Below are 59306 nucleotides of genomic sequence, written 5' to 3' on the forward strand. Positions count from 1 at the left end.
CAAATAAAGATAGAGTTTGAGTAAAAGTATTTCAATGGAAAAAATTCTAAGTAACAAAAAAGTGGAGTAAAAAAGTTACTTGTATATCATTCCACAATATATCTTTAGCATCTTTCAAAGCTTTATCTCTCCAATCATCAATTGCTATTGGGTTATTTTGACTAACAACTGCACCAATATAACTTACCATCATTGAACTGTTGGACTCCATTGGCTGGCCACTTTGATTCCATCCCACTTAATAAACTCATAAAGTAAGTGCATGCTTTCAAAAAAGATAAAAAATAAATTCTAAACAAAGTATAGTATACCTCAAATTTAATTCCATTACTTCTTACTTTGATGACCTTTTGCATAATAGTTGCCCCACATTTAACTTCATTTTCATAAATATTAGTATTGACAACTTCATCATTTTGACGTGATAAATCATTATTAGAATCTATTTATCTACACATTTCACCAATATAGAGAGTAATGGAGAGTAATGAAGAGGTTTCACACTGCCGAGTTCGTAGGGAGAGTACGTAATGAAGAGGAAAATGAAGCGATTTCTTATTATCAGTTTACTTAAAAACCTTTTACACCGCTTGTCCAAAAAGCACTTTACAGACTATATAAAAAACGTCTTATGATCCTTTTACAACGCTTATAGAAATATTGTATAAAAGGTGCTATATGAGCATTTTATAGCGCTTATAGAATAAGCGTTGTAAATGATTTGTAATTTAATTTTTAAAATCATTTTACAGCGGTTGTGGACACAAAACGCTGTAAATAATTTATAATTTAAATATTAAAAGTCTTTTACAGCGCTTATGGGCAAAAGCGTTGTAAATAATTTGTAATTTAGTTTTTAAAGCCTTTTACAGCGCTTATGGATAAAAAGCGTTGTAAATGATTTGTAATTTAGTTTTTAAAAGCCTTTTGCAACACTTATGGACAAAAAGCGCTATAAAATTACAAGTTCAGTTCAAGTTAAATATGTTAAATTACAATTTCAATTCAGTTTCTGTAAAATACCTATATTTGGATTTTTTTTCTTCCAAATAGTTAGTTAAATACCTATATATCAATGTTAAATGCTTAATTACTTTATTAGTTCAGATTGGGATCAGTTCAAGTTTAAGGAAAATGCCAGCCAATTAACACTTTTTCAAGTTCAAGTTCAGTATAAGTATAAGATCGTTATAAGCAGTTCAAGTTTGGCAGAAAATCAGTATAAGCAGTTCAAGTACTAGCAGAAAATCAGTATAATTAAGTAGTTCAAGACTTAGTTCTGACAGAAAATTAATATATGCAGAAAATCATATACAGTTTAAGCTAAATGCTAGTTATGGCAGGTCAAACAGATTGCTAAGTACAAATTACATGAAATTAGTTATGGCAGTTCAAGTTATATGAACTTAGTATAAATTACACGATGAGTTCAGATTACATGGCTTATATAAAACACTTAAACACCTTAAGACACCCTTCTTCTTTTCCTGGTGGAATTGACATTTTTTTGTCCCTTAATGATACGAAACGATGGATTAATCTAAATTCCCTCATCATGATCATCTCTAAGATATAAACCATCGTTAGTTGAATCAATTTCAGGTGGTTGTGATGTCGCAAACAAAAGATCATCACCAACATCTTCATCGTTATTGTTATCATAACTTATTTTATTGGTCGATAGGACAATGAACCATTTATCATCGACATGCTTAGTGACATAAAACACGTGTTGAGCTTGTGACGCTAAAATAAAATGCTCATCTTTGTATCCCGTCCTATTAAAATCGACAAGCAAGAAACCTGACTCATCAATCCAAACACCTTTATTATTACCGACCCAGTTGCAACCAAATATGGGAACATGATACATTGTGTAATCTAACTCCCATATGTGCTCGATAACCCCAAAATATGATAGATTTGCATATATTGGGTTTTTGTGTTTTGCACTTGAGATATGCATCGTTTCAGCTACAAGCGTAACTCCGCTATTTTGCATAGTGGTTTGATCATCTTGTTCTTTGGTATAAAATGTGTAGCCTTTAATTACATAATCGACATAAGAAAAGACATGTAAACTCAGACCATTTGCTAGCCACCTCAATATATGTGAAATTGAACCAAGGTCTATATCAAACTTTGAGTTAATGTGATTTTTTAGCCATGTTAAAAAACTTCGATTGTGCTATCGTGTTATCCAATTTTCATTCATATTTATGTTCAAACTAGATAACTGATCCATGTGTATTGTAACATACGGTTGAACCTCATCATCATTGTGCAGAACATACAATTGTGCCTGCTCTCATTCTATCCTTGATATATTCATTACTCTCTTTTCAATTATCTCTTCTCCTGTTATTCTTTCCGAATGACGAGACATGGGAAGCCATATGGATTCAACAATGGATAGATATTCAATACAAAATTCAGCAGCTTCTTCGACAATGTACCGTTCAACAATACAACCTTCTGGTCGACTTCTACTTTTTACGTACTCTTTTAATATTTTTATATATCGTTCTATTGAATACATCCATCTCATATAAGTTGGCCCACAAAGTTGTGTCTCCTTTACAAGATGAACAATAAGGTGAACCATTATATCAAAAAACGAGGGTGGGAATACATTTCAAGCTCACACAAAGTAACATCAATTTCCCTCTGCAATATCGGTAATTTATAAGGATCGATCACTTTACTACAAATTTCCATGAAGAAGAAACATAATTTAGTTATGACTCGTCGAACTTTTTCAGGTAAGATGGAATATATACCTATTGGTAGCAAATGCTCCATTATAACATGACAATCATGAGTCTTCAAACCTTTTAACTTGAGGTCTTTCATACAAACTAAATTTTTAATGTTTGAAGAGTATTCCTCTGGAACTTTAACTTCGTGTAAAAATTTACATAAAATAATGTTTTCCTTGCTAGATAGAGTATGAGCGGCTGGAGGTAGATATGTGCGATTTCTTTTCTTTACGGGACCCAATTCATTTCTTATTATCATATCGACCAAGTCTAATCTTGCATTGATCTCATCCTTAGAATTTCCTGGAACATTGAGTAACGTACCAATAACACTATCAAATACATTTTTTTTTTAATATGCATCACGTCGAGAAAATGTCTTATATTCAATGACTTCCAATATGGCAATTCAAAGAAAATTGACTTTTTCTTCCCCCAAGTTTTGACAAGCTCTCCCGCAAAAGGTTTGCCAAATTTATTGTTCAAATCTTATATTTTTTCAAGTATTTGATATCCAGTCGGTGCGAAAGGAGTAGTACCTTCCTCTGATTTTCCATTGAATGCATTTCTCCACTCATAATATTGATGACTAAAAGGTAAAGATATATGATTTATAAGATATATGTTCTGCTTACAATGTTTCAATCGCATCCAATTTGTACTCTCTTCACATATAGGACATGCACACTGATCTTTAATGCTATATCCTGATAAATTACCATATGCTAGAAAATCATTAATTGTGCCGAACAACATAGCCCTCAAATTGAAACATTATTTCTTATACCCATCATAAACTTCTACACTTGTCTCCCGCATATTTTTAAATCTTCAATTAAAGGAGTTCAGTATACGTCGATATCATTCTTCCATTGTTTGGGTCCAGAAATTAATAGAGAAAACATCATAAACGTATGTTTCATACATAACCATAGAGGTAGGTTATAAATCAACAAAATTACAGATCACATGTAGTGTAAGATGCTTTGAAGATCATGTGGATCCATTCCATCAATAGAAAGTGCAAGTCATAGATTTCTTGACTCTCTATTCGAAATCAGGATACTTGTGATCAATTTTTGTCCATTTTGGAGAATCTATAGGGTGTCGAAACTTTACATCTCTAATTATTTAATATGCATGCCATATCAAGTGTTTTGAATTTTCTTCACTACGATAAATGCGCCTAAATCTTGGTATTATAAGAAAATACAACACGACTTTTACTGGAATAAATTGTTTCTTCTTATATCAAGAGACATTGTATTTCAGACACACCTTTAGTAATTCATATTCGTTTCAAATAAAATGCAATCGTTATGACATGCATGAATCCTTTCGTAACTTATGCCAATAGAGCACAAAATTCGTTTAGCCTCGTAGGTTCGACTGAGAAGTACATTATCATCTGACATCATATCTTTTAGGAGTGTTAATAATTATGTGAAGCTTTTATCAGACCATCCATTAATCGATTTTAAGTTGTACAACTTTAATATCATCGACACGCTTGTGAATTTAGTACAATCATTATATAATGGTTTCTCTGTATCACTCAACAAACTCTCAAACATTTTAGGACAATACCAAAGATCTTGTTCAACTGCTTTTGCAATCTTCTCAACTCGGTCCCGCTCATATGTATCTGTGTTGAAATCATTTGAAGCATATATAGAACCATTCTCAAAATTAGTGTTCCTTTTTTTTTCTCACCATGTCTTATCCAACATGTATAGCTTTGATCAATTCCATTTCATACTAAATGTCATTCCAATTGATCTGCTCTAACACATTTTCCAATACAACATTTTAAACAAGGACAAATGATTGATTTGGGTCTTTTACATTCTTCACTGCGAACTCAACAAACTCCTTCACTCCATTTTCATACTCTTTTGACAATCGATTGACATACATCCATTTCCAATCCATTTTATATGACCTATATGAATGCAGTGTTACACAAATAATAAGCTACTAATAACAGATTGACATACAAGTATGATTTCAAAACAGAACAGATCGAACATATTTCAAAATAGAACAGATTTTATATGATTTATCACAACAATTTATCTGACTTATCAGGTAACAATTTATCTAACTTATCATGTAACAATTTATCTGACTTATCAGGTAATAATTTAAATGATTTATCAAGGTTATGCCATCTACTATCAGATAATATTTTATATGATTTATTAGGTAACAATTTATCAGTTTTAGTGACAACAACAAATTAATAAATACAGTACCTAAGACAATAATCACTCAGTAGAAATAGGCACACAATAAAGCAAGGTTCAGCGAGAAGAGGGCGCACAGTAGAGGAAGATCCGTACAGTAGATGAGAGAAGGGTTCATAAGATTAGGGAGAGAACGTATTAAATATGTTTTTATTTATTTATCAATAATATATAATAGCTAGAATTTGTGGTATACACATTAAAAATAAAATTATGTGAAAGAGTTATGTACAGTTATATATATACTTAAAAATAAATTTATATATTTAAAGGAAATGATTTTTATCGAATACGCATTATTTTATAGCGCTTATATACAAAGAGCTCTAAAAGACCTTGTAATTATGTGAAAGCGTTATATTTTACAGCGCTCTAAAAGCGTTGTAAACATAATGTGGGAGCACTGTATTTTACAGCGCTTGTATACAAAGCTCCAAAAGCATTGTAAATATTATGTGAAAACGTTATGTAACTCTACAACAATGCTTTCAGCAAAAACGCTGTAAACATTATGACCTTATATGACACTACAACACTTTGTAAAAGTGTTTGTCAGAAAAACAATATTTTATCCTCTATTAGTTTTAAAATATTATACAACAGCGCTTTTAGTTAAAAAGCGATGTAAAATGCGTGTTATAAAATGTTATTTTTGACGTAATAACTTGGTGATGCACGTGAAAATATATATGGAATGTATTACTTGTTTTGCTATTTTAAAAACAATATTAAATTAAAAATTGAGAACTTAACTATATTTATAATTAACCAAAAAAATATTTTATTATCATAATTATTGAAACAAAAAAAAATCAAATTAATCTGATATATATATATATATATATATATATATATATATATATATATATAAGTAGAAGTGTCAAATTAGATTATCTGATTTACATGAAGTTAGTCCATTCGAACAACAAATTTTTTTCGAATAAATCCAAATATAAACTATAAAATTATTGGATGTGTCTGACCTTATACGGGTCACGGACTTTCAACGTATTCTATTTATAATTAAACTTATTTATATAAAAAAATTAAATATAACAAAATAAAATAAAATTAGATGATTTTCCATGGTTTTAATTTTCAATTAACTAAATTTATATAAAAACAAAAATGTATTGAACAAAAATATGTGTTTTAGTTTATAAAGTTAAGTTTCAAATTGTGATACAAATAATTTAGAGTTTACATATAGAAGTGAAAATAAAAATAAGACTAGTAAATAATAAATGATTACTATTCAATTGTTAATATCAAAGATTTAGTTATTTTTCAAAACATATTTAATAAGTGCAAGTATATATAATTAAATAAAATATATAACTCTATAAATATTTAATTGTTAGCAGCAAAATAAATTTTAATAAATAAAATTAATATGTACATGTATATATAATGTTTACTGTAATATTTTTGTTAAATTATTTATTTATATTTTTTCTAATTAGAAAATAACATTTTTGTTAGCTATTTTTGCACTTAATAATTAATAATGTATTTAAATTAAAATAATTATTTTATTAATGTGGGCTACATGGGCTCCATGGAGCCTAGTCAGATTAGCCCATCATAGGGTCGGATTTTTAGGAATCGGACTAAAAAACTTTATTCTAATTTGAAACTTGATCTCTAAATCTTATAATTTTTGGGTTTTTTTAGACCGTTTATTCGAGTCGGTCTAATTTGAGCATTCTATCTAAAACTATAGTCAAATAGTATGAATTATAATGCTAATCAAGTAATAAGAAGGACGTCTTGACTTTGATCTATGCTTTTAGCAACTTTTACTTCTAAAATTTTGTTTAAGAGAATAAATATAAATATTACATAGAAATTGGTTATCCAACTTTTCTGGTACCAACTACGACAAATCAAACTCATTTATCCAAAATTATTATTAAATATATTTACTATTTTCAAGAAGATGAACCAATTCAAAAACTACAACTATTAAATTAATAAATTATATTTTTATAATTTCAAAAATACCTTATTTTCATGAGAGAAATTTTTGCTTCAATGACTTACCAACTTTTATACATATATAAATTATTAATTCCATCTACTATTTTCAAGAAGATGAATCAATGCAAACACAACAACAATTAAATTCATTAAATTAATACATATTTTTATAATTACAAAAACCTTTATTTTAAGAGGGAAATTTGTACTTCAATGACTACCAACTTTTATATATAAAGATATAAATTTTTTTTTTTGAAAAATTAATGTTGTAATTATTCGATAATATTTTTAGCGAACGACTTTACTGAAACATCTTTAGACTATTTTTGTTTTACCATTGTTGATGTGACTACCATTGTTCAAAAGACATAAAATCTATTATTAATTTTAAGAGCGTTAGTGCAGTGTTGTTGGAGCACTTGGTGGATGTCTCATTTTATTTGTATTTGATGTTCGATGAACACTCCATTTAGTGTTTGTTATAAGTTAAGATTAATATTGATGCAACATGTGCAATATAGGGGGTAAGTGGAATATTGGTGTTGTAGCGAGAGATGATGATAGTGTAGTGGTTGTTGTTGGCAAGTTGTTTCATTACTAGTTTCAGAGGTAGTTGAAGCTTTAGCCGTGCAGATAAATGTAGAACTTGCAAAAAGATATGTCTTTCTTAAATCGCAATCAGATGCATCAAATGTAGTTGTGGCGTTGAATTGTCATCTACAATCTCAAACTTATGTTAGTTCTATTATTGAGAATTGTATTTATTTTAATATTTACTTTTATATGTTTTTGTTACATATTAGACGCGATGTCAATTAAACTGTTCATTATTTAGTTAAATATGCTCTTTATAATTTTGTGTATGTGTATTCTCTTTATAATAGTGTAAAATCAATTAATATTTAATAAATTTATTATTTTAGTAAACTCAATATTCTATTTATTTTAATCTGTTCTTATTATATGTGAAAAAAATATTAAATAATATTTATTTTAAGATGGAAAGAGTAAAAAGTAAGAGGCTGATAATACAGGGATTCACGAAGCTTAATAACTTATGAGTTGTTATTCTCTTTCACTATAAAAATAATTATTTATGAATATAATTTTAAAGATAATTATAATAATGAAAAGTCAAATATATTTAATCATTTAATAATTGAAATTTATTAATATATTAATAGTATATATGAATTCAATACATATTAGTTAGAATTCTCTCTATTTTTAAGTTCTCTTAGAGAGGCAAAACAAAAGAGATATTATAGTTTATGGAAAAAATAGTTTTTTTTTAATCTTTCTTTCTTCAAATAGAGTACTCTAGTCCCTAAATAAAAATAGAGTTCTATGTTATATTTAGAAATGTAGAAGATGCCACCCCTTATTTATATATGTCTTTGTTTTGTTTCTGAACATGACAGAAAACTCTATTCACTAATAAAAGCACATCAAAGTGTCTCTTTTATAAATAAATAAATTTGAAAAGAATAGCAAATGTTACGAGGATCCTTCCCCTTATAAGCACCATTTACATAAATATTCTCACATGTATTAATTTTGCAAAATATATTATTTCTTTTTAATTATTAACTTCTTTTAATATTCAAAAAGTTTATTGCTGAAATATAATAATATAGAATTATCCATACATTCAAGATATTAGATACTTATTGTGACATTAAAAAGTTATAAAATGATTTATGCGTATACACAATATCTGTTTAAGGATTCAAATTGGAGAATTTTATTGTAGATGTACTTAGTTGTTAAGTGTTTTTGTCTTACTAATAAGTGTCATTCTTGAGAAATTAAAAAATTTAACATGTGCTCCAAGGATCAGAGTTTGTTTTGAGAATTGTATTTTCAACTCTTTAAAAATTCAAATATTGAGTTTTTTAATAAAAAGTTTTAAGGACATGTGTTGACATGACCTTTTAAAATTGTTCAATTTTCAATACGCATTTATATTAATATTTCTACATTATGATTTTTTTTTTACAAAATCTTTATTACGATTCTTATCAAATGTCCTTAGACTCATTAGCATTTGTTATTATTTTTATGTTAGTGTAGATAGTTGAACTCATGAATTCTATATTAATGTAATTCCTATATAAGTTATTTTTCAATTTATTAGATGTATTTATTGTTATTTTCTCAAAGATTCTTCTTAGAGATAAATTGGATACATTCATATATATTGCAAATATAAAGGACATTTTGTAATATCTTGCACATAAATATTATGTTCACTTTCTACTTTTCTTAATAAGAGTGAAAAGCAATTTAACACTATTGCAAATCCTAAAGTGCAGTTATATAATTAAATAACATTTTATATAAAAATTATTAACAACACAATCTCTAACACACATGCATTTTCTAATACATTCTCTTTTCATTAATTAATATTCATAAATATCTCAACAAATTATATAGATTTTATATGAATTTGACAGAACTAATGAAGATTTTAACTAAAAATTAATTTATAAAAAAATGTGTTAATAAATATGTCACTATTATTATTTTACTTTAGATATAATATAATCACACTATAGGACAAAATTATAGATTGTTTTGAAAATGATACTATATGTTACTATTGCGCCAATCAATACAATGGCGTAGACGTGCGCATCCAATCTAAAGATCCCACTAATATTTGCCTAAGTCATTACTCATTATATTCAATAATGTTGTCTAAGTATACGTTTGGGTAATTATTGACCATAATAATAAACCATTGGTGCACAAACACAAAAAGTTACTCTTCATTGGTTATATATGTATATATTATATTTTATCAAACTTAATATTATGATATATCTGATAATATTTTATTGCAATTCATATTATAGAATTATTGTTGCATTAAAAGTTGTTATCATATAAATATATCGTCTATAAAATTTTGTGTTAAAAATTCAATTATTCAAAATATTATTAACATATTTTAAAATTATTGTCATAGAATTTTTATTAAATGAATTAATGTTGACATATTTTATTTTATATTAAATTAGTTGTGATTAACATAAATTTTGTAAATATATAGTTTATATGGTAGAAATTTCCAATTCGATTAACCACTAATATTTGAATATAATCCCTTCACACACACAAAAAAGATATATATATATATATATATATATATATTGTCTTGTTACTTTTTGGTTATTATTTTCCTTGACAACGAAAAGAAACACGGAATCACTATACAAATCCATGCCTAAATAATGTGTAGAATGAAAAGAAAAAGAAAGGGAAAAGAAAGAAACTCATCATTACAAAGGAAAATTTGATACAAAAGGACAATCTTATTGGGGTCCTTTACCCCACAAACATATACATCACATATAAATAAGAGGCTTTTTGTTTTTGTGAATAAAAAACCATCGAAGAGAATGATAAACTACTTTAAACAAAGCCTCCATATTGGACCCAATATGTTTGTGCAAAATTTCTTTGCCATTTCCCCCTATGATGGGATGCATTATTTTCACACCATTTACTTGATTTTATTTTTGGACAGGAATTTATTTGACAAATATTAAAACCACAATAATTCTTTTTGCGAATCATATGTATCTTAATGTTTTTTCAATGCATGTGTAACATAATAATAGGAAAAATAAACCCTCTTTTCTTGCCGCTAATCACTCCACATCGCATCTATCTAACTCAAATAGCCTCAACAAATTATTTTTATGGTAATTTCTTAGATACCAATAAAAAAAAAGTGGCTAATGGTACTCTTTAAACAAAACTAATTCAAATTTAAATTTAGCTAAAAAATCACCGTGACAATCACTATTTGGATGTTATTTTTTATTTAAATCAAAATAAATGATTCTTAGCATGAGTTATGTCAAGAAAGCAAGTGATACAAATAAAAAGTTTAACAGATTATCTATCTAAACAAAAAAAACCATTAACAGCGCAAAATACACACGCCACCGAAAACAAAACACAACAATTCAAAATAAAAACAAAGACACCTAAGGCAAACAATTAACAAAATGTACTCACCATTAGTTTAGATTATAATAAAAGTATTTAGCACTATGTTTGAAGCATCATCATGACAATAGTTTAATGTTGTCTAAAATCTTATTTAACGTTGAAATCTTGTTTAGTATACGTATGTAGTATTTTTGGATTGAAGTTTTCACCTTAATTCTAATTATTTTCTTCGTAGACATGAAATCTTGTTTTAAGCACTTTGATTAAAGATTAGAGAGTAATTCTAATTAAATTATTTTCTTCGTAAGTATGAATTGGGATTCTATGCAATAAGAAGTTTTTACGTTTATACAGTTAGACACTGACAATCGTTCAATCAAAATTAAAAATTTAAATTTGAGCTTAACATTTTAAATCTTAAAATAAAAATTAAAATATGTATTTTTTAAGACAATCTAAATCTATGTGATTGCGTCGAATCCTTGAGTGTAGAAAATTCAATTTACATTGCATTAGCACCTATATATGGCCTTGTGGAAGTACCTCAAACGGCTATGATTGCGCATTTCTTGGACAAGTAGCTAGGTAGGTTTATTTATTTCTATCATGATTTAAATTAAATTAGTTTTTGAATACTTTACTTTTTTCTCAATAAATTAGTCCTTGAATACTTTAAAATAAATAAATAGCCTTGAAAATTGAGAGATGAAATATATAGTATATATTTGTAGAGTGAAGGAATCCCAATGGAGAATGTAGAGAGTTTGGCATGTTAGTAAAGCAAGACAAAGGGAGGAGTATAGCCTAGAGGAAGATATACCTAGGGATACCCTCCTAGGGATTTAAAAATATGTCAATACTACGATTAGTGTGGCTATTATTTTAGGTCTAAAAGAGCAACATTAACTCACTCCATGTCTTGAAAATGAAAATAAATAAATAAGATAAGATAAACAAATTAGGAGGAAGTGAGATGAGTATATGGTATGTATACTTTTTTATTTATTTAAGGTATAGTATGTATACTTGTGTACTTTAGTTCTGTATTCAAATGGCATGAAAATCATCGTTGAAATTGGTTTTGAAAGTTGAAAGGATCGGAAAAAAAGAAAGAAAATATTATACTGGTATTTGCTTTTGTTACTGCTTCTTTTTCTTTTTAGTGAAAATAAAGTGGAGGATGAAGATGTACTAGAAAAGATTTACAATAAAGTGTTTCCACATGGAAGAATATATAAATAGTACCTAATTAGAGGTGTGCAAAATATATAGTTAGTTTGATTATATTGATTGATTGTACAACATTAAAAAAAAAAATCAAATCAATTAAATGACTAATGCATTTGAATTACATATTAAAACAATCTTGTTAATCAAACTTAATTTAAAATCAATTTAACAATTATAAATTTTTTTAACTTCAATTAAGATTTTTTCTCTTAGAAAATTTTTAAAAATTGTTTTTCTCAAAAAAAAAGTATAGAAAATATCAAAAAATATTTTAAATTATTTTTTCTTCGAAAATTTTTTAGAACAAAATTGAAAACTTTTTTTTCAGAAAATAATTTTGATATTTTTTGAAAAATAATCGAAACTTTTTATCTAGAATTTGTTTTATCAGAAAAAATTTTACATCTATTTTTCTCGAAAAAAATCGATATTTTCTTTTCGCTAGAATTTTAATATTATTTTTCTGAATAACTAGTTGAAATATATTTTAACTAAAAACTTTTTCAAAATATTAAATTCGTTTATATTTATAAACTAGTTCAGAACTGTAATGAATTTGATTTGAATGCGATTTTTAAAAATGGAATCAAACCATTAATATAATCTAATTCGGTTCAATTTTTATACAATGAATACTAATAGTTGTAATATCCTTCAACGGATATTAAACTTGTAATCTTGATATTTGTGAATAATATATATCATTTTACTTTCAATTTAGAGATTGTGAATTATTATTTTGTTTTGACATTAAATAATTTAGTCTTTTAAATTTATAGAAGAACTAATTAGTTCCTTAAATTTAAATTTAAGATATCTATCAAATTTAATTCCTCTATCAATTAATTTAATTAATTTTGATGAATCTAAATCGTAAAATGAAGATCAGTAAATGTTTTAAACAAACTTCTAGAAATATATCTCAACTAAGCATGCCCTAAACATGTGAAGTCAACAATTTTAACACTATTGGATGAATTAAATTTATTGGTAAATTTTTATTTTATAAACTAATATTTTTCACTTTTTAAATTTTCACGTGTTACATTTTGAGAGTTGAATCAACAAACAAATTATTGTCAAATTTGTATGAACTCAACTGATATTTCACAAAGACTATAGTTTAAATTATTTTGTCTATGTAAATATATATATTTAAACACTTGTATTAGCTGAACGTTGAGATTTTATCTTATTCTAATAAACTCTTGAAACCTAATCCACCTAGATATTTTTCCACCAATTTTTTTAAGTACTAAATTGCCTACCCAGTAAATTTTCAAAGGTCAAAATGATGATTCACTTCAGGATACCCTTGTATTACTATTCACAACAATTACTAAAAAGAAAAATTACACGTCTAACAATTGTATGTAAATCTTATCATGATTATTTGAGAGATTTTGTTACAATAAATTATTACAAAAAAAATGCCAAATGAAAAAGTTCGATTGGACTACAAAAATTTGATACCTACATGTACTTTTTGGGCTCTCTTCCTAACCATGATGATAAATCCAATAGAGATGGAAGTTGCTATTTGCATCTCCGTTCCAAAGACAAGTTCTACTGGTCAATCAAAAATAGAATGTGTATTGATATTATTAGTTTTTTTATCAATAAATTTTTTAATTTGTCCACCTATGCATTATTATAGTATCTATTAAAATTGACTAAATTAAGAATTTTTGCACAATGATGATATGTCATTCACCTATTGGTGATTTAATTTTGATAATACAAAACATGTTAATTTTTCAATGTACTATACAAGTTCCTTTTTCTAATTTATCCTTTGCGAAAAAAATCACTTTTTTTTTTTTTTTTCTGTGAAATGTCTTTTTTTTTTCATTGAAAACAATATTCATTCATTTAAATTAATAGAAATTATATTGAGAACAATACAATTTAAAGTCGTTAAAAACAAAATGGAATAAATTTGCAAACAAACTTACCACACTCAAGTTAATAGCATAAAATAGAGTCTATATATATATATATATATTATAAAATTGAAGTGTTAAAAATATTCATGTCTTCAGAGCTATAACGTTGATGACATTAAAATTATTGATTGAATTTGTATTTGATCAAAATTAATTTGTTGACTTGAACCACCAAACAAACACATCAACGAAACGGGAAATTAAAATACCGCACCAAGACGACGAATAAAACGTCACATTAGGACGACAAAATCACAAATAAAATGAGAGAAAAATCTAAATATATGAAACCACTTATTTGAATAAAACTAATTATATGACCTCAAATTACTCTTATATGATAGATGAAGAAAAAAATTTGTTACTGCAGAGACAATAAAATGACATCAATCACATAACCACAATAAAGACAATAAAATAAAATTATATGACATAACACCACCACCATATAGAATCTGACCACATTCAATCTTCAAAGCATGAAGGTGGAGTCAGAATCAATATTGATTTTGATCGACGGATGACAATCACAAATGATGTTGAACCGACAAAGGTGTTGGACTGTTGATTCTAGTCTTAGTTGGTTGCGAAAGCACCACAACAATACTATGTTGTTTTTGGCTTTTAGCTGAATATATTTTCTTTTCTTTCTTAATTATGGTCAACCTATTATTTTTGTTTTTCAAAAATACCAATATTTAAAGTCAATCAAAAAATAGAAAGAAAAAAAAAACTATGGAGTCATCGGAAATCTGGTTATGATGAGTTTTTGACAAAAAAAATTATATTTTTCTAGTTGTAGTGAGCCAGCATGTAGTTTATTGGGCCGACCCATCTCAGTTCTTTTTAGAGTGAACTAAATAGCCTGGGCCGAAAAGACTCATTCATTTCTTAGACTTCCTTTTTAATATAATTTATTTTTTTATTATTGTTATTATTATTATTGTTATTATATAAAAAAATCCGTTGTGTTTTTTCATCACTATTTCAAAATAAAAAAATAAAAAAAATTAAATAAATTACATACTGAATTTTTTATATTACCGGTTAAATAAGTATCGGATATTTCCAAAAATTGAAATTCCAGTAAGATAAATATAACTACCGAATATTTCAAAAATTTGAAATTTCCGGTAAGGGAAATGTAACTACCAGAAATTTCATGGCACAAATTTCCAGTATTATAAATATTTTACGAGAAATTTGTTGGCGAAATTTCCGGTAACATAATTGTACTACCGGAAATATTTGTGTACCGCATTTTAATGGAAAAATTTTAAGTACCGGAAATTTGGTTGAGGGGGTGAAATTTTAAAGTAATTTTTTTTACCATTCAATAAATGAAAATTTTAAGGACAATTTTTGATTTTTAACAATTTGAGGAGTATAAGATTAATTATGGGGTACAAAAGCCAACTTTCTCTATACTAATATGTGCGTTAAATGGCCTATCCCATTTGAATCCAGTCCATTCTGACAACTCTATAATGCATAATTTTTTTTTTCAAAAAAATCAACTTTCTTAGCACATTTATTTGTTTCAAAAGTTATTTTATGGTCTATTTATCCATTCTAAAAAATCTGATTCGAAAGTGAGATTTTTTTAGAAAAATGGTCTATATTCTCATGTGGCCAAGCAGTTTAAAGTTCTAATTTCAATTATTATTCCTTGAATTGTGAGCTCCCATCATGTTTCCCCTCCATGTCAAGCTAAATCTGAATTTGAATCAATTATTGGAGGGGGTGCAAGGGAGGTGGTCACAGCAGTGGGAACAGTATGTTTTGTGGTGTAGTCTTGACTGCATATGATCCAATTTGAAGGGATAGTTAATAGGTTATTAGAGGGGATCTATAAGAAGCTTATTCTGAATTTAAAAACTTAAACTAGTTCTTTATCAACTTGAAATAGTGTCGTCTTGTTAAGCAAAGGATCTTTAATATATTCTGCAGGAGACTAAGAATTATATTCAATGAACGCCTGCACCATCTTTTGGTATTTTCTAAATTTTGTCCTAATAACCTTTGGTAAATCTACCAATTAATTAGTTTAATTCTAGAATGCCTAATCTACTTCCCCACTTACTGTTTGTTCTTCCTACATTGAACCAATCTAGCAACAGTATTTACTTTCTCAACAATTAGTGGAAGTAGTTCAGCAGCAGCATTTATAAATTGAACTCCATCACTTGAAACCTCTTCTCCTAAACCCTTTTCTAATTCTGAAAATAATTGCACAGCACTCTCAGCTGCTGCATCCAAGCTACCAAATGCTTTCTTGCATGCAGCTATGGTTTCTTGCAGTTCACTCCCGTCAAAACCGCCTTCCTTTTGATATCTGCCTTGCCCCGGCTGATTGTCTGTTGAATTTTCTTTGGCAGGGTAGCTGATTAATTCACATGTTGAATCTGCTAAACCTGGTGCTGAATTCTTGAGGTCCTACAATAGACAGTTTGAGAAGCATAGATTGAGTAAAGTGGTTCATGGAGGGCTACTTTTCATAAACTAAAGGCTTTTCAAAAGTTCCATAGTGAAGTATTAAAATGAAAAGGTCCACTTAAAAAGTATTAATGGACTCGTGAAAAGGACTAAATAAACACTGTATTATTATGTGGGCTCATGCTTTGATGAAACATACCCCATAAATCAAAGTTCAAACTATTAATCCTAATATTCTTCAAAGCACTTTGATTGCAAAGGGAAGGACATGGTTTTATAAATCGGTAGATCATACATACTTGTTCACAAGAATTTCTCACTTCTTCGATTTCCATCACCTGCAAGGATCTATTTTCTGTTATAATATGAGTTGCATCTTCTTTGGAGCTCTTGCTATCAGTCATATTCCTGACTGGACTGCTAAATAACTTCTTGCGGTCCCCTGCAAAATCCCATTGCACAGTGTATCTTGCAGATAACTTTCTAACTAATGAATTCCTAGACACCATCTGTACAGATAAAACATCACGTTAAAAAAGAGCATTTATATGCTCAAGAAAACCTTATAAGATATCTTACTCCCTTAAGTAATAAGTATGAAGCAAGTCAGGACAATTCCGTCTAGATACACTTCTTTATCACAAATTTTTGCTACAACAGTTCTCAATGAAGAACACTTAGTTTTTTCAATAAAATTTTTACAGCTTTAATGCTTAACTTTTCTTTCATCCATAATCCAGGAAACCGTGTAGGATACCAATCTTTTTCATTTTCCAAGCTCAGTGTAAACACATTTTTATTTAGAAAAGGGAAAAGCTTGGGTTGCAAAATTTATTGGAAGAAAATCATAACTAATAAATATCATCACCAACAGGTCCTTTTTGGTGACTTTCTCCGTAAGGCAATGTTGTAAAAAATGTATATTTGTAATTATTTATAATAATTCATTATAATTGTATTTGGCTCATTACTCAAACCCGTTTAGAATAGTCTATTTAAAAAAATTAGTGCTTGTATCCTATTTACAGCTTTAAAATATTTCAGAATTATTTTCTATTGGCAATGCATGTCCAAAACTGACAGGTCTTCATCTGATCCACTAGTTGAGAATGCCATTTTTAAAAAAACTGTGGCAGTGGTACATTTTCAAAGCCAAAGATAACTTTTTAATAAAATTAAAATAATAAACCAGTTGTATTACGAAAAGTCCAAAACTATATTCTAAATTTAATAGAACAAACAAAATCAAGAAAACAATGCAATGTTTTAGAAACATGACTCTTCCAAATAATAACCTCAAATTAGAATATTAAATATAGTCATTGCATGCAGCACTAACCTTGTGTGTACTTGATAGGCTGCCAAAATGCCGCTTAAAGATATCACTGTCTTCTTCACAGTGCAGATTGTCCAAGTTATCTTCCAGAGTTGTTTTTGACATGCTTCCAGATTCATCTAAATATAACTGCTCTGCTTTTCTATTGGAAACTTCTATAGTATGCCGAGAAGAATCGCTACTGTTGCAATCAACATGCTGGTCCAAAACGAGATCCATCTTCTCATTAAGGCTACTAAGCTCAAAGGAGATCTGGTCCTCATTGATCAAAACCTTATCATGTCCTGCAATAAGCCATCATTTATAACATTGAAACATATTTTATTTATAAGCTCATCAGGATCACAAGAACCTTGTATCAAAATTGGAACAAACCATCCAAAGAGCCAAAGTCACAAGAGAAAAGATAATGAATTTAATAGACAATGTTTAATGATTCTCCGATCACATGTATCCAATAATACTGAGTGAGATTTGTATCTGCAGCAGCAGGGCTGGACATTAAGGCCATTTCCAGCTATATTAAATGTTTAACCCAGAGTATTAAGTTAAATTAAATGATAATAAATGTTGATTTGCTCATATTGACAATGATGCACATGTCACATTCACACAATATACAATAAGTGGGCAAAAGAACTTATCTTCTGACTTAAGCACTTGTACAAGTATTAAGAAGAGCATATAAAAATGGCTCATGACATAAGCTCCCACTCATAAGGGCTTATTGAAATTTATACCAAAAGCTATTCCAAAAACAATTGTTTACCCATACATCCCCTAAATTAAACATGTCAATTAAAGGTTTGAGGAGAGAAGGCAAATGCAATTTCCAAAAGGTAAACTATTTATGTATTCTGGTCCTCTACTCTTGTAATTTTGTACTTTTGTTTAGTATTTTTTTTTTTTCATTTTAGAAGAAAAAACAGAGTTAATGAGCATTTGCATAAGACACAAATACAATATCAATATATTGTTTGTGTACAAGTGTTTACAAATCAAATCAAATATATAAAATTTGCACACCTAACATTTTAAAAACTGAGCCGGATATCAATTATCAAAGCAATGACACCTCCGAAATATGATTCGATTGGTTCCATCAATTATATTTTGAGGTTTGACAATGATTAAATCAAACTCTAGTTGAACCAGATAATGTTCTAATGGGATATATAACTAGTCCAACACGGTTCTACGGGCAACACAGTTCAGTTTTTAAGACACTATGCCAGCCACTCTGCATGCAATACCAAATACCTATTACCTATAGGTGCACTCAAAACTATACAAATTCAACAGTGTAGCTAGAACATTTTTGTTCATTACAACAGCTTTTGCCATCAAAATCATATTCTTCACATTAAAGCTAAATCGAGCTTTGTTGATATTTTGGTTTCTGTGCTATCATATATAAAACTGTGAGATTGAGAGATATTATGCGAGTAAAAGGGTCCAACTTACTTAAACTCGAGGGAATCTTTGGAAACTTTGTGTCAAGTACATTATGCATCTCCGGGGAGGAAAGTGCATCCATACAAACAGTGTAAACAGAGCGCCAATGGTTGTCCAAAGCAGTGTTGCTGAAATTAGTTGTTTTCGTGAGCAAAGAATTGATATGCCACCGAAAGTTCATGATTTAAGATTGAGACTCAATGCTTACTTGAAAGTACCTCTTGACCGTGAAGAGCATTGAGAGTCCACAGTCTCTGGTGATAATGAAGCATGATCCAATGGTATTCGAACTTCTGGGGATAAAGCAGAATATGCCTGATCATCATCAATGCAAGAGATATAAGAGAGTCAACTTCATACCAAAATCCGAACACCATATGTTGTGATCATGGAGCTAAGAGAGGTTTTTTGTGTATGGAATCTGCATTGTGTGCTTGACACCACTACGATAGATTCCTTATTTTTCAAATCATGACACCCTTACATCAGAAGCTTCAACAAGGGTTTATTAGAATTTTAACTTCTACAAATGAGGTTGAACAAGGTAAACAAGCTTAACCTAATATCATTGAGGGATCAGTGAATTAGAAAGAAATAATTTTCTCTTGTATATTACCAAAATTGAAATTCAATATAAATGCCAGTTTCAAACCATAGATAATTAATTTGTTGTCTTCAATGATGATGATGTTTATGTTCTTCAACATGCTGACCAATACATATATAGCTCTACTCATGTATAGATATCCAGATTCCAAATATGATTTCATAGACATAAAAAAGCTTCTGCATTTTGAAATTGTGGGTAAGGGGACAAAATTTAAATACAATATAGTTTCTCAGAATGAAAAAGAAATAATCAGAGTACAGATACCTCTGATGAAGTGTAACTAACATTCTTGCCGCCAGTCCCTTTTGGTTGTGCCCATCTGGGAAGTCTTGAAATACTGTATTTAAAAGATGAAGCTTCTCTATGACTACTTTCTGAATTAAGCACTCCATTTCCATTTTGGGTCTCTTTCCTTAATGAACACACATCCTCAGGATTGATCTTGTAGTGCTGACACTCCTCTTTGCAAAATGATAGATAACTACAAGCAGGAGGCTGATCAGGAATTCTTGAAGGCAATGGATTACCTTTTTCCATTATTCTCTCCAATATTTTAGAAGACAATGGAATGGGCAATTTCCATACAAAAACACAACCATCACCATCTACCTGAGTATGGAATAAGTTAATAACAAATTTGTTGATGGTTACAAAAGAGAGTGCAGCAGCATCTTTTTCTTTTCTATCATTATAACAAAGTAAGCCGACATACGCGCTGTCAAAGCAACCAAAGATTTTGAATAAGCTCAGCTCCTCATCATTTATTTTGTCTCATGCACATTGAAAGAATTTCACAATTTTCTGAAGATTTGTTCAAAGTTCTAGTACTTTTTTTTTCAGGGATGTCTTTCAGGTCAGGTCAATCTGTAATTTCATGGATTGAGTGTTTTTTAACCAAACCCAGCCTACAAATGATGGGTTGGTTTGGATTTGCATGCTGGGGTTGGTTTATAAACAACGCAACCCATATAGTTATATGTAATGAAGGTAACGTATAGCAAGGACCATTTGAAAAATGGTCCATTAATGCACACAGAATAGTAACCATTGGATGTTCTGATTTTAAAAAATTATGGACCAGATTAAATAAAAAGTAAAAGGATATTATAGTTAAGACCTTTTTATGTTGACAAGACTGTAATAAAGAGCTAACATGTTAATAGTGACATTGTTGGGCAACAGAAAAACTATATGCAAAATATCACTTTACATTAGAAGAATGCAGTCGTCCTACTTCATGAAATTATGATACAGATTCAAAGTCATTAAACCAAATTAAGAATCAGTTTTTGTTATGTGAATATCAAAAACAGCAGAACACAATTATTGACCACAGAAGTAATGATTAAATGTTAGCAGGTACACCTTTTGGTTTCCCATTATTAACAAGGTGTGTCAATGTTGCACATGTTTAAACAAATGCATGGGATATCTCTATATTTCCTTTCTAGTTTCTGCTACAACATGCTTTAATGGTATAGTAATAGATGGTTTGACGTATGCAAAATAAATTGCCTAAAAATAAATCAGAAATCCTTTACTTTGGAATTGCATATAGATATAGTTACCTAATATATATATATATATATATATATATAGAATTTAATAACAATATCTGTTAGGAACCCAAGAAATTGTTAGGAACCCAAGAATTGGATTCCTTGATTTAGAGGAAGAACACTAATATTTAGAACGAAAAGGTAAGAAATAATAAGGAATAACCTCTCCCAAGAAAATGATACACAAGAGCGGATACGCTCCTACAATGGTTTACACCACTCAATTTCTAAGTTGATAAAAAGTTCCTTTCTAAAGAGGTGGAAGCCTCTATTTAAAGACTTCCGGTACATTAGGATAAGAATTAAGTCCTAGATAACTAACTAATAACAGAAACACCTAAGCAGGTACACCTATATCACTACTAACAACCTAGGAACACAACTACTAACAAACTCCTAATTATCCATATTTGTATATCCTAACATTTCGAATCAGAGTTCTTGGGTCATGGGGTCGAACAAGGCCGCGAAGCACTTTTTGCAAGCCATTCATGAAATAACCCAGCAGTTGTTCTTCGGGAACCGATTTTGCTCGCGCTGTGAGTAACTCGAACTCGCAAATGAATTCATCCACACGTCCACGTTGTTTCAAACCTACAAGATGTTCGAAGACAGATCTGTGGTGGAAGCCTCTATTTAAAGACTTCCGGTACATTAGGATAAGGATTAAGTCCTAGATAACTAACTAATAACAGAAACACCAAAGCAGGTACACCTATATCACTACTAGCAACCTAGGAACACAACTACTAACAAACTCCTAATTATCCTTATTTGTATATCTTAACAATATCTGACAGTGTAAACAAGATACTATCTTGCCACAGAATGAACAAGTTTTTTTAAAACTTATTAACATTGTCAGTGTATAATTATTAAACTCGTGCATACATAACACATGCATATGTACATACTAAGATATATACATACATAAAACATATACATGTATGTATTGATGTGTGTGTGTGTAACATTAAACATGAAAGAATCTCACTGAAACTATATGCTTGCAATCAGGCAAAAAGATGACACCAGTAACAATTTCAGCATGTCCCGTGGCCTTGGCAACCATCTCTCCAGTCATAAAGTCATAAATGCAGATGGACTTGTTAGAGAATGAGCAGACCACATATGTGCAGCTTGGATCCATTATAACCTGTAAAGTGTTAACATTATTAGCTGTTGTAAAGAAGAATGATGTCTGCAATCTTTTCAAACAATGAAGCTCACCTTTATAGGTTCTCCAAAAAATTTATCACCATTGTAGGACCTTATTAGTCTCTGAGTAGCCATGTTAAATGTCTTTATCTTCTTATCCTACAAGTATGGTAACGAAATTAGTAACTCTAAGTGCTGATTCAACAAATTATGAGTGTTGATCTCTTATCAATTTGACACACGCACAAACCTAATGTTTTTGAATTTACTAGGAAAGTCCTCTACAACGGTGTAACCCACCCTTGAACTTTGAAATGAGCATCACTGATATGAAACATGTACATTACCTGCCCAACTGTGACAACAGTCTCGCATGTCAGGTCCACAGCCATGTCATAGACTGTCCCACTTTGTGAAGCCTTTTGACGATGTTGCCGCAAAATTTTATAACCATTATCTCCTATTACTACATCATGAAGGACCAGGAAACTGTGTAACAAAAAGGGATGATGTTAATTACAGAGGAAATTAAAAGCTGTATTTTGCATGTAGGCTGCAAAAACCAATTAAAAGCGGCCTTCACTTGAATCATGATTGCCACAAAAGTACATAGCCAGTCAACCAATTGGTATTATTGATGAGTCATCGAGTAGACAAATAAAATAATGAAGAACTAAATATGTTTTGGTTTATTCAATGAATGTATTTTCTGTACATTTTGACGTCAGTAATGCTTTCAATTGGTAGGCACTACTAGACAGAATTTCCTAATTGTAATAATGAGCCATAAGAGGTTGGTAAAGTTCAAATTCATTTGTTGCTTTTTCCACACATAATCAGAACCTTACAACGGAAAATTTCTGTTTCCTGTTATTCAATTGTTCAGAAAAAGTTACATAGTCCATTCAATTATTTTATTTTGTTTCAAATTCGGTTAATGTTTGTAATACCAAACCTTCTAGTGGTATACCTATCAGCACTACAGCTGAGAATCCTGCAATTGTCGCTGCTAATTTTGATAGAAGTCACAGCAGCTGAATGGTCATCAATGATGCCAATAAGATCAAAATTTCTGCAAACCCACACTCATATAGTCATTAAAATGCACAACCAGCCAATTATGGTAGTCAATAAAACCGCATAACTCCACCTTCCAACATCATAGAGATGGATTATACAATCCCGTCCCCCAGAGGCAAGGAAGTAACTGCCTTTTGCAATTTCCCCAGATATAGATTGGGTGGACAAGGTAAAGCTTAATGTAAGAATCTCGGCATCATGAGCACCCTGAAACAATATACAGGATAAAAATGACTGTGAACATAAAAGTATACATTCAAATACGGTGTTATTGCACAATAACTTTAAATACACTCAGGTGCCATAATTTACCTGAAAACATGTGTAATCCGATGTTTGTAGGTTGTATATATAAAGGTTTCCTTTACAATCACCAGCAGCAAGATACTTTCCATCTGAACTAACAGCAAGAGATCGAAATTCTTGACTAGTAAGATCTACCTTAACTGCATCACGTTCAAAAGTCCCTGCACTTACTGCAGCAATAGACAGGAAGAACATAACACTTGAGTAGAGGATAACACAAGAAGTTGTTGATGTTATAAGATTTAATCCTTATATACACAGGGCAGAACATGAATACTCAACATAATAAAATTATATTGATATGATGTGGATAATATATTAGATCTTTTTATATAATAAGATGTATTTTAAGAATTTATTTGATGGTTTCGAATTGCGGTTGTACTGAATGTGGTCACAGCTGCGGCCTCTTGAGCGTGGGATTTGTGGCTATTGCCTATTACGATGTGTATTGTGGTTGTTGTGGCATGAATTTATTTTGTTACACCTGATATTACTCTTTATGATTTATCTTAAAAATCTCGCATCTCTTGTTCCTTTCCCAAATCTCATATCTCCCTAATTACCAACGAACCACCATCTTAAAACATTCCGAACTCTACTAAAATTCCCTTTAATTACGAGATAAAGAAACAAGATTGAAAAAACATTTTTGTGAAGACCATGAAGTCTGTTGCAACTTGATGCAGCTATTACACTTGTTGCATTGCGGCCATTGTGGAGTTGTGTTGCATGTTTTTCGGTGAATTTCAAAAACACCGCAAGTGCAGTGTGTAGCGGCTGCGGCAGCTAGGGAAACCACGTGTATTGACACCTATTAAAGTTTCTAGAAGAAAAAGGTGTTTTTCATGAACTTACATGTATTGATACCTCCCAACAAAATGGGGTTACAGATTCTCTTTCCTTAACTTTAGGATAGCAATTAATAGAATTTATCTACAGTGTAAATGAAATGAATGTTGTGTTTTTGTACAAAATCAATCAATTCTGAAATAATATTCAGTAACACTTCAAGTTAAGATATTTTCCATATCTTCTGGCAGAATTGAATTGATAATTTTGTCAATCTTTCTGAGTTACCTAAACATGAAGAACCCAATAGTTCATTCTTAAGCTCTTCAGCGTCTTCTGACAAATCAGATTGCAAAGAAATATCCCATAGCCTAATTGTACCATCAGCAGAGCATGTTGCAAAAGAAACCCCTCCCGGACAACCTTTAGCAGTGCATGCAAGAGACGGGTCATGCATGTTTTCACAACATAGATTCTTGATATCCCATATGCATGAGGAATGTGAAACTAGCAGAAAACACTTTGTGACCTGAAAAATAAGGTTTTGTCTGCATAACCACTAATAATTGTATTTAACACCTCAAAAGACGGGAAAAAACTTACTGCATCATCCACTATTTTAAAAGCAATGGCTTTCAAGAGTAAGAAACTAATCCATTATGAATACTTGTCTTGCATTTACATGAGGCTGATTTTTATCTAACATGAAAGTTATCGTAAAAAGCAAACCAAAAAATCATTTACCTGATTCAAATCATGGATGTCCCAGATGTAGAGGCTGTGATCTCTGTAAATAACCACTGTAGTGTAAAAGTGAAGTGTATATCAATGCACAATGCAGCAGTATGTTAAGTACAATTGCCAAAACAGAACATAAATGCACTCACCAAGCTTTTCTAAGGCTGAAAACTGGCATGCAACAGCATCAGGCAATGCAGGCAACTGTTGGAAATTCTGTTCAGAAAATAAGGCATTGCAAACAGTGTTGTTTTCTTCATGAAATTTATTGGCCTTTGAATATAATATACTGCCCATATATTCCAGAGACACAGGGGTATATAATAGGACTGTTCCATTATTGCATGCACAAGCAATTAGCTTTCTTGATGTTGATAACGCAAAAGCTTTTTGAACCTGAAAGTGGTCATTTGGGGGTTGTTAATAATTACAAAGAACTGCAGTCTAAAACCAGACTAATTCCCCTGACAACTCAATCAAATTTGCAATGGAAAAGTTTATAATGGAAAGATCAACTCTAATTGTGCCATCTTAGAAACTAGCAACATTGTAAGAATATTCTGTGGCTTCAACTAGGAAAAACATTCACTTGGGAAAATTATGTGAAGTCTTTACAGGTCAGTTACAACTTAAGTTACTTGACATTTCATGCACCAAGATGTCATCTTCTGAAAGATGCCTTTGGCACACATCAATATATTTCATATACCTTCAAGATCACGGACTTTCTGACTGACAGCCCTGAATGAATAAGGTATAAAATGCCTGTAAACCAAGAAATTAACTCCTCAGAATATTAACCAAAAAATGACAATTTCATACTTGCTCTAAACTGAACCAAACCTGAATCAGTCAATGTATATATAGGAAACAAACCACCAGCTTGTTTACGAATATCATCACTGCTATTGCTCCACACCGATGAGGCAATAGAGGTAAAAGAGCTTTCTTTCTGAATTGAGAGTTTTGCAAGCTTTTCGTGTATTGATGGTGATGCAGTCCGGGCAGTCCTGCTCATCCCTCCATTTTGTTGAGTTTTTCGAGATGATTCAAGTGTCCAGAATTTCAAGTGCTTTTTACCAGCAGTTACGATAATTTTTGCATCTGATGAGAAAGTAACACTTGAGATAGTAGAACAAGATGAAGTTGCTTGAAGCTTTGTTATCAGCGCACCACTCCGCCAGTCCCAAAGGTAAATATATCCCCCAACAGATACCAGATGTTTACCTTCGACATCATACTATATAATGAGTAAGAAGCAGCAAGTAATAAAATTCAAAAACAGAATATAGATAGCTAATGTGTAACCAACCATTTGGTGAGAAACAGATGCATGCAACTCCATATAGATGGCCTTTCAATTCAGAGACAATGGACAAAGTAGAAGAATCCCAAACTAGTACTGAGGACTGGTTCCCTGCCTGCAAAACATAGTTAGGCTCATGTAAACCATGTGAAAATGAAGCCATAATTTGTGTTATAAATAATGTAAATAGCACTATTTTAGGAGAGAATATATAGATACATGCATGCATGCATGCATACATACATACATATATTTCCCAGCTGTATTATTAGTTTCTTACAAGATGTAGAAATTTGACTATGAAGGTTATACAAATGCAAACTGTAAAAAGCTTAGTCACTCACAAGCAGGGGCCGCAGCCCGGAATTAAACTTTAGGGGACCAAATTCAGAAGGCATAATCTAAACTAGAAAGATTAAAAATATCATTACACATTTATTTAATTATTTTTATTCGAGACATCATCACAACCATATAATGAGTTTTATCTAATTTTTGGGAATGTTTTTAATGAAATAATATCATGCAATATCCAAATTATACGTTATCCGTTTTTAAAAACATTTTATAATTCAATGATTTTAGAATTGCAAAGTTATCCCTTCCCCTGCCTTGACTTGTCAAACTCCTCCATCCAAATATACCTTAAGCATCCATCAAATGTATATGAATAAAACATTATTAAACAAATAACAGTCAATATCCTCAGGAATATTACATCAATTTAAAATAATTTCAGTTCACCGTGAAGAAGCACCATCTATGAGCTAGAAATATCTACTAGATGAAGCTATTTAATTTGTAGCATCTAGAACTTCTTCCGTGAGGTTGTAGTGTGAGTATACAGAAAACTACTAATACCATGATCAAGTTATGAGAAGTGATTCTTACCTCTCCAGCTGCAACAAAGCGGCCATCTTGTGGCAAAGCTACACAGCTCAAAGGCTTCGGCAATCTATTAGATGCCATGAGGTGCGACTGAGTACCCGAATTCACGTCAAGAATCACCACCACACAACCTGCCAAATAAGCACATTTGGAACTCGAGGTATTCGAAGCTAACCCGTTGCTGTTTTTTGTTGTCAATCCAATTACCTCCTCCAAATCAAGCTAAAAAATAAATCCAAACATAAGGAACGACCAAAATAGCAAATGTGTTTGGTTCCCAAACAAAATTCATCACAAAATTTTAAATAGCTCACGATTTTTAGGCTCCATTTTCTAAGGAAACAAACAATTTAAAAGTTTATAATCCTGAAAATGAAAATGTAGTTCAAAAAATTCAAATAAAGTGCACCCCTAGAAGAGGAATTGCACATTGATCTGGGCAAAAAATCACTATCCAATACTACTAACTACATAAAATTTACCCGCAAATTTTTACTTTGCTCACAATTTCTAGCACGAGTTTTCTCCATAAACAAACACTGAAATTGATTATGGTTTGGGGAATAAAAATTTGCATTCTTCAACAAATAATAGTGAGTACTTTTTAAATAAGCAAACGTTAGTTAGTTAGTTACATAGCACAATACTTCAGATTGAAAATGAGTGTCTTGTGTTAGACACGATACAATACATGTGGTTTACATTCAGTCATTTCCATTTCTTCGAATTATTACCGGTGTCGATGTCAGTTAATGATTCATAGTTAGTTAAGAGTACTTTATGTTAGTAACTACTAACTAGATTTGAACCTTGCCTTCTACTCGTACTCCTTGGAATACTAGTGAGTAGTTCTCACTATTAGGTTTAATTGTTCGGAAATAAAAATAGACATTGTTAATTTGTTATAAGCAACAAAAATAATAATAAAAACGAAAAACCTTTGGCACTGTATCGGGTTTGTTGATTCTGCGAATAGGCTTCATTTTGATAAGAGAACCTTAATCAAGCAATATTGAAGATCATCCTTCAGCTTCACGAAGACTCGCTTCACAGTCTCAATTGATTTTTTAGAGAGACAGATGGAAAGGCGGGAGTTTTGCCCAAATGAAAATGAGTGTACAAAATCATATGGCATTCAATATATTTTAATATTATTTTGATTTTTAATAAATAGTATTTAATTTTCTCAAAAAATAGATAAATACTAGTATTGAATCATAGCTTTGTCAACCAAAAAAAAGTATTTAATCACACTTTTTCTGAAATTAAAATTTTACCCTTATTATAAATTAAAATTGGTTCAAGTATTACACAGCTCTAGTGAATGGGTTGGGATACTTTCCATTTCCCATAATTTTCATTTTTTCTATTACCAATATTATGAGAATATCAATTTAAGATTGAAATATATTTTTTTTCTTTTACCTTTTATTCATATTTTCTTAGAATAAAATATTAAAAAAATAATAGTTGATGTTTCTAGTCAAAATTTAAGACTAGAAATATCAAATTTTTAATTACTCTTTTTATTTATATTTTATTTTAAAGTAATATTTTTATATATATAATATCAAATAAAAAATTATATTAAACATAAAATATTTTTTTTTTATTTTATAAAATAAAAAATCTATTTTTTGATAAAAAGAAATAATTGATTAAGTAAACTCGTGTACGACTATTAAAATATTCAACTTTAAAAAATGAGAAATGTTATTTAAACACAAATATAAACACATATATAAACACATATACTGTATACGTATACATACTTAAGGGTGTATACATACTTAAGGGGCATTTTAGTCATTTTGATAGTTATCTTTCTATTCTTCATAAATCCTTTCTCTCCTTCTTGAATGCTACTACATATTTTTCTCTTCATTTCTCCATCTTCTTCCCCACCGAGAGCCTGAATGTTTCTCCATCTTTTTCTCTTCATTTCTCCATCTTCCTCGTTGTCGCTCACTCTCGTTGCATCTGATTTCTGTCGATTTTTGCCATTCGTTTGCTCGCTCTTGTTGCTTTCGTTGTCGCTTGTTGGGTATTTTCATTGTAAGTTTACTTCTCTCTGTCATTGTTGTTACTTCTTTGTATGATTGTCGTTTCCTTCAATTTAGGGTTTTTAGTTATTTATTTAGGGTTTCTATTTTTGATTCCTCGTTTAGCATTTTTGGTTTTTAGGGTTTCTATTTTTGGCTTCTACGTTTCTCTTTTTAGTTTTTAGGGTTTCTATTTTTTGCCAGATTGATTGTTTTATTGCTTTATATTTTAGATAGAATGATTTTGCTTTATATGCTTAAATGTTGATTCCTTCCATTGTTTCATTTGGTTGTTGTTGATATTTCTTTATTGTTGCTTTATATGTTTAAATGCTTTATATTTTAGACATAATGATTTTGTTTTATATGCTTTATATGCTTACATGATTTTGCTTTATATACTTAAATACTTGATATTCAAATATATTTATGTCTATTATTTCAATTTAGATAAATTTAGTATCAACGATTGGTGGCGGAGAATAGGCAGTCCCAAGAGAAGATTTTGATTCTTGAGGGTGAGGTAAAATTGTTTAAAGAAGAATTGTGTAAACGTCAACCAATGCATGAATCCGATCATAAATTTGTTGGAGGTTCTCCAGCAAGAGCTTGTAATGGATTCCCCTTAAACTTCATATGTTAAATTTGATGGTATGAATATTGAATTTTTTTGTCAATCAAATATTTATGGTATGCAATTGGACTTGTTAATAACATATTATTTGTAACAGGTGAGGTGGGAGTTCGTACTCCTGTTGAGAACGTTGGAGATGAAATCACATGTGAGTATAACGTGAACAGTTCAGCAAAAACAACATCAAACATAATTACGAGAATGAAAGATAAACCAATGAAGCGAGTTAAAAGAATCTTAAGGATTTGAATAATTAAACTAAAAAGATATGAAACAACTCTTATTTCTAAGAGTTATCGTGTATTTCTAATTATCATTAACGTAAAGTGGAGAATAATAATCTTATAGTGATTTATATAACATTAATTAGAGGGAGTAATTTAGATATTTTAATTTTATCTTATAAATTGCATTGAAAAACAATTTTTTTTTATCTTTTAAATTGCATTAGAAACTAAAAATGAAAATATTTTTGAAATAATTTTTGTTTTTGCAAACATGAAAGTTATTGAGGGACAAAGAGAGTGATTTATGTATTAAAATTTTCTCACTATTTTATCATGAAAATATTAAACATACGCTAATAATTAAATGTACATTTTTCTCTAAGTAATTGATTTGAAAATAGCATGCTTCTTTAGTTAATTGGTTAGTAAAAAATATTTGTCTAAAAATAATTTATACAATAATTTGTATTATATATTACAACTGTTCTAACTTTTATATATAAAAAAAATTCAAACGACACATTAATAATCAAATACACATTTTTCTTTAATTAATTGATTTGTGAATGATCGTATTTAACTAATTGATTAGTGGTAAATATTTTTCTCATTTATGATTAGTACATTAAATTATAATTAACTATTATAATTTTCTGCACACTTTTATTTTGAAAATATTTATAAACACACTCATAATCAAAAGCACATTTGTGTCTTACTTAATTGATCAACAAAATATTATTTTTTAATTAATTGATCAACAACAAATACTTATATATGTATATTTTGTATAATAAATTATAGTTAACGAACTACAATTGTTATTATTTTTATGTGGAAAATATAAAACATACACTAATAATAAAAAACATATCATTAATCTAGAGCCACAAGATATAACTAGTCTTAGAAATTGTGATGTGTCCATTTTTAAAAACGGGATAATTTAAGGGTTTTGTTGGTCATTTATTTACTTAATGAAATTGATTATATATATATAGATAAAATTGGTTGATCTATCAATGACATATTTTACTTAATTGATTAACGAAAAACATTTATTATGCATTTGGTTTGTTCAATAAATTATAACTCACGTGTTATGATTTTTTTTGGTGGTAAATATTTAGATAATGTTATATAGACATACTAATAATCAAATAAATATTTTTGTTTTAAGCAATTGACATGAGAATAGCACTCCTCTTTAGCTAATTGGTTAATGAAAAACATTTGTCTCAAATATGGTTTATGCAATAACTTTTATCAATATATTATAATTTTTTTCACTATTGTCTAAAAATATTAAAAAATACATATTAATAATCAAATACACATTTCTCTATCAATTAATTTATTTTTGAACATCTTTAATTAATTGATTATTGATTAATATTTGTCATGTATATAATTAATCATATGATAAATTATAATTAGTTATGATAATTTTTTGCACACTTTTATTTAAAAAAAATTCGGCTAAATACCACATGTAGTCCCTTAACTTAATTTCAGTTAACATTTTAGTCCTTTATCTTTTTTTTTTCTCGATTTAGTCATTTATTTAAATTTTAATTGTCAACAATGTTATCCTTATTTTTTACAAAAATTCAAAAAATTCATCAAAAATTTCAAACAAAACTCATAAAATTAATTATCATCCTCAATATAATGCAATTTCATCAAATTCATAACTTAAATCTTTAAATAAATTCATATTTTCATCTCTAACAACATCAAATAAAGAATGATAAATATGAGTTTATTTGAAGATTTGAGTTACGAATTTGATGAAATTTATTTTATATTAAAGGATAACATTGTTGACATTTTAAAATATAAAATATCAAATTGTCACTTAAAATTTAAATAAAGGACCAAATCAGGAAGAAAAAAAAAAGATAAATGACTAAAACGTTAACTGAAATTAAATTAAGGTTATACAAACGCATACCACATGATCTGTTATGTTTTGAAATTGTTAGTTGATATTGGTTTCTTTTTGAAATGTTGACATTTTAAAATATAAAATATCAAATTGTCACTTAAAATTTAAATAAAGGACCAAATCAGGAAGAAAAAAAAAAGATAAATGACTAAAACGTTAACTGAAATTAAATTAAGGTTATACAAACGCATACCACATGATCTGTTATGTTTTGAAATTGTTAGTTGATATTGGTTTCTTTTTGAAACTTGTTGATATGTTTTGAAAGCTTATTATTTTTGTTACTGCATTTATATAGGTGGTATAATATGGATAGGAAATGGATTTCAGCCAATCGATTGTCAAAAGAGTATGAAATTGGAGTGAAGGAGTTTGTTGAGTTTGCAGTGAAGAATGCAAAAGATCCAAATAGAGTAGTTTGTCCTTGTTTAAAATGTTGTTTTGGAAAACGTGTTAGAGAAGATGAATTAGAAGGACATCTAGTATGTAATGGAATTGATCAAAGCTACACATGTTGGATAAGACATGGTGAGAAAAAAAAAGGAAACATTAATTTTGAGAATAGTTCGACATATGCTTCAACTGACTTCGATACAGATACATATGAGCCGGACCGAGTTGATGAGATTGCAAAAGCAGTTGAAGAAGATCTTCGAGATTGTCCTAAAATGTTTGAAAGTTTGTTGAGTGATGCAGAGAAAGAATTATATAATGGTTGTACTAAATTCACAAGACTGTCAGCGATATTAAAGTTGTACAACTTAAAAGCGAGTAATGGATGGTCTGATAAAAGCTTTACAGAATTATTAACACTCATAAAAGATATGTTGCCAGATGATAATGAACTTCCCAGTCGAACCTACGAGGCTAAACGGATTTTGTGTTCTATTGGAATGAGTTACGAAAGGATTCATGCGTGTCCTAACGATTGCATTTTATTTCGAAACGAATATGAACTACTTAAGGCGTGTCCGAAATGCAATGTCTCTCGATATAAGAAGAAAGAATCTACTCCAGCAAAAGTCGTGTGGTATTTTCCTATAATACCAAGATTTAGGCGCATGTATCGCAGTGAAGAAGATTCAAAACACTTGACATGGCATGCAGATGAAAGAATTAGAGATGGAATGTTTCGACACCCTGCAGATTCCCCACAATGGGCAAAAATTGATCACGAGTATCCTGAATTCGGGATAGAGTCAAGAAATCTAAGACTTGCACTTTCTACTGATGGAATGAATCCACATGGTCTTCAAAGCATCTCACATAGCACGTGGCCTGTGATTTTGGTAATATATAACCTACCTCCATGGTTATGTATGAAGCGTAAGTTTATGATGTTGTCTCTGTTAATTTCTGGACCCAAACAACCGGGGAATGATATCGACGTATACTTGACTCCTCTAATCGAAAATTTAAAAAGTATGTGGGAGACAGGTGTGGAAGTTTATGATGGGTATAAGAAAGAATGTTTCAATTTGAGGGCTATGTTGTTCGGCACAATTAATGATTTTCCAGCATATGGTAATTTATCAGGATATAGCATTAAAGGTCAGTGTGCATGTCCTATATGTGAAGAGAGTACAAATTGGATGCGGTTGAAACATTGTAAGAAGAATGTGTTTCTTGGACATCGTAGATTTTTACCTTATAGTCATCAGTATCGTGGGTGGAGAAATGCATTCAATGGAAAATCAGAGGAAGGTAAAGCTCCTTTAGCACCGACTGGATATCAAATACTTGAAAAAGTACAAGGTTTGACCAATAAATTTGGCAAACCTTTTGCGGGAGAGCTGGTGAAAACTGGGTGGAAGAAAAAGTCAATTTTCTTTGAATTGCCATATTGGAAGTCATTGTATGTAAGACATTTCCTCGATGTGATGCATATTGAGAAAAATGTATTTGAAAGTGTTATTGGTACGTTACTCAATGTTCCAGGAAAGTCTAAAGATGGCGTCAATGCAAGATTGGACTTGGTCGATATGGGAATAAGAAATGAACTGGCTCCAGTAAAGAAAGGAAATCGCACATATCTACCTCCAGCCGCTCATACTCTATCTAGAAAGGAAAAAATTGTTTTATGTAAATTTCTACACGAAGTTAAAGTTCCAGAAGGATACTCTTCGAACATTAAAAATTTGGTTTGTATGAAAGACCTCAAGTTAAAAGGTTTGAAGACCCATGATTGTCATATTATAATGGAGCATTTGCTACCAATAGGTATACGTTCCATTTTACCTGAAAAAGTTCGACTAGCCTTAACTAGATTATGTTTCTTCTTCAGGGAAATTTGTAGTAAAGTGATCGACCCTCAGAAATTACCGACATTGCAGAGGGAAATTGTTGTTACTTTGTGTGAGCTTGAAATGTATTTCCCACCATCGTTTTTTGATATAATGGTTCACCTTACTGTTCATCTGGTTAAGGAGACACAACTTTGTGGGCCAGCTTATATGAGATGGATGTATCCGATAGAACGATATATGAAAATATTAAAAGGGTACGTAAAAAGTAGAAGTCGACCAGAAGGTTGTATTGCTGAACGATACATTGTTGAAGAGGCTGCTGAATTTTGTACTGAATATCTGTCCAATGTTGAATCCATAGGGCTTCCCATGTCTCGTCATTCGGGAAGACTATCAGGAGAAGGGATAACTGGAAGGAGACTACTGACTATATCAAGGACAGAATGGGAGCAGGCACAATTGTATGTTCTGCACAATGATGATGAGGTTCAACCGTATGTTACAATACACATTGATCAGTTATCTCGTTTGAACATGAATAGGAATCAAAATTGGATAACTCGAGAGCACAATCGAAGTTTTGTAACATGGTTAAAAAATCACATAATGTCAAAATTTGATATAGACCCCGGATCAATTTCAAATAGATTGAGGTGGCTAGCAAATGGTCCGAGCTTACATGTCTTTTCTTACACTGGTTATGTTATTAACGGCTACACATTTTATACCAAAGAACAAGATGATCAGACCACTATGCAAAATAGTGGAGTCACTCTCGTAGCTGAAGCGATGCATGTCTCAAGTGCAAAAGACAAAAACCCAATATATGCAAATCTATCATATTTTGGGGTTATCGAGCGCATATGGGAGTTAGACTACACAATGTTTCGTGTTCCCATATTTGGTTGCAAGTGGGTCGATAATAATAATGGCGTTCGGATTGATGAGTCAGGATTCTTGCTTGTCGATTTTAATAGGGTGGGATACAAAGACGAGCCTTTTATTTTAGCGTCGCAAGCTCAACAAGTGTTTTATGTCACTGATCCTTCTAATGATAAATGGTCTGTTGTCCTATCGACCAATAAAATAAGTGATGATAACAATAATGATGAAGATGTTGGTAATGATCTTTTATTTGCAACATCACAACAACCACATGAAATTGATTCAACTGATGATGGTTTATATCTTAGAGATGATCATGATGAGGGAATTTGGATTAATCCATCGTTTCGTATTGTAAATGGACAAACAAATGTGAATGTCACCAGGAAAAGAAGAAGGGCATCTTAATGTATATATATGTTTAATTGTTTTATATAAGCTATGCATGTAATCTGAACTGTGTTATTGTAAATATGCATGTAATCTGAATTGAGTGTTTTATACTAAGTTCTGATTAATTTATTTTCTGATTAATTTATTTTCTGCTTATATTTAGCTTGATTTGAGTGTTTTATACCAAGTTCATGTAACAATGAGTGTTTTATATTTAGCTTGATTTACATGAACTGAACTGAATATAAATTAGTAATTTACATGAACTGAACTGAACTGAATAGAGAGATTCTCTTTTGCTCAGTGCATATATATATATAGATTCTTCAGAATACTCATTTCTAATAATTCATCATCTCCTAAAGTATTGTGATAAAGACAATGATAACAATATTTTTAATCCAATAAACAATGATAAAAATGTTTTTAATGTCATCCCAACCCAAATAAACCAAACACAAAAATAAAATAAAGAGACATTTTACAGCGCTTATCTTAAAAAGCGCTGTAAAAGATCCTTTTAAAAATAAAATAATGAGTGTTTTATACCTTTTACAGCGCTTTTCACACAAAGCGCTGTAAACGACTCTTTTGAAAGTGAGTAAAAAAGACATTTTACAGCGCTTATTTGACAAAGCGCTGTAAAAAAGCTTTAAAAATAATATTCATCAGACACCTAATTTCTTCAAACACCTTGTACGCATCATGGGAATCCAAAAAACATCAGACACAAACCCATTTCTTCAAACACCTTGTACGCATCATGGGAATCCAAAAAACATCAGACACAAACCCATTTCTTCAAACACCTTGTACGCATCATGGGAATCCCCAAAAACACCAGACACAAACCCATTTTTCGCAACATGGCAATGATCCTGAATACCAATTAAGTTTCGATTTAAGAAGGAAAGAGAATGTAAAGAGATAAAAAGGGTGTTGAGGTGGAGATTGAATTGTGAAAGAGTAAGCTTTGATGTTTGTGAAGAAGATGCATAAAAGGAGAAGAGTTTGGTGAAGAGGAAGGGATTTTTGTGGTGACCAGTTACTACTATGTGGGTTTTGCATGCATGTTGAGCTTGTTTAAAAAATAACATAACATAACAAAACACAAAAACAATAAGGCCTTTTACAGCGCTTATTTGGAAAAAGCGCTGTAAAAGAGCCTTTTAAAATTAACATAAAGAGACATTTTAGAGCGCTTATGTGGAAAAGCGCTGTAAAAGGCTTTAAAAAACATTCATATAACATAATAACACACGGAGGTCTTTTACAGCGCTTATTTGGGAAAAGCGCTGTAAAAGAGCCTCTTAAAATTAACATAAAGAGACATTTTAGAGCGCTTATGTGTAAAAGCGCTGTAAAAGGCATTCAAATAACATAATAACACACGGAGGTCTTTTACAGCGCTTATTTGAAAAAAGCGCTGTAAAAGAGCCTTTTAAAAATTTAACTAAAGAAGCCTTTTAGAGCGCTTATGTGTGAAAGCGCTGTAAAAGGCATTCATATAACATAATAACACACGGAGGTCTTTTACAGCGCTTATTTGAAAAAAGCGCTGTAAAAGAGCCTTTTAAAAATTTAACTAAAGAAGCCTTTTAGAGCGCTTATGTGTGAAAGCGCTGTAAAAGGCATTCATATAACATAATAACACACGGAGGTCTTTTACAGCGCTTATTTGAAAAAAGCGCTGTAAAAGGCATTCAAATAACATAATAACACACGGAGGTCTTTTACAGCGCTTATTTGAAAAAAGCGCTGTAAAAGGCATTCAAATAACATAATAACACACGGAGGTCTTTTACAGCGCTTATTTGAAAAAAGCGCTGTAAAAGAGCCTTTTAAAAATTTAACTAAAGAAGCCTTTTAGAGCGCTTTACAAAATAAGCGCTGTAAAAGGCTTATAAAAAGCGCTGTAAAAGTGTTACGTATATATAACAGTTACCTCTTCAGTTTCCTCTTCATTACGTAACCTTCATCTCAACCTTCATTTCTTCTCTTCTTTTGCAAACCCTATCATCCCGTCCTTTACGAACCTTATTTCCACGATCATCTCCTTCATTTCGAACCTTATTTCCATCCAAGATCATCTCTCCCATTTCACACAATATATTTTCATTGAAATACGTAACCCTCATTACGTATTTCTTCAAACCGTATTTCTGTGAACCATATTTCTGTGAACTTTCTGCAAACCCTCTTTTCTTTGCATTTCGTCTTTCTTCGAACCATCATTATTCAGGTATTGATGTTATTAAATTTTTGTAATCATTAGAATGCATGTTGAGCTTTTTTAAGATATACTGATACATGTTGAGTTTGTTTATAATAATGCATGATCCATGTTGAGCTTGTTGATGTTATACTAAAGTGCATGTTGAACTTGTTGTAGTTAAATGGATACAAACAAAGATTTAGAAGTTCAAAATGAAGAAGTTGGCACCTCTAAGACTTACGAAAAAGAAGTCAAACGTGGTGCAACTATCATGCAAAGGGTGATTAAAGCACGGAGCAGTGGCATTAAATTTGAGGTATACTATATATACTCTGTTTGCTGTGTGTTTTTTTATCTTTTTTTAGGGTTTAGGGCATGTACTTACTATATGAGTTTATTAGGTTGGCTGGAACGAGAGTGGTCAGCCAGTTGACCCCAACAGCTCCATGTTTGTAAGCTACATTGGGGCTGTTGTTCGTCAAAATGTCCCAATAACAATAGACAACTGGAGAGATAAGGCGTTGAAGGATGCCAAAGATATCATCTGGAATGACATTCAAGTAAATATTTTGATCTACTCTTTTGTCATTTATAATTTTTTTTCTGTAAAATACATTACTTATAATTGTTTTCATTGCAGACCACTTTTGTTCTTGATGAGGAACGAAAGTCATATGTTTTGAGAGTTGCTGGGAAAATCCATCGTGGATTTAGATCCCATCTCTCAAATTTCTATCTAAAAGATAGAGAAGGAAACACAAATGCTGAACCTCCAAAGATATATCAACATTATATATCAAAGGATGAATGGAGTGCATTTGTTTCCAAACGTTCTGACCCGGCGTTTGTCGTAAGTGATTAATTTATTAGCATTTGTGTTTTATTATTCATATTCGTAGCGTATTTTAAATTTTTACACAATTGCTATTTTTTTTTTATATAGAATATTAGTAAGGCAAATCGCGAACGGGCAAGCAACCCAAAACACCCATACAAGAAATCACGTATGGGATATGCACGCCTTGAACAAAAAATTGTAAGTAATTAAACATCACTTGTAATTTGTATTATAAACTATAGTGTGTAACTAATTTGTATTATTTTGTTTATGATTTTAACGAATAGAGAAAAGACACCCAAGCCGATCAACCCTTGGGTCGTCATATCTTATGGAAGGAAGCGCGTGTTAACAAAGAAGGAGTGGTTGATAATGAAAATGTCAAGAAAGTTGTAGAACTTTGTGTAAGTATATTATCACTTTAATATTTTTTAATATTGTATTTTAAAAATGCTATTGAACTTATCTTTTTAATGTTACATGTATTTTAGGAAACTATTGAACAAAGTTCTGAAACTCAAGAGGGCAACAAGGATACGTGCAGGGACATTCTTGGGAAAGTGTTTAATGTCCCTGAGTATTCCGGTCGAGTGAGGGGGAAAGGATTTGGCGTAACTCCCAAAAGCTTTTTTCCTCAAGAGAAGCGCCAAAAACCTTCCAACGAGGAAGTATTAGAGAAGCTCAGAATCTTATCGGAGCAAGTGGCACTCTTGGTGAATACGAATAAAGACAAGCAACTTCCGGTTCAGCTCCAACCTGAAATACAAATGGAGAGTGAAACCGGGAGTTGCAACGTCGGTTTGAAGAGTATTCCCGAGGTAATTAATTACTTACTACTTACTTGCTTATGTAATTACTTATGTATTAAACAAACTTATATATTAACTGTACTTATGTTTTAACTATTGATGTAGGGTGTCACTACATGTGTCCTATACTTGTCCTCGCCGACTCAACGGAAGGTGGGAAAAGGAATATTGCACAATACTTCGGGAGAAGTATTGCACAATATTCCGATCCCCGCGGGCCATGTCAAAGTATCGCCTACGGTTGCTTTCGAACCAACTGCACCGTTGCCCATACCGGACAACGATGGAGATATGAAGTTCTTAAGCGACGCTATTGGCAGTTACGTGGCATGGCCCACACACCTTGTTGCCCTCGAAAAAAAGATTCCCAAGGACAAATCAGTTACATCTCCCGAAAAGGTTTGTCACATTTATTGCCTAAGGTTTTTTATTTTTTCAGATTCAATAAACTAACATTTTACCTCATTTTTGTAGGTCCAAATAAATAAACCACCCCTACAGCCAAAAAAAGGCAGCAGACCTCAAAAATTGGAGGTTAATAGGGCTGCCAAACTACAAAGGCTGGAGGGTAATAAAGCTGCAAAACTTGCAGCAACAAAAAATCTGGATCGGGGAAAATCGGTCGCTGCTGCTGCTGCTCCTAATAAAAGTCAGCCACGCCTTGGTAAATACGGGGCGTGTCTTGACATCCAAATAAAAAGGAACATGGGCAGCAGCAACGATTCGCCCATTGTACAAATGAATCAAGACATCTTTGGAGATGAGTATATTGAATACCTCGAAAAGGAGCAAATGTACGATCTTCTCGAACATAAGGAGCTGAGTGTTACTGTAATCAGCTTGTACATAAGGTAAAAAATACTTTTAATTGCATTTATTTGTAATTAATTAAATGTATTGGTAATTAATCTAGTTTAAAATTTTCATTGAAGGTTTTTGTACGAGAAGGTCGTGTGCACGAGGAAACTGTCAAATAAATACTCATTCTTGTCTCCGCATAAGATGTCGATGTTCAAACTCGATCCAGACAATGTAAAACACTACATTGTAGATATGTTTTTAAGAAATAAAGAAAGTGATAAATTGTTCTTGGCACCATATAATTCAGGGTACGTAATTTTATCTTTTTTAATTGATGAGAATTTAATTTATTAGTTGTCTATAAACAAAATTGCTTAACCAATTTTTTGTTGTTGTAGGGCACATTGGGTGCTATTTGCAATCAATGCGGTCTCTGAAGTGATATACTATTTGGATCCCGTGCACGGCGATTACACCAATCACCCCGGAATAAAGAATATGCTCGACACGTAAGTAATATTCATTTATTTCTTACATATATATATTTATATATATATATATATAAATATATATATGTAAGAAATAAATGAATATTACTTACGTGTCGAGCATATTCTTTATTCCGGGGTGATTGGTGTAATCGCCGTGCACGGGATCCAAATAGTATATCACTTCAGAGACAACACACACATTTTACAGCGCTTTTTTTAAAAAGCGCTGTAAAATGTACAAGAAAAGCGCTGTAAAATGCAGACCCATAATATGAAATTATGGGTGGGCATTTTACAGTTCTTTTTTGAAAAAGCGCTGTAATATGCACACCCATATATGAAATTATGGGTGGGCATTTTACAGCGCTTTCTCAAAAAAGCGCTGTAATATGCCCACCCATATATGAAATTATGGTTGGGCATATTACAACGCTTGTTTGAGAAAGCGCTGTAATATGCCCACCCATATATGAGTTATGGGTGTGCATTTTAGAGCGCTTTTTTGAGAAAGCGCTATAAAATGCACACCCATAACTCATATAATGGGGTGCATATTACAGCGCTTTTTGTGAAGAAGCGCTGTAAATTGTGCATAACAAGCGCGCGTTGTATTTACATGTTTTATAGCGCTTTTTTAAAAGCGCTGTTGTATCATTTACAGCGCTCGTTTTCACAGCGCTTATTTTTTTGAAAAAGCGCTGTAAATGGCTTAAAAAAAGCGCTGTAATATGCGTTTTTTCGCGTAGTGATTGCATGGCATCATGATGATCAGTCCTATAAATACGCAGCCTGTCAACCAACAGCAAAAACACATCTATTTGAGTGCAATTAGCGAGCAAGGTAATAAACTAATTAATTAATTAATAACCATGTCAACTAAATCCCTCACCATATTCACCTTTGCTCATATATGGCTTTTGATGACCACAACATCAATAGCCCAATTCACCATCGACACTAGCGGCGAACCAGTTGAGATCGACGAGGAATACTTCATCGTACCAGCTACCACAGGTAACGGAGGACGATCCACTTTGGTCACCAGAGATGGATCATGTCCTTTCAATGTTGGTGTTGAGAACACTAACTTGCACCATGGTTTGGATGTGAAATTCACTCCTTTTGCTCCCCATAATGATGATGATTTCGTGAGACTTGATAGGGATTTGAGAATATCATTTGATGAAGATTCCTCAAATTGTAGTCGGTCTACAGAATGGAGATTGGGTGAGAGGGATGCAAAGAGTGGAAGGAGGTTGATTATCACCGGAAGAGATGATAGTACAATTGGATCATTTGGTAACTTCTTTAGGATTGTACAAACTCAAACTGTAGGTATCTATAATATTCAATGGTGTCCTAAAGAGGTTTGCCCTACTTGTGATTTTATATGTGGCACTGTTGGTATTCTTCGTGAGAATGGAAAGATTCAGTTGGCCCTAGATGGTGATGCCCTCTCATTTGTGTTCCAGAATGAATAATTTATACTTCGTTCCAAATAAAATATAAACAAAAATAATATATGAAAAGTTAATCTATTTGATTAAAAACTAAAACTAGTTATATCAATTTTTTAAATATATTTTATTGCAGAATAATAGTAAGTTGGATTGTGAAGTTTGTATGGCGAGTTTATGTACCTCTGTTTTATTTGGTGTTTCAAAAATACATATGTGGAGTTATGGCTTATTTCAATAAATAGCATGAAGGAAAGAGGGGAACATGTACAACGTTCTTGATTCATATATATATTGAATAAAAGCTCCAAAAGTTTGTTTATAAGTTGTTGAGATTTTTTATTCGGTTATAAAAATTAGGTTATTTATGTTAACCATATATATTGGAGTTAATAATGAAATGTGATATCCAAGAACAAGAGGAGAAAACAATTTATAGCTCGAGTTTTTGGAGGATTGAAGATTGAAATTGCTCACTCATTCTAATTCCACAAATACTAGTTTTTGGATGATGTTTATCTGCCATGCCATTCATGTTGCACTACAAAAAAATGACTTATCATCGTGAGACACAAAGTTTGTCACTAAAAGTTAAAAACTGTAGATAAAGGTTAATAATACTTTGAGTGGCATCCAAGTTGACTGTAAACTTTACGGGGCGTCTTGCTACACTTTGAGGACTGTCATTATATGTTCTGAGGATTGTCACAACATATTTTTTATTTCTACCTACAATAATGACTGTCACTAAAAACTACATAAATATAAATAAAGAATTGGTCTATTCCTACAATATTGTTTGTCAATAAAACCTAAAATAATATAAATAAAGAATTAATCTATTCCTACGATATTATCTGTCACTAAAACTTATTATTATTTATTAAATTTATTTTATTTTATCTCCATACTAATTGTAATTCTAAACTATTATTAACAGTAAATTAAATTTAAATTTCTAATTTATTTTTATTAACTAATGTCATTGAAACTTACAGTAAAATATAATATAATTTTACTAACTCTATTAACATGAATTTATTTTTAAATTTCCATTTATAGAATTGAGAAAAAGTTGATGCTAGACATTAGTTAAAAAAATAAATCCCCATTTTCAAATAATTAAATAACTAAATACTATATAAAAAATAACTAAATAGGTTTTTTTGTATTTTATATTGATATACTTTTTTCTTCATGTATGGCAAATAAAGCACTAAAAGGATGCTTGTAAGGAAATTTTTAAATTGTACCCAATCATTTCTATTTCTTCTACTAATTTTATTGATGGATGAGTCCCTCCTTTAGTGGGAGCCCAATTAAAATGAAAAGAAAAGAAAAAGATGTCATGTGTGTATGGACTTTGAAATAGCAATATCAATCACATGAACGAGGAGTTTGATTTCATTTTAAAAATTAATTCGTGCTTTTAATTTTAAAATTAACTTAAAATCAATATTGGTTATAAAACAAAAATGCAGGACGTTCTTGGTTAGTAAAAATAAACGAATCATGTTATTTCTATGTGATCAGTGATTGTGAGTGAGAAATAATTAAGGATAATGATAAGAGACTCACACACTGATGTATCCTAGTTCATCGAAGGTGAACTACGTCCAATCCTCACAATTTGTGAGCTTTTCCACCAATGTGCTTTATACAAGAACTTTTATGCTTTCACATAGACTTTTTTGTCACTCTTGATCAATTATAATTTTCACCTTTCAACCTTGAAATGATTTTTTACAATTGCTTTTCAGTCCAGAAATGAATTTTGCACGTTACCTTTTGATCACAATAAAAGATTTTTATAAACCACTCAACTATCTTTAAGAATATAATCTTGAGTTTCAAATGAAATTATAAAAGAAAGTTGAAGGATCAAAATCTACTCAATACTTGTTTGAGATTGATTTTCAGCAAAAACTCAGTAAAAAGATCATTGAAACTAGTATAAGAGAATCATAACTTTTGCTTGATTGAAGAACTTTGATTTCTCAAGTATGATGTTTTTAGTGATGAGTTGATTGCACTTTAAAACTCTTGTTGTCTTCACCTTGATGTTCTTCTTATAGGCGTGATGAAGGTTGATGGCAACTCATAGTCATTATTGATCTAGTTGTTCAGAGGGATGTTTTAGTAGTCACATGTTATAAATTCTGATCGTTCATGCTTTTTTATTAGAACGTCATTCGTTTGTGCTTGAAAGAATATTGTGACTGAGATCTTTAACAACTGTTTGGTGTCAGTTTTCTACTTTGTACGCAAGTAGAACTTTCTACAAAAAGTGCAGTATCAATGTCCTTTTTATCCTTGTTGTACTTGTTCAAAGACCATCAATCTGGAGATTGATATTGTTATTGTTCTTGATGTTGTTTTGCTTCTTTTTTAACCTTTTGGACTTGATCATGGTTCTGAGTTGCCTTGATATTTGTTTTACTTAAGATCTGTATTCTGGGAAATGATTCATTTCATTTTTATCTTTAAAACGAATTATCCAAAATGATCTTGGTTTGTTTAGACTGCTTTTGTTATGAACCATCATGCTCTTTTATATATCAGAATGATATTGTATAAATCATAATGATCTTGTGTTGTTGTATATGATTACTTATCTTCGAATAATACATTCAAAAACACAAGTTAGAAATCAACAAAATTAGAATCATAATTTGAGATGTATGTTGAAGTATTATTTTCAAGTAAAATAATCTATCTGATGTCAGGCTACGTGGTATATTTTTTACATAATTAGCTAAAGGACGCGTGAATCTATTAGTATATTGAATTTTTTTTCCAAATAAAATACACTTTTATACAATTTGTGTGGTTAGTGTTTAACTGTAATTTGTTCAGTCAATATTACACTGACATTTATATAAATATCGGTATTTTGGGTCACCACAAATCATAAACTTTTTTTCTTATTATAATTTCTGACACGATTCAAGAACGAGTTAAAGTTTATTTCGAGCATTTAAAATTTCCAATAGCATTTGATATTTGTAACGAAGTTACACTGCCATAATTAAAGAGTCATCGTAACTACATATTTAAAGTGGCTAGTGACACCACTATAAAGTTTATTAGTATATCATATCGTTGTCCTTACATCACACTCAAAGATAGCAACTTAAAAGGTATTATTATTTTGATTGGATGCATCTTATGAATGATACAAACGTAAGATCTATGTTTGCAGTTAACAATGTTTACAAATAAAAATGGTCGATCAAGTTGTATGCTAATTGTTCTCCAATTAAATGTTCTCAAAATAAGGACAACTCTTCAATGGATGTTGTCTCCAATTATATTTTGTTTATTTATGATGTTTATTCAAGGATGTTTATTTATGTGTATGTTATTTGTGTAATGTCAGAAGTAAAAGCAACTCTTCAATGTTTGTTTAATCATGTAATTTTTTATCAGCAACTTAGACACACGTGTATATTTGACAAGAATATCAGATTAATCAAAATTAAAATCATATACATTTAGTCAAAGTATTATAATTAATCAAAATATTAAAGCAATGTACATATAAATAAAAAATAACTAATTTATGACCCGCGCTTTGCGCGGGTTAAAATTTAAATTTAAATTTATATATATATATATATATATATATAAATTTATTGGTATATGGACATAAAATATTAACCATGATTTAAAAGATAAACTATATAATTGATAATCGTAAACTATAAGTTACGTAAGAATTTTTAAAATTTTAACATTTTTTTCTACACATATTAAAATGAGAAAGCATAAGGAATAAAGGAACCGTAAATACCAAAGATCATATAAGAAAAATTATTTTGTAGTTTAAAAATTTGAAAGTGTTCGACGGATCCAAAATAATATATATTAGTTAAAGAAAAGAAAATGATTTGTAAAAAAAAATTATGCACATATAAAGAAAAAGAAGGAAAATAATACAAAGGGTTAGACAAAGAGCATTCGTGACAATTCTTATGAGTGGTTCAGTGATTTTTTTCATTAAATTGAATGTAGTTAAATTTTCAACGTATGAAATCATTACTTACCACTAATTTGAGCAATTCCATAATTTGAGTGTAATGAGAAATGCATAATAATATTATAAAAAACACATATTATAAAATGAATTATTACTCACCATTAAATGAAATAATTGTGCGGAAGATTGATAACGTAAAATATTATCATATAAATGTTTGACATATATTGAAAGTAATGAAAGATAATTTTTTTTTCTATTAATGAAACAATTTACTATTTTGTACCGAAAAAAGCAATTTACTATTTGAAAGAAGTTAAAAATATGTTTTAGTATATATCCATACATAACAATATCAATATTTCAAAAAATTTGGTATATGAACATAAAATATTAACCATGATTTAAAAGATAAATTATATAATTGATAATTGTAAACTCTATTTTTATTAAAGTATTTAAGTTATGTAAGAATTTTAAAAATTTTAATATTTTTTCCTACACATATTAAAATATTTTCGAAATAATGCTCACGATGCATTGATGGTTTGAATTGAGAAAGCATAAGGAATAAAGGAACTGAAAATGCCAAAGATCATATAAGAAAAACCATTTTGTGGTTTAAGAATATGAAAGTGTTCGACGGATGCAAAATAATATATAGTAGTTAAAGAAAAGAAAATGATTTGTATCAAATTGCAAATATGATAATAAGAAAGAGGAAGAGTAATTGTTAGGTGTGCCACATCAGATTTTTTGTTGATGTTGTAATTTGTAACTTATGACATATGAATAGTTCTACAAAATATTGTAGCAAAAAAATGCAATAAATTTGTGCTAAAAACAAATTGCAAGTATGATAATAAGAAAGAGGAAGACTACTTGTTAGATGTGCCACATCATATTTTTTTTTATGTGATAATATTTAAATGAGGTGATACAATGTTTGATGAAGATGTAGGAGTCTATTTTAATAGATATAATAATAGATGAGAAATCAAGATGTAAACTAAATAAATGTAAGAATTATGGAATACAATAGATTAAAAAATTTATATAAATTATAACGTATATATAAATTAAGAATCTTTACATTATCAATACAACCGTTCGATAATTAGTAACATTATATTTTTGTCATAACTATTTATAAAGTCATTTATATGATTAATTATAATTTATCGATTATATAAAAAAATTAAGGCACACAAATTAAACTCATAGTATATACATAGTGCAATATATATTTTTTTTAAAAGAAGCAAAAGCAAAAATATATTGTGGAAAACATTATAAAGAATTATCTAAAATGCACATTAAAATATTTTAAAATAATTAATTTTAATGTAAATAATAAGTTCATTATGTAATTATTTTTTGCCTAAAATATTTGTCATTTTTTGTTAAATTTTAAATTTGTATAAAAGATTACTGAAATTTTATATGAATATTTTAAAAAAAAAATCATTTTACTATAGGTTTTTTAAAATTAAACCAAAATTTCTTTTAAACTTCTTGAAATATTAATATTTCTACCGAATTAAAATAATAGTTTCTAGTAAATTATATTTTGATAAATAAATTTATAATATAATTGACTTTGGAGATATGTAATGTATAAAATCGTACGTCGCCAATATAAATTACCTTAGAAAATTTAATAAGAAATTATATGTATACCATATTGGCATAGTGCATTATATATAAAAAAATGTAAAAGCAAAAAAATATATCACGTAAAAGTTTATAAGAAATTATCTTAAACCAATAATAAATATTTAATTATTTATAACTAAATGATTTTAATGTAAAAATATAAATTAAATATATAATTATTTTTTGTCAAAAAAATATATTATTAATTGTGTATCTAATATTATATTTACTCTATAATTTGTAATATTAATGCAGAAAAAAAAAACGTATTGAGTAGTAATGTAGAATTATTGTGAAATATATTAGACAAATATTATGAAATAATAATGTGGTATTAATTTAGAAATTTTGAGTAGACGTTATGAAATAATTAGTAACATTAGATTTTTGTCATAACTATTTATAAAGTCATTTATATGATTAATTATAATTTATCAATTATATAAAAAAAAAATTAAGGCACACAAATTAAACTCACAGTATATACGTAGTGCAATATATATATTTTTTTTAAAAAGAGGCAAAAGCAAAAATATATTGTGGAAAACATTATAAAGAATTATCTAAAATGCACATTAAAATATTTAAAAATAATTGATTTTAATGTAAATAAAAAGTTCATTATATAATTATTTTTTGCCTAAAATATTTGTCATTTTTTGTTAAATTTTAAATTTGTATAAAAGATTACTGAAATTTTATATGAATATTTTTTAAAAAAATTCATTTTATTATAGGTTTTTTAAAATTAAACCAAAATTTCTTTTAAATTTCTTGAAATATTAATATTTTTACCGAATTAAACTAATAGTTTCTAGTAAATTATATTTTGATAAATAAATTTTTAATATAATTGACTTTTTGGAGATATGTAATGCATAAAATCGTACGTCACCAATATAAATTACCTTAGAGAATTTAATAAGAAATTATATGTATACTATATTGGCATAGTGCATTATATATAAAAAAATGTAAAAGTAAAAAAATATATCACATAAAAATTTATAAGAAATTATCTTAAACCAACATTAAATAATTGATTTTAATGTAAAAATATTAATTAAACATATAATTATTTTTTGTCCAAAAAATATATTATTAATTGTGTATCTAATATTATATTTACTCTATAGTTTATAATAGATTATAATCGTTAAAAGAAAAAGGTAGAGACGAAAATGTGAAGTTGATTAATGCAGAAAAAAAAATGTATTGAGTAGTAATGTAGAATTAATGTGAAATATATTAGACAAATGTTATGAAATAATAATGTGACGTGAAATAATAATGTGACATTATGAAATAATAATGTGATATTAATTTATAAATTTTGAGTAGACGTTATGAAATAATATTTAAATAGGAGATATAGTATAAAATAATAGACTATTAGAAAATGAGTAGAGACTATATGAAGATGTACACGTCAGCTTTTAGCTGACGTGAAAAATATTTGTATACGTGGATGAAATACGATGAGTTGGCATCGGAAGTCTGTTTTAAATATATATAATAGATACTTTCTAAGATATAAATAATATTGTGTAACTCTATTCCTAATGCTATTCTATCTCCTCTTATAATATAAAAATACATCATGTATTTGACCAATGATCGGTTATGGACATTAATATGCACAAGTTCCCTCCTCCATCGTTTCACATGCTACCGATGTAAGATTTATAATCATCTGAGAAATATGCAGCTTGTCAGCTACATTAGAAGCGAACTCTTGTTGAATGACAACCTCCAAGTCTACAGGTCTCAAATGATCTCTATCAAGAAAAAATTTCATGAAAGAATGTGAAACTCTAAAAAACCAAGTTACATATCCAACTACAATTTTCCAACTCCTCTCCGTAAATAGTCCCCGTATATATGGAGTAAATGGATGCAATTTAAAATCCAAATACACTTAATCGACCTTCTGCATACTCATGGTAGGAGCATATATGTTTGGATGTATGAGGATGGTCTGAATAGATCCAAATTTCGTAAGCACACGCTCAATCAAGTGAGGATACTTCATCCTAGATTCGCATCTAATCCATCCATAGTACCAACAAACGAGTCAGACAGTGGTTGTCATAGGGAGAAAACCAATTATCTGGGACCCCCAATTGATCTAGTGTATTCCTGTATTTCTTTCTTAGTGGACGGCCGCAATGTAGAACTAACATACATGCACATGGAAGGGACTCATCATATTCAACTTGCAAAGTTCTCTGACAAATGGTAGAAAAATGTTGCATTATCCATGCCTCAAGCACAAAAAAAAAAAATTCAATGATGTTCCAATAAAATTAACTAATATTATAAAAAATATTCCAATCAAATTAACTCTTAATTACCTTGAGGAGGGACATGTGTTGGAACCAAGTTGGTTTTATACGTAGAGTTTTGATGATGACAAAAGTATTTTATAAGAACAATATATTTGATTTCATAAAGTATGAAAGAAGATTCGTGTAAATAGAAGAAAATCTAAAATATTATTTGATTCTGATTATAATAGAAGAAAATATAAAATAAGATTTGATAGAAAATCTAGGATAAGATTTAATTCAAATTTATAAATTGAAGAAAATATTTGACCAAATTGAAAAGAAGATATGGTCAAGATTTGAAGAACATTTGATCAAGATTTTTCTACAACAAAATATGAACAATATCAACCTGAAAATTTATAAACTCAATTTGAATAAAATACGAACATAATCAATATAGAAGAAATGCTCAAATTAAACTCAGAAATAAAGAATTGTCTAAAAAATATATTATCAAAATGTATCTGGTTCAGATTTATTTTTGAATAAGATCATTGTTGACTAATCTAGGAATGAAGATACAATTCAAAATTAAACAAGGACTAAATTGAAGCCCTAATTTTAACTATAAATAGATAATCAAGACTATAGAAGATCATCAAAAATCATAAGAGAGTAGAAGAACTCAAACTCAAATTCCAAATTCATATTACAGCTCAAAGAGAGAAACACTTGTTTGAATGATAATTATTTTCTGAGTGTTTTTTTTCCTTGGAGTGTTAGAGTTATTATTATTATTATTATTATCAACTTTGTTAGAAGCAAACACTTAAAGTTCCAATCTTTTGTATCCAACCTGATAGTGGTTTAGTTCATTTTTCAATCTGGGGTTGTCAGGTTGTTAGGAGAAGACATGACTTGTAGGGTCAATGTGGTTAGTTCCTCAAAAGTCTAGGGTTGTTAGGCTATTTAGGAAGACTGACTTGGAGGGTCACGTGCTTTGTAATTCAAGGTATTGGAATTAATGGATTAAAGCCTTATGAATAAGGGGACTAGATGTAGCCAAGTTAGTGATGAAACAAGATAAATATATGTGTCAAATTATTTATGCTTTCATTGCTTGCTGTCTTTGAATCCGATTGTTTCTTATCTAAGTAATTCATAAAAATCAATCAACCTTCATCCAATTAGCAAAAAGTAATCAACTTTGACAAACACAATTTAACCCCCGCTTCTCGTGTTTGCACCTTCAACAAGTAACTAGCTAGTTGTTTTGTCTTGGGCTTGCTAGAATCCCCTAACTAACTATACAAGAAAGCAAGAGCAGCAACACCCCATGCATACTCTTAGACACTATCCAAGTCTCTGAAGTACTGAACGTACATGACATCGACTTACGTTGCACTTTTATCACTGCATATGGTAGTGTCCACGCGGTAGAGAAGATTACATCTGATGGTGTTAAATCGATGATATTTGTTCATCTCGTCATCATAAGCAAATTGAACATAATTGTTCAGATGAATCAAACATTGGACCTCAAGGGTTGAAAATCTGACATGCAATCCTATGGTTCTTTCAACCCATGTCGGTTCACCATATAAGCTGAACCAAAGATCATTACACATCCACTCAACCTCTCATTTTTCACTTGTGGTGTATGTGATAAAAGGTGTTTGGTGATAGGCAAGTGAAGAAGACATGACACATCATCCAGAGCCACTGTCATCTCAAGAATAAGAAAATGGAAGGAGCTAGTCTTCTTGTGCCACCTCTTAGCAAATGTAGACACATGTCTACGTCTATTAACTTGTAGCATGTGCGGCCAATCTCATCAAAACTAGATGCTTTGATTGGATTCTAAAACAACTTATGGTAGAAGCTGGAACTTGAAGCTGTCATATATTTCTATAATTGTTGACACATCTCAGAGGATACATTCCTAAAAAACAAATCAATTGTTAGTCTTTTGATAATTAAATAAATAAATAATTAATCCTCAATTAAATTAAAATTTAGAATTAAAACTTACGTCAATTATCCATATGGACCACATATGATCCTCAAAATATGGTGCAAAGACATAACCACGGGGCCCCCATAAACCCCTGAACATGTGGTGGTGACATTGGTCCCTGAAATCGTGTAGACGATGATAGTGGCGGCAGTGGTAGTGCAAGCATCTCGTTCTATACATATTCAGCTTCAACATGTATTTGAGAGCTTTCACCTTTAACCCACTACCGGTAACTTGGGTTTGCCGCTCATTGTGCACAAACTCATGTTAGGTCTCCATACCGTGTTAAAATCCATTATTATCACCGTTACCTTCCATCTTTGTAAACAAAAATCAATAATTTGGCATATTTCAACAAAGAATTGACATAACAATAACAACAAAATCACTACTGGTCGCTAACATAAACTTCTTTAAACTACAACAACAATATAAACTATTTAGATCTCACTACAAATTCATTCCAAATTCATTCCAAATCAAAAATATTTTCTCAAACACTTGAAATACAACAACTATAACAACTTAAAAAACATAAATTCAATTGTAACAACAACAACCAATTGACATAACAACAACAATATTAACATTCATTCCTAACTATCTATTGAAACTACAACAAAAACATTAAAATAAAAAAAAATATAAAAACAAAAACACTACAATGAAAAATATAAAAACATAAACTTATCACTACAAGAAAACACTCATTTTGTGGCCAATTTAAAAAATATTTTATGGCCGAAAATAATCCTTACAAATTATTGACCAAAAAGTCCTCACAAATGCTAAAATTCAAATTGATTGTTATTTGTGGCTGAAAAAATCTTCACAATAGACTAAAATTTAAGCAGGATTTTGTGGTGGCCTAAACCTAACAAACTAAAATAAAAAATATAGAAACAACAAACTTCCCTTCATGATTAAGATGATTAAGAGTTGATAAATCAAAAAGTGAGATAAAAGTGTTTTTAACTATAAGTTTTTGTTGGTCATATATAATATAATATAATAATAAATACAAAAATAGACGGGACACCATAAAAATAAGAAAGAAACAAAAGTGTTTTAGCTATAGTCTTATGTGGTTTTTGGTAGTTGTACGAAACTACATATATTTTCATTTAATTGGACGATTCATACAAGGAAACAAATTCAGCATTCCACCTTCTCAAAATCAGACGATGTAAACAATGATAAATTATCCACATCCGCTTGAAAGATTCATTATTTTGTCCAAATAGCAATTACAAAGCAAACTATATATTAATAAATAATTCACTCGTGTAATTAATTAATTGAACTTTTGTGTCCATTCATTCATTCTTTCATGAGTATTATTATATGCATTGCATGGTATGATGATCAGTCCTATAAATACGTTGCCTGTCAACCAACAGCTAAAACACATCTAGCCTTTGAGTGCAATTAAGTGAGCAATTAAGGTAATAAAGTAACTAATTAATTAATTAATAATCATGTCAACTAGATCCCTCACCATATTCACTCTTGCTCATATATGGCTTTTGATGGCCACAGCATCAATAGCCCAATTCATTATCGATACCGGCGGCGAACCCGTTGAGATCGATGAGGAATACTTCATTGTGCCTGCTACTGCAGGCAACGGAGGACGATCCACTTTGGTCACCAGAGATGGATCATGTCCTTTCAATGTTGGTGTTGAGAACACTAACTCGCAAAATGGTTTGGACGTGAAATTCACTCCTTTTGCTCCTCATAATGATGATGACAATGTGAGGCTTAATAGGGATTTGAGAATATCATTTGATGAAGATTCCTCAAATTGTGGTCGGTCTACAGAATGGAGATTGGGTGAGAGGGATGCAAAGAGTGGAAGAAGGTTGATTATCACAGGAAGAGATGATAGTACAATTGGATCATTTGGTAACTTCTTTAGGATTGTACAAACTCAAACTGTAGGTATCTATAATATTCAATGGTGTCCTAAAGAGGTTTGCCCTACTTGTGATTTTATATGTGGCACTGTTGGTATTCTTCGTGAGAATGGAAAGATTTTGTTGGCCCTTGATGGTGATGCCCTCCCATTTGTGTTCCAGAATGAATAATTATGTAGTTGGTGTGTGAGTTATGTATGTACTTGTGTTTTTATTTAGTGGTGTACAAATAAATACTCTCTCCGACTTGAGTATAAGCAATTTTAAATTAATTTAATTTAAAATTGTTTATACTTAAAGTTAGAAAGAGTGTATTGGAGTTATTGTTTATTTTCAATAAATAGTGGAAGGAGAAAGATAATAGTACCTGTACTATGATCTTGATTCATATATATTTCATATATATTGAATAAAAGTTCTAAAAATTTGTTTATAATTCTTTGAAATTTCTTATTCAGTTATAAAAATTAGGTTATTTATGTTAACCATATATATTGGAGTTAATATATAATGAAATCTGATATCCAAGAACCAGAGGAGAAAACCATATATAGCTTGAGTTTTTGGAGGATTGAAGATTGAAATTGCTCACTCATTCTAATTCCACAAATACTAGTTCTTGGATGATGTTACCTGCCATGCCATTCAGGTTGAGAAAAAGTTGATGCTAGACATAGTTAAAAAAATAAATGACCATTTTTAAATAATTAAATAACTACATAAAAAATAACTAAATAGAATTTTTGTATTTTAGATTGATGTACTATTTTCTTCATGCATGGGCAAATAAACACTCATAAAAAAATATAAATAACAAAAAAAATGGAGGAGGAATAAAATAAGATAGTTTTGAGAAAGAAATAGAAAATGAAAGAAAAAAAAAAGAAAAACGATTTAAAAGTCAAAGCAAGAAAGATGATTGGCCAATTGTTTTCAAAAGAATGCTTGCAAGAAAAGATTTTTTATTCTTCTACTAATTTTATTGCTGAGTGAGTCCCTTCTAAAGTGGGAGTCCACACCAATTGAAAAGAAAAACAAAAAAGATGTTACGTGTGTGAATGGGCTTAGCCCAGATGTGTTTAATGTAAGAAAGTTGGCTTTTGTACCCTCAATTAATCCTGTACCTCCTCATTTAAAAATTTTATTTTTAAATGTCCAAACTATCCTTGATAAAACCGTAAAAATTTAAAAGAATTTTTTTTACCGGAAATTTCAGAATGAATGAAATTTCCGGTAGTTATAAATGAATACCGGAAATTTCAAAAATGAAATTTCCGGTAGTTATAAATGAAAAAATGTTGTTTACCGAAAATTTCAGAATGAATGAAATTTCTGGTAGTTATAAATGAATACCGGTGAATGAAATTTCCGTAGTTATAAATGAATACCGAATATTATTTATAAATTAATTAATAAAATAAATTATATTAATAATAATAATAAAAGTAATAATAATAATAAAGTAAAGTAAATTATATTATTAAAACTTTATATATTTTTTAAATATTTTTATTATTATTTTTTAATTATATTAACAATATTTTATTAATTTTTTTTATTAGATCGGAATAAAAATAGGAGAGAGTTGTTAAGAAAATAAGTTGTTATTTTATAAAATATTCGCAATAAAAATAGAAGTGAGTTGTTAAGAAAATATGTTGTTATTTTATAGGCAAAATATTAGGGACACGTTTTGTTTGTGGCAAAATATTAGGGACACGTTTTGTTTGTGGCAAAATTTTAGGATGTATTTTAATAATATAATTTACTTTACTTTATTATTATTAATATAATTTATTTTATTAATTAATTTATAAATAATATTCGGTATTCATTTATAACTACCGGAAATTTCAAAAATGAAATTTCCGGTATTCATTTATAACTACCGGAAATTTCATTCATTCTGAAATTTCCGGTATTTATTTATAACTACCGGAAATTTCAGAATGAATGAAATTTCCGGTAAAAAAAATTCTTTTAAATTTTTACAGTTTTATCAAGGATAGTTTGGATATTTAAAAATAAAATTTTTAAATGATGGGGTACAGAATTAATTGAGGGGTACAAAAGCCAACTTTCTTAATGTAATATCTAATATATAAAAAAAACTTGCTCAATCCTCTCAATGTTGCCCAGAGGTCCCTTAATTTCTGTATTTACCTCCTATCAAATTCCAGCATCCAGCTCGGTAAATTCCTAGATGCGTGAATCCAGTAAGCACCAACACAAAATAAATCTCAACCTTATTTCTAAACACTTATTCTTCAACGTTCAACCTCAAATTCTTTATCTATTTTCATATATTTTGAAGTTCAAAAACGCATTCTTCTATCTATCGGTATGATCAACTCTAATTTTCTTCATTATAAAAGTAATGTAGCTCTAAAACCTTCTTCTTTGTCATTTTGGTTGTTAAAGTTTTTGAAGTTATGTACTAAGTAATGTAGCTCTAAAACCTTCTTCTTTAACATTATCGGATTCACATATCTGGTAGGTGTTAATGCGATACATAATTGTCTATTTTATGCATGATTGACTTTTAATTTATGTTAAACTAGAATATAACCCGCGCGTTGCGCGGAATATGTATACTTCATCATATTAGTAGTTGTGAATAAGATTTTAATATTTCAAAAAATAATATAATCTACTTATTTAGTTTGCAGAGTATTTTTTTCAAGTGAATTTATTTGAGTAATTATTATATATGAGTTGACAAATACACATTTGAAAATATGTAAAATGTTTTGCATAGTGAAGATCATCCTACAAATAAAATTCATAAATTATATTTAGTGTTAAAAGTCTTAAAAGTATTTTAATAAATATTAATATATGTAATTATCTACCACAAAATCAAATTAATCATGCTCTTTTTTTGTTGTCAAATCTAAATTTATTGTCAAAATATTGTTAGAAAATTATAAAAATGAGTTTGTCATTTAATATTCATTTCATTACAATCATGTCAAAGAAGTAAAAAATCTAAATTCCAATATTTTAAGTATGAGACTTCTATACAACATGATTTGAGAATTTTCACAAACGACTCGTATGTACAGTTGAGTAAAGGTAAAACATATGTAGAAACTTAAAATTGGTAGTATTTTAAAAAAAATTGACAATATAAAACATCTCCGTAAAAAAACCACAAATACTTTTTTAATATAAATGGTACATAGTTTTCTCTCGAATACACAATACTAACACTCATATAAAGTTGAATGTGGACAATCTTCTTTGTCTTTTGAGGAGCCAATACACTTTCATGTCATAAATGAGTTAAAATATGTCTGCAAAAACAATACTCTAACTAAGAACAATCAAGATTTTGAGAAAAATGAGCAAATAGGTATAATATGTTACAAAATACCACTCATTCAAAAGTTGTGTAAAAAAAAAAAGAATTTTCCAACTATATTTACTTCTTTGAAAATAATTGGGTTCCAAAGAGATTTTCTTTTAAGTTGATAAAGTGGAGTTTTGAAAACTTACATATGCGGAATGTTTTCTCATGACAGAACTTTTAGATGTGCCACATGAGCTTTTAGGTGGCACAATATTTGATGAAGATGTAGGAGTCTATTTTAATATATATGATGTTTATGTGGGAGTCTATTTTAATATATATAGTCTATTTTAATAAATTTTTATGTAAAAGAAAAGAGTTTGAAAACATGTAATGATGGAGGAAGAGATGGAGAAACATTTAAAATGACGCAATATATTAATTGATAGTTAAAACATAGAAAGAGAAGAACCGTTTGATGTAGCTAAATATCACTAGAAGGGGGGTTGAATAGGGATTTTGCTGTTTTAAAATAGTTTTCAAGTGTTTTAAAAGCTATCCTCTTGCTGAGGATGGCAAGGCCGAGGATGGGTTTTGAAAACTTTCAAATTTGAAACGAGTTAAAGAGTTAGGAAGTAAGAGAAGATTGACACACACTGTTTTTATACTGGTTCACCCAAAGATGGCTACGTCCAGTCCTCACACCCTTGTGAGATTTCACTAACTTTCAAACAGATCGATCCTCAACCCGAGGATGATTACAAACTGTGTATTATCAAGCTTCACCAAGCTTACAATCAGATTTCAAATATTTTCCAGTGTACCCCACTTGGAAATTACAGTGTGATAAGAGAGTGATTGATTCTAAATACTTTCTCAAAAGATAAACAAAGATCTAATGTAGGATTTGTAGAAAGTATGAAGATATAAAGTGTTGCTTCTTGAAAGCTTTAAGATCAATGATCTTTTTTAATGCAATGTGTTGTGTTGTTGATGAAGATCAACTTGCTGCCATTTATAGAGTTCTTTTGATGTTCATTTCATAAGCCAAGCCTTTGTGACCGTTGGAAAATTCATTTGTGAAATGCCAAGGCTTTTCTTCATATTTACGAAAATGCCATTCAGCACATTTGAAAATATGCATTCCTTGTCCAAGTACGAGGTACTGTTTTCTTGGCAATTGGGGACATGTGTTGTCCTTTTCTTTTTCCTTTCTTTAATGTTTGACTATGATGTGAAGTCCTTTTCATTCTCTTTCTTCAATGGCTTCATAAAGCTTCACAAAGTTCACATGTGACCTTTTTTCTCTTTCCTCCATTTAATTCCTTGTAAGACATGTGATGTCCTTTTCATTCCTTTCTTTAAGGCTTTATGAAGGCTTCACGTGATGCCT

The 59306-nt window shown here is 29.8% G+C and overlaps 4 protein-coding genes across 5 annotated transcripts; 3 read left to right on the forward strand and 1 right to left on the reverse strand.

The window, feature by feature from the left end:
• Window positions 1–16091: 16091 nt before the first annotated feature.
• On the reverse strand, window positions 16092–28891 carry LOC101494885 (uncharacterized). Of its 2 annotated transcripts, none has more exons than XM_012719914.3 (20): window positions 28733–28891; window positions 27798–28016; window positions 26913–27021; window positions 26444–26827; window positions 26310–26365; window positions 25750–25996; window positions 25607–25662; window positions 25151–25391; window positions 24077–24240; window positions 23835–23971; window positions 23655–23756; window positions 23032–23173; window positions 22757–22843; window positions 22521–22682; window positions 20232–20576; window positions 19566–19672; window positions 19367–19485; window positions 17906–18186; window positions 16866–17075; window positions 16092–16566 (listed from the first exon to the last, which is right to left on the reverse strand). In XM_012719914.3, exons 1-20 carry the CDS (start codon window positions 28775–28777, stop codon window positions 16210–16212), a joined length of 3570 nt encoding a protein of 1189 aa, XP_012575368.1. In that variant the 5' UTR covers window positions 28778–28891; the 3' UTR covers window positions 16092–16209. The 2 variants fall into 2 exon arrangements, with proteins under 2 accessions (XP_012575368.1, XP_073221736.1); XM_073365635.1 differs by having other exon boundaries at window positions 23640–23756.
• A 1507-nt stretch (window positions 28892–30398) lies between these two features.
• LOC140919827 (uncharacterized) lies at window positions 30399–42183 on the forward strand. The gene is made up of 5 exons (XM_073366483.1): window positions 30399–30447; window positions 30568–30629; window positions 39714–40040; window positions 40137–40430; window positions 42112–42183. Exons 1-5 carry the CDS (start codon window positions 30399–30401, stop codon window positions 42181–42183), a joined length of 804 nt encoding a protein of 267 aa, XP_073222584.1.
• A 9-nt stretch (window positions 42184–42192) lies between these two features.
• Window positions 42193–42804, forward strand: LOC101495209 (kunitz type trypsin inhibitor 104-like). Its single transcript, XM_004514436.1, has one exon. It carries the CDS (start codon window positions 42193–42195, stop codon window positions 42802–42804), a length of 612 nt encoding a protein of 203 aa, XP_004514493.1.
• An 11281-nt stretch (window positions 42805–54085) lies between these two features.
• Window positions 54086–55057, forward strand: LOC101495529 (kunitz type trypsin inhibitor 104-like). Its single transcript, XM_004514437.3, has one exon. The coding sequence runs from the start codon at window positions 54181–54183 to the stop codon at window positions 54790–54792; it is 612 nt and encodes a 203-aa protein (XP_004514494.1). The 5' UTR covers window positions 54086–54180; the 3' UTR covers window positions 54793–55057.
• Window positions 55058–59306: the final 4249 nt, after the last annotated feature.

This window comes from Cicer arietinum, chromosome 3 (genome assembly GCF_000331145.2).
Source record: "Cicer arietinum cultivar CDC Frontier isolate Library 1 chromosome 3, Cicar.CDCFrontier_v2.0, whole genome shotgun sequence".
NCBI classification, from domain to species: Eukaryota; Viridiplantae; Streptophyta; class Magnoliopsida; order Fabales; family Fabaceae; genus Cicer; species Cicer arietinum.

What these genes read in the sequence shown, in the direction of transcription:
- LOC101495529 (XM_004514437.3), top strand. Translation starts at nt 54,181, where the DNA reads ATGTCAACTAGATCCCTCACCATATTCACTCTTGCTCATATATGGCTT.
- LOC101495209 (XM_004514436.1), top strand. Translation starts at nt 42,193, where the DNA reads ATGTCAACTAAATCCCTCACCATATTCACCTTTGCTCATATATGGCTT.
- LOC140919827 (XM_073366483.1), top strand. Translation starts at nt 30,399, where the DNA reads ATGCATGAATCCGATCATAAATTTGTTGGAGGTTCTCCAGCAAGAGCT. An exon ending in AGGTTCTCCAGCAAGAGCTT is followed by an intron (nt 30,448 to 30,567) that starts GTAATGGATTCC and finishes TATTTGTAACAG; the next exon opens with GTGAGGTGGGAGTTCGTACT. An exon ending in GTTTGAAGAGTATTCCCGAG is followed by an intron (nt 40,041 to 40,136) that starts GTAATTAATTAC and finishes CTATTGATGTAG; the next exon opens with GGTGTCACTACATGTGTCCT.
- LOC101494885 (XM_073365635.1), bottom strand. Translation starts at nt 28,777, where the DNA reads ATGAAGCCTATTCGCAGAATCAACAAACCCGATACAGTGCCAAAG. An exon ending in CATCTCTATGATGTTGGAAG is followed by an intron (nt 23,757 to 23,834) that starts GTGGAGTTATGC and finishes GTGGGTTTGCAG; the next exon opens with AAATTTTGATCTTATTGGCA. An exon ending in TTAGTTACACTTCATCAGAG is followed by an intron (nt 19,673 to 20,231) that starts GTATCTGTACTC and finishes GATGATGATCAG; the next exon opens with GCATATTCTGCTTTATCCCC.